Source organism: Rhamphochromis sp. 'chilingali', assembly GCF_963969265.1.
Source record: "Rhamphochromis sp. 'chilingali' genome assembly, chromosome: 11".
Taxonomy (NCBI): Eukaryota; Metazoa; Chordata; class Actinopteri; order Cichliformes; family Cichlidae; genus Rhamphochromis; species Rhamphochromis sp. 'chilingali'.
The window spans coordinates 34,521,021-34,580,023 of NC_137938.1; the positions used below are offsets into that span (position 1 = coordinate 34,521,021).

Sequence of the window (59,003 nt, forward strand, 5' to 3'; positions counted from 1 at the left end):
CAGTCACACTGGAATGATTTTTAATAGCAGCACCTGCAGTATTCAATGGTAGATTTGCAATAAGAACATCCTATATACATTCATTTTGAGTTGGGTTCACCAACCTTCCATGAAAACAAATTCCCATGGTACCAAGAAGCTAATTTAGGCCACTGCTGTCAAAGTTTTTTTGGCGTAGAACTTGTAAAATGGAGCAGTGTCATGTACAGATCACCACGCCTATAGGATAAGAAAAGTTTATTACACTCGTACATATTTAATCAAATCAGGCACAACCTTTGGTGATATTGGGTTAATACTATCCCAATAGCCTTTCTGGTGTTTGCCATTTACTGCAAAAGGACAATAAACCTGTGATATGCACAAATTCTGCAGTGCAAACACAGCTACAAACTGACTTTATAATATCAATATAAAATGACTCACTGTACTATAGAGAAGCATTAGCTGTTAACTTCCGTTTATGTCTTTGTCGCACAATAATAACATGAGTGGTTAGCCTGAACATAATGACAGAGTTTGTTGCTTCTTTATGTTTACGGTTTTAGGTAATTTTGGAATATTTCGAACTGTTTTCATCCCTGCATTTGAAATGGTGTACATTTAAGTATATGGCTGTGCCAAAGCCTGTGTGCTGTTATGAGTAAAGGGCCTGCATACACTGTACTTGCTGCACCACTTTGCCAATATATTCAATACAAAACATTTTTCATGCCATTAAAAAAAAAGTCCTGGAAATGTCCTTGGAGAGGAGAGCCTCCAAGCTGTCAATGAACAGCGTAGTTGCTGTTTTTGTGTGGTCAGGGGCTTTCCAACCTCTCCATCACTGACAAAGCCTCAGTTTTACTCTATAAACAGAGAAGTGTTTACATTTGTTTCTAGGGCTGGAAGTTGTATCACTGATTGCTTTAAATAGGCTGCGTTAATGATGCTTGAGTTCATTTGAATGACCCACTGACAGGGTTTGCTCAACTTTGTAAAAGGAAAACTTAATAATTCATGACCAGAAGCAATCAGCTTAAAAACTAATGAGATATTTACGATTTTTTGGCTTCTCGTGACTTCGACCGCTCAAACACAAAGCACAACATAAATGTTTATGTGAAAAATATAAATTTAGAAAGAAGCAGAAGTCAGCTGTGCACAATTGTATTTTTCATCAGTCACAATCAGTCAGATTACAAATGTTTATGATCACAGATTACACATTTTGACCCAAAATTATATATTTTTTAACCCTATCAACACCATTGTAAAACTATTGTATCAATTTGCTCTCAGGAATGTGTTTTGTTTTTGTTTTGTTTAGTATAAATTAAAATGAACTTAAATGTGTTTTGGTCAAAGTAACCAAACTGAAAAACAGACCCGACTTGCAGATTAAATTGAATAACATAAAGGTACTGAAGTGTCTCCCTGTTGGATATTACCTTCCATCTGGCTCTTGAAAAATCTCTGCTGACAACGCAGCTACATGAACACTACGAGTGCAATCAAAAACGTTTCAAGGCCTAGTCTGACAGCTATGTTATCACAGTGCTCATGAATATAGACAGCATTGCCTGCTCTCGTAACTGTGACTGACACGTGTAACCACGTTCCTCCCTTTGACTCTGGTGGTGTTTGCAGCCCACGAACTGTACATTCATAATAGCACAGAATCAACCAATGATGGCCGCATAGCACATATGAGACCTTTTTCACACGGCAGTGTAAAGAAAGCTTTGTGCTCTTCTGTGAATCAATGTTGAAGGTGCCTAAAAGAGCTGCATAGACCCTGCTGAGGGCAGTGAATGAGAAGTCCTCTAACAGCTCCAAATGCTGCTGTTGAATTCTTCCTGACTTTGAATGGAAGTTCTTAGTGATGACTTTACAATGGCATCCAGCTGGAAAAGGAACGAAATAAAACTGAGAAGCATATGATCTTTACAAAATGGAAAATGAATGAGCCAGCTCCCCCAGAGCTAATGCATCCGTGTGAGGAAAAACATAAGATTTTATTTCTAAGCTGCTCTGGTTACTGAGAAAAATCTAAAGACAGGGCACCGATTCCCCCAATTGAACGTTATGACAGGGAAATGTTTTACCCGTTGATGCCTAACTTGAATGACTCCGCTGAGAAATCTCAACTTGGACTCATCGAATTTTAACAGAAAGAACAGGATATAATGTGGAGCTGAAAAATAGTGACCAGGAAAGAGGCTTTAACAAAACTCGAACCTGGGCTGAAATTGAGGGAATTGTAGGATCCAGAGGTTGTTGATCAATTCAGACCCTCAGAATTTATCATTACTGAGGGTGAACCAAAGGCATACAGAAACCCAGTGCAAGAACTTAAAACTGATGGTTGTTTGATTTTTTTTGTGACTATTAAAAAAACATGACTGGACCATCTAAAGAAACTTTATTTATTCATGAAATGTTACCTTGGATTTCATTTCACATGTATGTCAGGTATGGTAACTTTGTAGCTAATGAGAGTAATAATAATAATAATGGATTGGATTTATATAGCGCTTTTCAAGGCACCCAAAGCGCTTTACAATGCCACTATTCATTCACTCTCACATTCACACACTGGTGGAGGCAAGCTACGATTGTAGCCACAGCTGCCCTGGGGCAGGCTGACAGAAGCGAGGCTGCCATATCGCGCCATCGGCCCCTCTGGCCAACACCAGTAGGCGATAGGGTAAAGTGTCTTGCCCAAGGACACAACGACCAGGACAGAGAGCCCGGGGATCGAACTGGCGACCTTCCAGTTACAGATACGCTTCCCAACCCCCTGAGCCACGGTCACCCTGAAAAGTGGACCTAAGTAGTCCAGATGAGGTCCCTCAGTAGGGAGTGCCACACAATGCAATGTAACAAAGCTGGTGATTGGAACACCCTTACTGATTGGGCTTTGCGATTGGCTTCAATCAGGACAATTATGAAGCTGTGGTGGAGAGGAGGTCATTAAACAAACTGTTATCCCCTGACTGGACAAGCAGATGATCATCTTCTCTAACAGGCAACTTCAGCTCCACTGCTACAACACAGTAATGTAACCCATTATTGTGCTAAAATCAGTAATCACATCACGGTTACAAGGCTAGATTATTACCTGTGTTGCAAAGTTGACTTAATTATCTGCAGGATGGGTGGATAGAAACAAAAATCCGTGCACATACAATCAGCTCACTGGGAGGAGGAGCAATCTACAACTTTCGAAGACTTGAGGCATTAGTTTTGTTTTTACTGGACGTCACCACATTAAAGTAACTACATACAGTATATATATATATATATATATATATATATATACACAGTGGAACCCCGACTTACAAAATTAATTCGTTCGTAAGTCAAAATTTTCATAAGTCGAAGCACCTTTTTCCATCGCCTTTTGAGTGAGGCGATGCTGGCTGAAGACGAAGTTCTTGGTGGAGGAGGAGGTGGCAGAGATGGTGGAGGCTGAAGAAAGCATACGTATGCATACATACATACGCGTACATGTACATAACATTATGGAATTTAATTCTAAACATTAAAACTAAAATTGACATTTACGTTAATGCACGATAGGCTAATTACTAACTGCAACAACAATACGTCTGTCACGTGGAACAGTGAAACGCAAGTACGAAAGCCAAGGGGTTATCACATGATTCAGAAGGCATTCTGGGCATTCTGGGCTCAGCCAATCAGAGCCAGCGGATTTCATTACACAGGCATATTGCCGTTAAGTGCCTTTGTAACTTGAATTTTTCGTTAAATGGGGTCTTCGTAAGCCGGTGTTCCACTGTACAAAGTTAGCAAAGAACCCAGAGTGATGTTAAAGCTCACTGTATGTTGAACCCTGCTAAACAGCCAGAACCTGATCTTCAGCAGGAAACAGTGATCTGGAGTCAGTGTTGTTATCATGGATTGGACACAGGTAGGACTCACACACAGCGCTCTGAATCATAGTGTAGTGTGTTTATTTACAGCGAATAACAAAAGTTTCCAAATGATCAGAGCAGCTGTGACACTCCCAGACTCGCCTGTGGCTCTCCACAGTTTTCAAAAGCTCAAGTAACAGGTACGGATCTCTCTCACAGGGAAGCGGAAACATAAACTCAAGCCAGGTTGCACTAACTGTTGCGAGACAAGGATCCAGTGAGGACTGAAGATCTGCCATTCCCACATTTAGAAGAGGGGTTTATATTGCTAACTAAAAATTAACAATATATTTTAGGCTGTGTAACACTCTAATGCTAAAGTCATGTCACGTGTAGTGAATTGATGTCTCCAGGGATTATTTAATGAATGCAATGCATAAATTTTCTAAAAAGTAAGAATATGTAATATTTTGGAGTAACAACACCAGACCAATCCCCAGCTTCATTCGTTAAACGCACAGGTTCACAATTTTACTCTCTATAGGCAAATACACAAGCACTTCTAAAGCACTTTTCTACCCAAGCATATTCTACCTTAATTATCCACACACAGACACACTCTAATGGATGCAGCTTGGATATTTCAGTATCATGCCAGAGGACACATGTGGACTGGAGGAGAAAGTGCTCAAAATTCGGTTATTTTATTAGACTTAGCACCAGCAGTAGGACGCAGTAAGATGGTGTATGTGCACCGTCAGTTTAAAAAAAACACTTTGCTCACTAAGCTTGTTAGCGGCAGCTTCGCATCCCAACCTTTCATCTAAATATGGATATTCTGGATCACGGACACAATCACAAGCAGTAGGAAAAATATCAAATGAAACTGTTTTAAAACGAAGGAATTTAGTAAATGAAGTGTTTATAGTTGGAGTTATCTGTGGTACACTGCATTTATGGCGTGAGTACTCAAAGTAAATGATCACAAATGAGTGAAAGTCAAGCCTATCACTTTTAGTCCTTCATGGCTTTCAGTGTTGAACATAAAGAGTTATTATTCGACATGATTCAATGATTTATTGAATCCACAATTCCATTGCACATGTACAATGACAATAAAATGCTATTTTATTCCATTCAACATGAAGCAGTCATCATTTCTGGGATGCCTGAGCATTCAGTATCAAGTACTGCAGAGGTTATTTGGTAACCATTAACGTGCATTACTGAGTGACCTAAGCCCCTCAGTAATATCCCTGCCTATATGATGTGCACATCAATTATCAAGCAATTAATATTTGGCTCAAACAGATGTCAGTCAAGCGAGACGAATACTTTGACCCTGATGAATAACACAGAGCTATAAACACACGGCGAGTGTGTCTGACCGTCCGACCATGAGCAGTCGTGTATGAACACATTTGCGAGGTGCTATAAATTTCAAGGACAGGGAACTAGTAAAAGGAGAGCTTTCATGACAATGACTGACTCATACATCAGCCTGTAGGATAGGTATAGATACTTACACTGCTCCATTTCACCTCAAGGAACCAAATAAGTACCCAGGTAGAAGACATTAGCAGATTTAATTTGGCCCATATGGAGGGAAAGTATCTGTTAAGGAGCTGGGAATACTTGATGAAAGATCTACTGGTACTATGCAAGGTGGCAGTGGTGGGCGGTGGCGGGGAGATCACAATCTCTTAATACAACCTTCCTGCAGAGTGAAAACAGCTCAGCTTAGAGAGTGATTTTATCTTCTGGTAAGGCTTATGGAGCTTATTTCAGTCAGGTCAGTTGGTGGAGAGATGGACTAAAGCTCTCAGAGTTCAGGCTTTTATTCCTCCTGGACCAACTAGTACTACAGTGAGTGCTCATCTTTCAAATTTGTGGAGTTTTGGATGAAAGTGGATATTAACTTGTAACAGTTATACAGTTTTACAGAGATGCTAGCACCTACTTTACACTAAAACTTTCAGTGTCTCTTAACTTAAAAATTCTGATGAACGAACAAACAAACAATGCTTTGTTATAATACATCTGTATTAATGATAACTGTGATAATTAAAGAATTTTAATAAACACATGTCAACAATTCTCATCTTCCTAGTTTGTCTGTTTCTCTTTCAGTGGAGACTTTAGTGCACCCTCAGCTTCTCTGCACACTTTCTGGTTGACTAAAGTAAAGCGATTACCACTTTTCTGTTGCTGCAGCAACTTTTCTCACACAGCAGGAGAGACTCATTTCCCACAGCAAACTCACTAAACCTGACTGAGTGAGAGCTGCAGTTAAGCTTGTTGAAAGAAGCACTGAAGTTGAGTGAACTATTGAGAACTTAATTGCTAATTTAATAACCCATTTGTGGTCAGCTTGCTGCCTCTACTCTTCGAGCTAAGGTTAGCTGCTCTGTTAAAGAGAGCAACTGTGAGTTGTGTCTGTAATCTCAGGCTTCTGCACTGCAAAAATGGCTAGTCTATATTTAGGAAATAAATACTACATTTGATACAAAAAGCACTGAAAACAAGTGAAATTATCTGTCCATGCAGCAAGTTTATTTTACTTAATAAGAAATCTTGAAATAAGATTTTTTAATCCAGAAATAAAAGAACACATTTGAGAATTGAAGAGGGTTAAAATAAGCTTTAAAAAGCTCAATTTAAGATAAAATTACTTGATATCAAGTCCCAAAAGTAAGTTAAATATGCTAAATTACAGTCTTTTTTTTATGTTTTGAATTCTTACTTGCAGCAAATGAATGCACTGCAACGAGAAAAATAGTTCTAATACTATGAAAAACTACTCAATATTAGTGAAGTATGATTAATTTGTTTCTTGATTCAGGTTGGCTTATCTTAAAATAGAGCCAAATCGATATTAAATCCAGGCAAAAAAAAACCTTAAAACAGACCTTTTTCCTAGAATACTCCTTGGCTTCTACTGAAATCACAACCAGGACAAGAGTGATATATGTCAACATTTATTTCTCTCATGAGAACAAAATCCTTTTTTTAAACAATATAGGGCTGCTGCACAATCCCTAAAAGTCTAAATCAACCCTTTAAAAGGCCTAAACAGAGAAAAGAAATTACATTTTTGGCCTTAAACTTTTGTGACAGTCACATAGTCTCACAATGTTGTAAATAATGGCATTACTGACTTAAAACTTTACATGCCTCAGGTAAAGTGTCACTAAGAAAAAACAACAACTTTCATTTGTAAAGCATTATAAGTAAAGCCGTTTCTCAGGACATTGCTAGGCAAATTAGGAACAAAGTTGTACAAACGTACTACAAAACTAAACAAACTGCAAATGACCTGATAAAATCCTGCTTGGTATTCACCTATTTCTCAAAGAACGACTTCCACTCAGCTATTGCTTTCTTATATGCACTAGTGGCATCTTGATCATGGATGGCATCAGTGATTACCTCAGTTTGTATGACAGAGAGGACCGTTGCAACACATTTTGGGTATGTTAAGTGCAAGGTGTAGTAATATGCCATCAACACCAACATTCCTTCCCAGAAATCCTCCAAGGGGAGAGTGGTCACTGGTATGTTTCCTACAGCAACAATGCTGGTTGTTCCATCAAAAAGCAGCACTGGGGAAAAGAGAGGCCGCTTCTCCAGGTATAGCATTGCATCTTCACCCGGCTAGAAAAGCACAAAAAAAGGACAAATTCTTCAAGATTTTAAATGAAAGGGTTGCTGTGCATCCAAACAGCTTAAGACACAAAAAGCAATATCAACAGTTTAGAATGCTCCAACTGATTTACTGTTGGAATAGAAGAAATAAATATAAAATATCATGAATATGAAATTTTGGAAATGTACACAGCAAAATCTCCAGTGTTAAATTAACACTAGAGAGTGTCTATATGGGTCCACACCTCTGAGTGTTAAATACAACACTGTTGAGTGTTAAATTAACACTTTGACAGTGTTATATGTTTAAAAGTAACCTAGTCAGTTTTGAAGATTAACAAAGGCTAACACTGAGCAGTGCTGATTTTCTAACACTGGAATATTTCTAACATTTTGATTTATTTTCCTGTGTTAGAAAATCAGCACTGCTCAGTGTTAGCCTTTGTTAATCTTCAAAACTGACTAGGTTACTTTTAAACATATAACACTGTCAAAAGTGTTAATTTAACACTGGAGATTTTGCTGTGTATTAATTCTGAGCATGAATTTTCTCTAGTTTGCAGCATTTTTATCATGTCTATTTGTGCTTTTTTTCTCATTTGTTTTTTAAAACTATTTCTTTTAACTTTGTTACATATTCTAGTTTTTGAAGGCCTTTTTAAATATATCATTTCACTGCTTCTACTTGTATCCTAACTGCAATGTGCTTTTGCTCTGTGCTGCCTCTCTGGAGTAGGTTTTGAATAACAATTAAGAAATCCTGACTAAGGAGTAATTTAATCCCTGCTGAATTGAACTTCAATCCACTCTTATTAAGCAGGAAAAGCAAAATAATAATATTAATAATAACAATACAAGTAAATAGAGTACAAGTTACAGTGGCTGGTATTGCAGCTGTTCGCACCTTGAGGATATGAAGGAGAGCCTCACTGGCACTTCCCAGCCGCTTTGGTGGTGTAGTTTTTGAAGGAAAAAGAGATGGAAGTGCATTGAAGAGAGTGACAGTAAAATCCACTGTGAACGGAGAAAAGTATCTCAACAAAGCAATCCGAACATATCTGATGTATGGATTTAATGTATGCAAAGGCCACTTACCTCCACGTACATCCAAGGGGAGAGGAGGTTTCAGGACCTTCTTCCAAATGCCATAGAACTGCACCTTCGAACCAAACTCTGCCCATCGACCCTTCATTTGATCTTTGTATTTGCAGTTGGAGCCACCAATGATGCGACGCAGTTCATCCATCGCCTATGACAAAGTTGTGCTCAGTTAGTCAAGAACTAACTAAACCTATCCAGAGAAAGCAAAGAAATTTAACTGAAGGTAGTTGAACTTACATTTCGTATGTCTTTGAAGCACGGGTATGCTTCAAGTATTTTTCTAGGCCTGTCTTCTTCCCTTGTAACATCTGCGTCAATAAAAGCTCGTCTGGCCTCAAACTCCAGGTCCAAATTTTGAGCAACGTCACTTTGGTTGGGTTTTGCATTGGGTTTCCTGTACATGTTGCTCAAGGTTTTGTAATGTCTTGCCTGCATCTTCAGGCTGTCATGGTCTGCTAGGGAAAGCAAAGAGCAATTGTAAGACATGGTGTAACTAGACTTCACAAAATTCAGATTTTTCTAATCAGTCATTTCTAGTAAGGTTGCATGGTTGTTTTTAAGTATAATATTTATGAGAATTAATGTTTAGGTTAAATATGTTTGAGTAATGAACTGACCCTATATGTCCTGATCATTTCCCTTTGTGTCCTTTTCTTATAATGATCATGGATTTATGTTAATTGTTAGTTTGAACAGAATCAAATATTAAAACGAAAGTTTAAGATGCCCGTGAATAAAACTGTGGTGAAAATAAGGTAAAGGTTGTTTACTGTGTATATCGTTCACATCAGTGTGAACAGTGATTATGAGCTGATGGATAAAAATATTTTAGGTAATTTGATCTATGACAGAAACACTGTGATAAGGCATGATAGATGTGACCAGCATGAGGATTTACATGTGTAAATAATCAGCACTGAGTAACACCCATTACAACACAAAATGTTAAAATACTTACTATGGTTAACTGGCAAACTGGAATGAGGGATCTATCATATGTTGATTTTACACACCAACTCGAGTTAATGCCAAACCACTATGATTTATGGAATAAACACTTAGAACGGGGTTCATTGCTTCAACCATATTTTGGAAAGAGCTGTAATAGGAACAGTCAGACTGAGAGGTAGATAAGGGTGATGGTGGACTTACCAACAACATCATCTGGAGGTGCAGTTGAAGGACCTATATCAGGCCTGGGTGCAGAGCATGAGGCTGACTTGAATAATAGTGGTAAAGCCAGCGTAGTATTGTTTGACGTAGTTGGTACAGTGGAGGGTAGCGGCAATTGGGATTCTTTCTCTGAGGAAAAAACAGAAGATGAACAGAATGGGTGGTCTCTTTGAAGTTTTAGATGTCCAAAAGTCATTAGTACAGCAGACCAAAGTACACACCTGCATTTGAGTTATCCTCGCTGAGGTCATCATTGCTCTCAAGAAGTATGGTATAGTCACTTGAACCACTTGCTTCACCACTTAGGTCACCTTCAGTCCCATTGTCTGTGTCATCTGAGCTGAAAAGAGTCTTCCTGGGCCTGCCTCGTTGTGGCATGGAGCCCTGCCTCTTCCTTGGAGACTTCATATTTTGGAGTCGTTTGTACAGTTTGGTGTAGATGGTCAGCTGTGGTAAAATAATATATTTTTGTACATCCTTTTATTATCTCACTCAATTTTAGATATTGTAGTGGGTAAAGAATGACTTACGTATGGCATGTGTGTGTCAGCATCACGTAACATGGGGTAATAGTCGACAATCTTCTGTGACATTGCTCTCATTTCGAGTTTGGAGGGGTATGTTACTTCTTTCCCCATGGGACTAGCACGGAGGATTGCAACCATGCTGGTGACTGTGTTCCTTACAAGTCTGCAACAGAGCTCCTTTGACATCCTACAGTCCTTTTCCTTTCCACTGTGGAGCAATGCAAAGTACTGACTGCGCACCATGTCCAACTCTGAATCTGTATACACCACATACTCTGGTGGGTCTGGCATTTTCATTTTTTTGTCCGCAGTGTAGGAAATGGGAGTGGAAGTTTGAGGCTGACATTGTGACACATCAAAGCCTAAGGGGTTACTCTCGCTTCGATGGAAAGTGTTGGCATCTTGGTCAGTACTCTTAAACTATAACAGTTGTGGGATATAAACAAAAATACACAATTAGGCAAATTAATGCTAGACAATATGGACAGTAATCATCTTCTTAGTGGTATAATGTGTATTTACCTTTTGGCTGATAAAATCCCAAATCTTCTTTCTACGGAAGAAATTTTCATGGCCCGGAAAAAGATCCTTTAGGTCATCCCGGGTAAAGCTTCTCAAAGTTTCCTCATCAATATTCGCAGCTGTAAAAGAGAAAAACAACTTCAAAAGTGATATTTATTTCTCTTTTCCTGGGCGTGGCTTATAACATATTGAGGTCATTTTTTGTCAGTAAATGTATTTTAGCAATAAGTAATATTAACAGGATAAAATGTCAAACTTAAAACAGTTTATCAAATATTTGGGAATGCAATAAAACTATTTTTGGGTGTCTTCAAGAATGATGTTCCAAGTCTATTTAGGCAAAGACAGCTCAAGGATATAATGTGGATAAAGTTCAGAGTAGAGTACAATCCTAGCTCTAAGTTTCAGAAATGATGCTAACAGATGCTAAGGCTGCTTAGCTAACGTACCAAAATAACTGAAAAATAAGACTTACCCTGCAACACAGACAGTATGGCATCATCAAACTTGTCCATGCCGTGACAGCAGTTCTCTAGTTTGTTCCAAAGCCTCCACCCACAGTACCTGGAAATATCCTACAGCTTAAATAAGATCATTTAGCTAAAGTTAACACATTAGCTAGATTGCTAACTAGCAGCAGCCCTCACAAAACACGACTTTATCTTAATAACACCATTGTACCATAGTATTTTTCAAATCAACTTAATGTTACCAACCTTAAATTACTGTTCGCTTTGTTTAGATAAATAATTTTGATCTTCGTAACGGTCCTGATGGTTAACAAAGCAGGGGAAAAGAGTTTGTCCCACGTGAAAGTAACATCACGACAGGAACTGAGAATGCGCATGCAGAAAATTATTTATATTTAAATTTTTTTAAGTAAAAAAAAAGAAAATAAAAATATAAATTCAGTCTTAAACACTTATTGCCTAAAAATAAATATAACTGATGTAATTTAAACCTGAAAAATTGGATAATTAAGGATACATATATTTTTAAAATCGCCTACCTTTCCCATGGTCCCACACTCTCATCTGTGGCCTTCAGTGGAGAGCGGTAAAGTAAAGCTGCATTGCTACAGCGCGAAAACAGTTCACCATGGCGCTCTGGAGATGTATGATCTGTTTTATCTTTGTTTCTTTAACTCTGAAGGTGCTCCTTAGCCACATAAATGCAGCTCATGGTCGAAGGCAGGATTTTTGGGTTTACTGTGGAATAGATGGCTGTGAACAAGATTTCAGAGTTTTTAACTCATTCTTTCGCCACATTAAACGGACGCACCCTCTGTATTTGACGAATGGAAGCCCACCAAGAGGATGGAGGATCCCCCCAACATCCCACTCTTTAGGATCGGAAAATTTTGGTGTTTCAGTCTTTGCCAACTGTAGTACTGCAACAACAACCAGCACCGTGGAAATATCAACTGGTGGATCTTTGGCTGAAGTGCAGGAGCCTCAGGTTGTTGACAGCCCGATCACGGTAAGTGTTAAACTAAATAAAATGTAGTGTGGCTTCTGATGACAAATTTAGCTATGTCTAACTCCTCGTATTTGGTCCTATATTACTTTTAATCCTTTTCTCCATTTTTAATCAAGAGAAATTTAACGAGATCTCGCGATATTATATCGCTAGATATTGTTCTTCAAACTGTTACAAGCGATTTCCACTATGGTTGGATTTTAAATCACAATTTCATCCTGCAGGATGAAATAAAAAATAAATAAACAGAATAGCAGTTCAGTGTAGATAGTACAGGCTATGCTGCAGCCGGAGAAGGCACACACTCTGCGGCTGGCATGTCTCCTGGTGAAGTTTGCATCAAAGACACTCTCAGCGCGCTTAAATCGTTCAATGTGGCAGCAATTTGGGTATCTCGTAGGAAGAATTATAAGTGGTGAATACGGTTTCAGGTAAGACACAGAGTATTTGGAAGCACTGTAAAAAAATCTGTTGGCCAGAAATACTGCCAAAACATGGATAAGAATGATTTTCTTGAAAATTAAATTAATTAATAAATGCATACAATAAAATATATCCATATACTAATACTAACATAAATTCTAAGTGCAAATCTAAATTACGTGATTTAAAAATACATAAATAATTTAATAAATACAACAAACATGTAAAGAAACTAATATCTAAGTGCGAACAAAAATTCATTATTTAAAAAGATAAAATCTTATTCTCATGAATCCAATCCCTAGCCTCATCAAAACAATGGACAACCCCTTTTTTTATTGTTTCTTTGTCTTTGATTTCTTTTCCATTTCTTTTTTCTTTATTCCAAAGAATGAATATTATATTATCTTACATTATATTGAATATTCACAACTGTAACACTAGTCACTGTCATGCACTTTGTTTTTTAGTGGACCAATCATTAGGTGTAACTGATTATACCTGTTATGTAAGAATTTCTATAATTGGCCAGGAGTTTGGAGTAACTTTGTTTTTCTGCTCTAAAGGAAGAAGCTGTTGCTACAACATCCTTTACCAGACATGATATTACCAGATCTGCTGCAGCTTTTGCTATCAGTGTTCAAGAACAGTGCCACTTATCACAGGTATGTTATAGTCTTAATGGATCAATACATTACATAAGGCAATCAATGTCTTACTTGTTCATAATGGAATTCAGAATTATTATTTTTTTATATAAATGCAGAATAAGTTACTTTTGTTTCAAATGTTTTCACAGAGAACGGTCAAACATATCATCTCAGGAGTGCAACAGTATCAGGCTGTTCTTTTGGATACGCTCAAGGAAAGAATGAAGACAGTGTTTGAAGATAATGCCGAGGGAACCACTCAGCTTCAAGATGAGGCTTTGGCTACATTTGATAAATTCATGGATCCTTTCTCCACCATTGCATATGGACAGAGTAGAGCCATAGGGGAAATGTTCTGTCCAGTCAACGCAGAGGAAGTAGTAGTATCCCAGAAGATATGTTGGGTAAAGCAAGGTCTTTCAAGGGTCATGTCCATAAGGAACAAAAGTTTTTACTATGTACCATTAATTGAAAGTCTAAAGCAGTTAATGACTAATGAGAGAATCTTTACCATGTTGAACACTGCACCACAAAGAAGCAGAGAGGGATTCTTCTATGATTTTAGAGACGGGTCCCTCTTTACATCTCACCCCTTGTTTTCTCAGAGGCCAAATGCATTGCAATTAATACTGTACACAGATGAAATTGAAATATGTAACCCCTTAGGGTCCCATGCTTCTGCAAACAAATTGGTCATGTTTTATTATACTTTAGGAAATATTGATCCAAAATTTAGGTCAAAGTTAGCTGCAATACGACTTCTTGCTATTGCTAAAGCAAATGACATTTCTCAGTGGGGTATTGATGTTGTACTGAAAAGAATACTTCAAGATCTATCACTGCTTTACAATGGTGTAAGGATTAAAATGTCAAATGGTGAAATTGAATTGTTTGGTGCTGTTATAGCCATTTGCGGAGACACGCTAGCCCAGCATGAGATTGCTGGCTTTAAAGAAGGGATTGGTTTTGCTTATAGCAAATGTAGACACTGTGAATGCAACTTTGATGATATGCAAAGTGTTTTTGAGGAGAAGAAGTTTGTTCAAAGAACTCTGGAGAAACATATGAGGCAGTGTTTTGAAATAGATAAAGCAAGCACAGATTTATTGAAAGCGTCCCTCAAAACTACTTATGGAATTAATAGAAGAAGCAGACTAGTTGATGTTCCTGCATTTGACCTGATCAAACAAACTCCACAGGACATAATGCATGTTATTTTTGAAGGTGTTGCATCAATGGAAGTTAAATTTGTATTAAAACACCTAATTCTCTCAGGACAATTGGAATTAGACAAGTTTAATTCAGACATTCAAAATTTTCCTTACTCACCTCTTGAAATACGGGATAAACCATGTCCTATTACCTTTGGCACTTTAGTGGCTAACGACAACAAATTGAAACAGTCTTGTGGACAGATGCTAATTCTTTTAAAAATATTACTTTTTCTTTTGTATGGTGTGGAGAGTGAGTATGTTGTATTTATTAGAAAGTTAATTATGATAGTTCAAATAGTTCTTGCTCCCATTATTTCTTTACAAACTGTATTGCAACTGAGAAGTATGATTGAAGAACACCTGTATCAGTTCAAGCAACTTTTTCCCGAAGCCAATATAATACCTAAGCAACATTATATGTTGCATCTTCCCAGTCAAATCTTATCCCTTGGACCTTTAATAAGGAGTATGTGCATGCGCTTTGAGGCAAAGCACTCCTATTTTAAACAGTGGGCTTCTAAGTTAAATTTTAAAAATGTTTGTAAATCCCTTGCAAACCACAATCAATTTCTTGAGTGTTGTCAAAATGAAATAGGCACTGAACATCCTATTTTTGCAAAAGAAAAGGAATTCGGGCCAGTATCAGCTGTTAAAAATAATGAACATGTTAGGAAAAAAATTAAAGAATTTTTTGGAATAGATGTCATGCAGTCTGTTGTCTCAGTGAAATGGTATGTTCTAAATGGCAATAAATACATTGCTGGGAAGTCCATGATTATTGCAGATGTGGATGGCACTTTCCCTGTGTTTGGACTGATAAAGGATATCTTTTTGATTGACTCATCTTTTATTGCTTTTGAGTACCAACGCTATGAAACTTTGAATTTAAATGAAGACTTATTGGCATATGAAGTAACTGTGCCCATTGTTGCTCAAGCTACAGAATTAGCCCATGAGCTCATTGATTATACTTCATACTTTTCTATTAGTTTTAGGGACAGTGTGTTTGTGCCAATCAAATACAGTCTTTCTGATATTATTTCCCATAGAAATCACCCTTAAGATTAGGGTTGCACCAAGTATTGGCTTAGTGTAGTTTGTGATGATATCAGTTGACAGTCATTAAATGTTCGCTAAACCAATGTCAATGTTGTACCACATAATGCTGGCATGCTGGGACAAACAGCTGTCTTTGAAATGTGATTTGTATCATAAATTGTGGTTAATTTTTTTCCCTTATATGTACAACTTTGAAGTCAGACATGATTTTGAATAAATCATATTTTCAACAGGTGCCTTTTGTGAATTTCCTAAATCAAGCAAATTGAGTTTGTCACTCTATCTTGAAACAAGTGATATTTTGAGAGACATTGGTGAGAGACCTAATGTAGGCTATTTTAAGAGTTATTCTTCCCATTTCTGGATTTCTGTACTAATATAGACACAATTATATGGTTATTCTCAATTTAAGTTTATTATCTAAAATCCAGACTTAGAAACAAGTAAATCTTTTTTTAAAAACAAGACAAATAATCTGGCCTGTCTAAAAATAAGATTTTAAATCATGGCAAGCACCAGATAATTTGCAGTGTGCAGGTTGTAGCTGGTCTGGTTGAATAACCACAGCTCTCCTTAGCTCCAAGGTATGTTGATTTTTTTTTTTATAAGAAAAGTATGTTTTATGTTTTAAAGTATTTAATATGGTTAGCTTTGGTTAGCTAGCCATTTGTTTTTCCTAAGTCCTGTAGATATGTCCTGTATCACTGTAAAAATGGTTGACACCAATAATTACTAAGTTAAAATCTGATATCTTTGGCAGCTTGACTCCATTAAATTTCAAAATAATAGCAGACTGAGTCAGTGTTATTATCATTATTGTGGTGCTGATGTGATCTCCGTCTTGACCAAATCACAGGTTATTGTGCATGGGTGCAATAAGTCATGCCATGTCCATAAAGCGACATAACCTTTGTAACCATATTCCTGCTTCTGTTATGAAGTGATGTGAAGAAGACTCTAGTACATGTTTGTTTAGTTTGAAACATAAAGTTCCTAAAAACACAATAACCATGAGAAACAGAACCACGATCAGAAACACGATGATAGGTCTGACAAAGACAAAAGGGGAGGGCAGGGCTAGTTATACACCAAGGACTAACTGGTGATTGGAAACAGGAGAAGTGACGAGCAGAAATTAGAGGAAAAAACCAAACTTAAGCTTAACTTAAGTTGAAGAGTAATAGAATGATAAGGCATCAAAACAGGAACCCATAACTCAGCTTACCAAAACAGGAAAATCTAAACTTCAACAGCATCTAAAATCCCAGGATCATGACAGTTTCTCTCTCAGTTGCCAACTTTTAAATTAAAGCAGAAACCAAAAAACGTATCTCTCAAAAGTACTTTATAATATATACATTTTCTCCATCTCTCAAACCCTTAACTCTGTCCAAACCCATCTCAGCTTATGACAGCACACATTTTGCAAACTCTATCTCAGGTAGAACAAATCAGTCTCATTATGAAACACTTTTTTTTTTTTTTGGCATGGAAATATGTCACCATGTGGCCCGTGTGTAACCAAGGTGGGAGACACTGGAGAGCTGGGTGGGTTAGATAAGCGCTATCCACATGGTGATAAACCACAGGCGCTTATGAGCCGGGGCTGCTGTGGTTTGTCGCTGTGGTAACAGTTTCCTCTGCACCCTCTTTAGCCTGCAGGTTGTACGTGGATGAAATATCTCACAGCCTGTAGCCGAGGTTAAAAGTTTGCAGAAGTGCCCCTCCCGGGCCATCACTGGAACACTGCACATCACAACATCACCAGGAACATAACGGAAATATTTTCAGTCAGCACAGTTATCACTGTAATGAGGCTGTCACCGTGGCGACATCCCGGGGTTACCGGTGACAGCCAGGACAGGTGACGCATGCCGTCGGCTATGGAGATCACAGCAGGCAACAGCCGTGACTTTCAGGAGGTCTCACCTTGTGCTCTGCCTCAGCATATGAAATGCGGGCAAGAAAACAACACTTTGATGTTTCCTGTCTGATGACATTTCTGTTAATTGGCAGGAAAAAGTGGAAAAGGTTGCTATTATATTTCATAACATTTTCATATTTCTCTTTTGCTGTTCACTGCAGTGACCGGTTTAATGAAAACATTTTTGCCGTCAGAGCATGAAGCTTTTGCATTTCTAAACATTTTCCCTGGGAAAACTAATATTTCTGGCAACACCAATAGCACCAAAGTGATATTTGATACATAGTTAATAATCAAAGTCAATCAAAGTTGCTGCTAAACCGGTTTCATGTTATGGCTTATATAAACAAACTCACTGACTAATTTAATGGCTGATTTCTCTTGGGCTCAGCACCAAATAGACTTCATATCGTTTTTTGTTCTTTACCTACACATAGTAGACAAAACCGTCCTGCTCCATGAGTGCAGCCAGGACATGCAGTGACTTGTGTTCCTGTGGACTTATGTGCAATTTCCCAATATGAACATACTGTCTTTTCACTTATTGATAAATTCAGAGGTCTTGTGAATAATGAACGTTTCTCTCGTTGCAGGTACTTGCTGACTTTCTAACGCGATTGCTCCGGTAAATTACTCTACTTAAAAACTGCAGACGTAATGTATCCTAAAACAGATTGCCTCTGAAGTGAATATCAATGCAGTAAATGTATTTATTGTCAAACATTCCTTTTGGATGTGTGGACTGAGGATAATGGCAGATAAATACAGTGCATTGCTGCCCCCACATGGTCACCAGCATGAAAGACAGTACTGGATGAAAGTGGTAAAGGATGAATTGCGTGTGTCTAACTGAATGAGAACAAAACGAGTTGATGTATTAATACTGTGTACTAAATACATTTTGCAGACCTATATAATTCCCCATTGGCCCTGAAGGGAATCTTTGACCTTGAAGCCTTTCACCTAGTTTGGGGGTCCGCCCCGAGTGCTCCGATTACCATGGGGACCACTGTTGCTCACACTCCACATCTTCTCTAGCTCCTCTCTCAGCCCTTGGTACTTCTTGAGCTTCTCATGTTTCTTCTTCCTGATATTTTGTTGTTCTTGGTATCTGTCAGAATAATAAACATGGTTTAAAATAATAAGATATGCATATGCATAGAGATGATTGCAAGTCAACTATACCTAAATATAATCATCTCTGGCAGGGAAGTTAAAAGGGAGCTAAAATTTACTTTTTTTTTCAGTATGGTTAAAGAAGAATCATCCAAAGCTACTCTATTAGAGAGGAAAAATAAAAATAGATGGAGCTGAAAATGACCATAACAGGTTCAATCATTTACAGGATCCTTTGTGTGGGATGGACATACCTATGAGAGCTGTGGAGTTTTCTGTTTCCTGGATCTTTGCGGTGATTACCAGATATGGTCCTGAAATTGGCCTCTCTGAAGTGTTTTTTTCCCTTCATGAAATGGCAAAGGTTCAGACTTCAGAGACGTCTAAGGGTGGGCCTTGTGCTCTAAATGTTAGACACCAAATAAAAAGCTTATATAGAAGCCGTTTGGTGTGGGGATCGATCTGTTTTTAAACCAGCAAGATTTTTTTTAATCCCGCATCCATCCTTCTGATACAAGATCGCTTGGCTTTTTTGCCTGTTTTATGTGACACTTCTGTTTAAATTTAACTGGTGATGTTTAACTGAGGAAAGTTAAACATTAAGATATTGTGGAGCAAGGTTTGCACTGATTATTGATCTTTTTTTTATTAAATGCATTTCTCAGAAAAAATCATTTTGCTGCTTTCCATTTCAAAGTCTAAAAATTTAATTGGTGAACAACGTAAAATTAGATGTGCATTTTTTTGTTTTCTTTAAAGACAAATTTTCTTTGTTGACATAGTTTATTGCACTTGTGAATTAAACGTTTACACTCAAATTGAGTTTGATTTCCAGTACCCATCACTCAATAAATAAGAAGAAGCTGTTTTCCCTTTTACTGAATGGAGCAGTAGTTTCCATTTCTACCTTGGGAGCAGCGCCAAAGAATATGACGGGCCAGATTTCTATCATTCGCAATCAGTTCACATTCTTACAGATAGCACTAAAAACTAGTACGTCTGTTGGGCCAGTGGAGTTACAGAGTCTTTAATACATGTTGTTTAGGTTTGTGGCCAAGATTTTACTTCTTCTTTATTTTCTGCTTTGGAAATCTGCAGATGGTCACATCCTGCATGGTTCACAAAGTGATTTTTGCTGCCGGGTAACTGTGGAAAGGTTGACAGCTAAATTCAGTTTTAAAAACTCTGGCATTAATCGAATCAATTGAGAGATTACGAATGCTATTGATCAGAAACAGTATGCAGCTGGAGTATTTCTGGATCTCATGAAAGCATTCGACACAATCAATCATGACATATTAATTAATAAACTGGAACGGTACGGGATCAGGGGGGTTGTACTGCAATGGGTGAAAAATTATTTAAGTGACAGGAAACAATTTGTGAAGCTGGTTGTCCATTCCTCATCATGCTTGGACATTGCTTGTGGTGTTCCACAAGGCTCTGTACTGGGTCCAAAATTATTTATTATTTATATAAATGATATTTGTAAGGCATCTGATATATTAAAATTTGTATTATTTGCAGATGACACAAATATTTTTTGTTTTGGGGGGAATCTAAAGGAGCTGCTGGATACAATTACTTCAGAAATGTGCAAAATTAAAAAAATGGTTTAACAGGAACAAACTATCGCTAAATCTAAGTAAAACAAAAAATAATCTTATTTGGGAATTCCCTTAGAAATGCACAAGTGCAGATTCATTTAGATGGTGTGGAAATTGAAAGAGTACTTGAACATAAGTTTCTTGGTGTGATTATAGATGATAAATTAAACTGGAAGTCTCATATAAATCATATACATAACAAAATTTCAAGAAGTGTCTCAATCTTGAGTAAAGTAAAACACATTCTGGACCACAAATCACTCCACATTCTCTATTGTTCCCTGATTGCACCGTATTTGAATTACTGTGCAGAGGTTTGGGGCAATACTTACAAATGTTCGCTATCATCAATCTTTATATTACAAAAAAGGGCCATAAGGATAATCCATAAAACTGGTTACAGAGATCATACAAATCCACTATTCTTAAAATCAAAAATTCTAAAATTCACAGATCTGGTTCATTTTCTCACTGCACAAATTATATATAAAGCAATAAATAACCTGCTTCCTGACAATATTCTAAAAATGTTTTCTAAAAGGGAACGGGGATACAATTTGAGGGGGGAATTAAATTTAAAACATCCTCGTATCCGTACAACATTAAAAGGTTTTTGCATCTCTGTGTGTGGAGTGAAGCTGTGGAACAGACTAAGTAAAGATATGAAGCAATGTCCGAGCATGGCGCAGTTTAAAAAGCGGTTTAAGGATATGGTTTTTACAGGGTACAGGGAAAAGGTAGAGATTTGATAGGGTGTTCTTGTCTAATATTTTCATGTGTGTGCGGGTGCACGGGTATGTTGGTATGGGTATATATATATATATATTTGTAGGTTGTGTATCCTTGAGGTGTTAATGGGGTTATTGAAAATGTGTATATGTGCGTATGTGTATATACGTATGTATGGATAGATAGAAACATACATGTATATATATATTAAAAAAAAATACACATGACATATAATGTAATTGCAAGGAGGTATTTCTGTAGTCTATTGATACTAGATAGTGGGAAAGGGGTGGGATTAAATAAGCTTGTGCTTCTTCCTGCTCCTTTTTGAACATGAAAGTTATTTGGAGTTGTGGTTGCTCATTTTCCTTTTGTTTTGCTTTGTTCATTTGTCTCTTTTAATTTTATTTTGTTGTACTTTTTCAACATGTTCAAAATAAAGATTCAATCAATCAATCAATCAATCAATCAAAAACTTTGGCGTCTTTAGGCAAAAAGAAATGTACCTCACTGAAGCCAGAGAAGTGAGCATTATATCTGTAGATACAAAAACCAGTCCCGACATCACCTTCACGTTTCATCTGCTACAATATTGATAGTGGTTCGTTTAAAAAAAGTTGTTTTTGAAGGACTGATTTGCATGAAAATGTAACGATAACAATTGACATTTGAGCTTGTTCTGGATCTGAATGCACAAGTTTTGGAAGACTTCTTTATCAATACATGATACAAAACTTGATATTTTCTATCATATCTTCACAAATATACATGAAATAAAAATAAGTTCTTGAGAAAACATCACAGGCTAATATGGACTGGATCCAGGGAATCAAGTCAGGCATGACGTGGAGTGATTTTTCAGTATTTAGACAGGAATGCAGATTCAAAAAAGAACTTCTATGAGAATCTACGAGTTCCACATTTTGGCTGTCGCCATCTCTGTGTTTACAAACCTGATGTGAGGCGCGAGACATGGCTCTAACTCAGAAGACATCCGATGATCACCATCAATCACAAAGTAGCTGTCCCCTAAACCCTGCTGTTCTTTAGGGGAACGCCATGCTTGAAACTAACGACTGACACGATGTACTCATCATGAAAGTAAGTACTGAGAGTGAGTATAGACTTCTATACAACTAGAATTCTTTTTGTAGTTCATCCTGCTGCCCGTTGGTAACTAAAAAGGAAAGAACGTGTGCTTCTCTTCAAGTAGCCAAAACTCTTTTTGTAAGTCTTTAATCGTGTTGTTTAGAGTGAGCCTCACGTGGCCATTTGAGGTACTGCAGTTTTCTCTGTTGGCTTCATTTTTCAGCCCTGGGGGTTGCTGCTCAGCTTTTGAGTGAAAACTGCTGCTTTTTTAGACTGAAAACTGAAACCAAAACAACCCTTTGGTTCACTGAAGATGTAACACACTAAAGGAAGGTGTTACACCCCGGCCTAGGCAACCGGGGTGCAACGTAGAAAAACAAAGATAAGGAAAATAAAACCACGAAGGCTCTCCACCAAAATCCCAAAACGAAAATATCCCATGACGAAAAGTATTGACAAACCCATTCACAAACTATTTACAACACGGGGGAGATCGCGACCATGACACACTGAAACACAGGGTTTAAATACATAGAGGGAGCAATCAGGAAATGGACCACAGGAGGGAAACACAGCTGGGGCAAATTAGAACTGACGAGACAGGGAAAATGTAAACTGAACACACTAAGATAACACAGACTTTCAAAGTAAAGCAGGAAATACATAAGTCATGCAAAAACAAAACACTGACACACCGAAACGTAACAAAGGCCCTCTGCTATGACTTCCATTCCAAGCGAAGTGACAGTATTAGTTCTGGACCAGTTTTTCAAAACTTCCTCTCCTAAGAAAACCACCAGAGAGATTCTGGCCCACTTAAAAAGGCCTGTTCAAAGGGAGAGCTCAGCTTCCATAGGATGATTCAAGTTATTTCCCTGGACATAAATAAAATTTCCAGAATCATCTGGTGGGCTTGATTGACAGTGGAAGGTCAGGAGTGAGAATCTCCCAGTGGAAAGATTGCAATCACAAACTGTGGTCAATATTCATTTTATGTTTGAACTTTTTATCAAAGGGCTCGGCTTTAACTTTCTGGATGAAGTGTATCGACGGCTTTTCCAGTGAAGCAGAATGTGACATGGTGACTCACATTCTGGCCCAACGTTTGTTTGAAGATTTTCTGGCAAAGCTCGAGGCTTCACTGCGACAAGAGCAGAATGCCACTCATCTTTGTCGGTAATGGTGTTTTTAAACATGACAAGAAACAGAAAACGTCAATAATTTCTAATGATGAGAATAACACTCAAAGATTATTAGAAGGTTAAGCTTTAAAATATAAGAAGCTTTAAAATATATGTGTTGTAAAAAAAAGTAATTTCTTAAATTGTATTTATCTATATCGACAGTTTTGTTCAAGTGAATTTGTGCCAGTGGAAACTGCAATTTCACTACCAAGTCCCTTCAATAGCAGTTATACAGACATTGATCGAATAAACAATCAGACTTCATCAGCAGACGGAGTTCCTCCAGTTGTCATAGATTTATAGACAACCACTTTCCGTTGGCTGATGAGGATGCAAAATTAAAAAATTATTTTTGTTTTCTTTTTCTAAATCAATACTTGAGTTGAAGCATTTCAGTGAGGTAAATAAGGTTTAGTGCCGCGCACTGACTCTAGAAATGAAGAGAAAGCCCAAAAGAAGCAGAAAAAAAGAACATAATTTTGTTTTTTTACGGATGCAGTTTTCAACTTATAACAACTATGAAATGTATTCTTGAATAAAAATATTTCACCGCATAAACGGATTTATTGATAGATGTAGACAATACGCCTGTTGCATGACCAGTCCAGTTTGTTGTCCACCCACAGCCCGTGGTACTCGTACGTGTTGACCACCTCCACCTCCTCTTCCTCTATCTGAACTGGCAGTGGACCTGCTCTGGACCTCCCGAAGTCCACAACCAGTTCCTTGGTCTTTGAGGTGTTGAGTTGCAGGTGGTTGGTGTGACACCATGTGACAAAGTTCCTCACCAGACTTCTGTACTCCTCTTCTTGATCATCCCAGATACACCCCATGATGGCTGTGTCGTCTGCAAACTTCTGAATATGGCATAATTCAGAGTTGTAGCAGAAGTCAGAGGTGTACAGGGTGAAGAGGGGACAGCACAGTTCCCTGTGGTGCTCCTGTGCTGCTGACCACAGCCTGACGTACTGTGGTCTGTCGGTGAGGTAGTTTGAGATCCAAGCGACCAGGCAGGGGTCCACCTGCATCCTGTTTAGTTTTTCCCGAAGCAGACAGGGCCGGATGGTATTAAAGGCACTTGAAAATTCAAGAAACAGGATCCTGACTGTGCCTTTTCCCTTGTCCAGGTGTGAGTGGGCTCTATGTAGGAGGTACAGGATGGCATCCTCCACTTGTCTGCCTGCATGTCTTTTTTGTATTTGGGATTCTAGTCTATTCTTTAAGTTCTACTTTTCCACGCTGTTGGACTCAATTCTGCTGCCAACACTATGGACAAGTCACTTTCTTGCCCATCTTCTGAAAGCCAATCGAAAGATGAACCACCTCTTACTTATCTTATACATTAGTTGAGTAAATAATTTACTACATGAAGTAAAATACATAACTAGTGTATAATTAGTATGCTAGAAATGACATAAGTAGTGTGAATCATTTGGTTTATCCACATTTTTAACATGAGTTCAGACAGAGCACATCATAACAGCTTGGCACTATTTTGTACTTATGTATTTATCTATTATTCTTTTCTTTTCTTTTAATATCTGTTGATGCAACTGATTGTACAGTAAAATATTTTTAAATGACAATTTGCTTAAAATTCCTTCAGACACCTTTGAGGATATGCAAAAATGTGGCTGTGCTTTGTTCTACCTCCTGCAGGAGTATCTTAAAATATACATTGTTTCAAATTTTACTACAATTGGAGAAACAGTGCTTCTGAGAACGTCTGACAGTTCAGTGGACTGACAAGACTTTATAGAAATACTGTGAGCAAACTCTTTCTCCATGATGTTGTAGTGAAAGTTGAAATCTTTAAATGACTGACTTTGTACCAGTAGGGAATGATTTGTAATTTTGTGCAATCAACCTCTTATCACAGCGCTGTCAAGTTGAGGAGCATCATCAAGTTCTCCAAGAGGTTTTTTGCCACTTTAGCCTCCAATTTAATTGGATATTTATCCCTGTATTATACAGCCTTACCACTCTTCTCTCTATCTGCCGCTCCGTGCCTCTGCAGTGTGTGGGCAGAACTCGATGAACAAGCTGTTAATAAGGTTTTAAGAACTGTAATTTGAGTCCTATCCAAACGTGATCAGGCTGAGAGTTCACATGACTCATCTATGTGGACTTTAAGGATAGAGATTGTTGAAGTGTCAGGATGTCATCGAGCAAGATGCTGAGAGAAGAGGCTGAAGATGGGAATATATACTGAAGCACGGGCCTGGAAGTGACAAGAAGTGAGCTCAAGTGAGAAAATTCGGTTGGATGGTGGTGTGAATGGATGGGTGTAGACCAAAACTCAAAGCTCAAGTGTGACAAATTGGAGGTGTGAAATTTAATATGTGTGTACAAAACAAGCTGTTGACCTCAGTAGACTACATTTGAACTCACCGGTCACTTTAGTAGGTGCACCTGTTCAACAGCTTAGTGACGCAGATATCTAATCAGCCAGTCACATGGCAGTAATTCAATGCCTTTAGGCCTGTAGACTTGCTCAAGTTTAACCTAGGCATCAGATGGGGGTAGAAATGTGATTTAAGGGACTTTTAGAGTGGCATAGTTTCTGGTGCCAGACGGCTCATCTGAGGATTTCAGAAAATGTTGATCTACTGGGATTTTCCCATGCATACCATCTCTAGGGTTTACAGAAAATGGCCCAAAAAAGAGAAAATATTCAGTGTGCGTTAGTTCTCTGGGTGAAAATATCTTGTGGATGTCAGAGGTCAGACATGGACTTCTTCAACTGATAGCAAGTAACCTAAGGTATGTACATTTGGATGGTAGGATCAGAATTTGGTGTAAATATTGGGGATGCTCGTGTTGGGGATATTTTCTTGGCACACTTGGAACCCCTTAGTACCAAAAGAGCATCATTTCACCTACCTGAGTATTGTTGCTGACCATGTCTATGCCTTTATGAACACAGTGGTGGCTCATATCGTCCAAACCTTGGTGCTTGAACATGACAGTGAGTTCACTGTACTCAAATGGTTTCCACATTCAGCAGATCTCAGTCTAATAAGAGTACCGTTAGGATGTGGTGGAACAGGGGTTCATGGATGTGCAGCTGACAAATCTGCAACAACTGTATGATGATCTCATGTCAAGAAGGACCAAAATCTCCGAAGAATGTTTCCAACACTTTGCTGAATCTATGCTATAAAGAATTAAGGCAAACGAAGAACCAGCATGGCATTAGCAAAGTGTAGCTAATGAATGGACTGATGAGTGCATGAGCACTTTTCCTGGTAATATTAACCATATAGTAAAAGCCACATACACATAACCAGTCACTTTAAAGCTTTTTAAAGATGCAGCATTCACACAGCAATGACGCATCAAAATGTATCACTTTATCATTTTGACTTGCAGCCTGAAGAAGCTGCAAGTCATTCTGCCGCTAGATTGAAATTGCAATTAAACCTAACTAAGATCAGTTTAATAATTTGTGATTTTAATGACTGAGACTTTGATGCTGACCTGTACTACAGAATATATAAACCAGGATATCTCAGCATTATTTATTTATTTATTTTACCTTTTCTATGTCAAGTGATTTGTGGGTCACTGCAAAGAAGGAAGATGCACAGCTAAATTCACAGGAATTTTTAACTTATATAGTAATCATTTATATCCACTATACGGAATAATAATTATTGCATATCTAGAATAATTATATGAGTAATATGTACAGTATACAAGTGACTTCATACAAGCAGGAGCTTACTCACTTGATCCTGGGAGGAGATGCAAATTCCTTGGAAGGTGTGTCGGGAAGGCCATCAGGACTCTGCCACCTCAAATATGTCACTGCTTGCTGTGCTGACCTTGTGAATGAGGGAACAGCTGAAAGTACTTTTTAGTATATATGGTGTCTATAAGAAAAAATATGAATGTTAGTGTCAGTAATGTTTATATAGGTGTATTTTTACACATGTGCATGTTGTACTACAAAAACCAAACAAAGCTGATGGCATATGCAAACAAGGAGCCAAATGCTTTGGCCACAGAGGTGTGGACTTTAAATGGTTTAGATAATGCAGAACACTGGTCAGGTCTTCTGGCACATCAGACATTTGTGTCTCCATAACATCCAGCATTCAGTATTTTAATTTCACAAAATTACCTGCAAAGTTGATATTCTACCCATCATTTTAATCTTGACAGCTTGTGTTTAGTTTATTTGGCATGCTAGAAAACAATTACCTGGTAATTATACGCAACCTTAACTAACTCTTCTACAATGGGAGGGGTGTAATGTCAGTTCTGTTTGACATCAAGCTAAGATAGGCCAAAGAGGTTATTGTGATTGGTCTGATTTGCCTGTTTATTAGGATTACACAGACCGTTATGAGTTATTAAGTATTTTATATAGATCCAGTCATTTTTGTTGAGATTCCTTATGACTCAATGTGACATGTGGCCAAATTGGACATTTTGCATCATATACTCACGAGGATATGGGCCTGACATGCAGTGTCCGACTGCTCCGCATATCACAACATGTTCAGAGCAAAAAGCTGTACAACAGACCTCTTTATTGGATTTATTAAGTTGTATTCAGACACTCAAAATGATCAGCCCATCACTAGTAATGCTGTTTTTACATCATTAAAATTCATTGAGCTGTAAGAGAGACCACCAGTTAGGTTAATTATGCTACTTCCTTATAGCCATAAGGTTAGCAAGTCCAATACAGTCCATCATATAAAATCGAAGGGCAGTCATCAATAATTAAAACATGATCAACACTGTGCAATGCAATAAAAGTTCCTTTCAAACACGACCATGGACCATTTCTGAGAAAAGTAACAAGACACCAGAGAGGGATTTTGTTAATAACACTACATATACCTAAAAAGACCACCACTGCTTAACATTTGACCAGTTTGTGACAAGGTCTAGAATGTAAATAAAAGAAGAAAAAAAATGCAGACCTATACTGAACTGTACAATTGTTCGGCATCTCTAGATAAATTTCCTGGTGAGCTTGCGAGCTCTGCAAGCTGTACTAAAGGAAGAAGACAACATTGCGACATTGCACCCTATAACAACATTAGAGTTTTTCGTTTTTTCCCCCCCACAGACTCGTGACATGGGGTGATAGTCCAATTTTCTGTTTGTATGCTGTCTGAATTTTTAAAACCACGCCCCTCCGTTCATCTACATTACCCAAACTGATGCAGGTTGACTACTGGCCTGAATGGAAACAGAGCAGGTTAGATAAGCTGAAAGTTTAAACATATCGCTAGTCATACATTCAAGTCTTTGCAAAACAGAATGTTCGGCACTCTTACGGTTTCCTGTTGATTTCTCTCTCTATGTCACTCCAAGTTTTTACTATGACACTGTGATGACAACATAAGAGCCTTCTTTAGGTCAAATTTTAGGTCAAACTCCACATTTTCGGCACCACGAAGGCTTGTTGTTGGGTATGATGTACAGAAATCTGACAAGCGTTGCTCTATGCATGGTTGCACATACTCAGGAGTCACATGTTTATAAAGACAGTTTCTTTTTTCCTTCTTCTTCTTCTTCATGCTAGAATTTATTCAAACACCAAACAGTACCCAAATTTATTTTCCACAGTCTCCCCTAAATGAAGTCCTGGAGGGATGCATCTTCTTGTGTAACAGATGTGAAGAGGGAGGGAAGGGTTGTTGGTTTGCACGATAATCATTTCCTGGCACCACTGAGACACCCAAGTGGCTCACAACAAACAGTCTGAGAATCCAGGCACCTCAAGATGGGGACAATTTGTTTTTTTCCAAATAGTGAGCACAGAAAAAAAAAAAAAAAACCCAACCAAAAAGAAAAGATTAACTAACTAACACACACACACACACACACACACACACACACACACACACACACACACACACACACACACACACACACACACACACACACACACACACACACACACACACACACACACACACACACACACACACACACGGGCAACAAGAAGCCGACCCTGCCAAGTGGCAACACCTTCTCATCAGAAACTCATACAAAACATAATCACACGCTCACGGGTTTTTCGCTCGCTCATCTTTCTTAACCAGGGTTAGTCTTCCAAGTGAATATGAGATAAAAATGTGTTTTTCTTTTTTTGTCTTTTTTTTTTTTCCTTTAGGCGTTGTAGTGATACATGCATCCATTATACTGATATACACTTCTTAAAAAAAGTTTAAAAAAAAAAAGAAAAAAGAGAGAGAACATCAAAAAAAAAAAAAAAAAGTATTAGAAATGCAGCTATACAGAGTCTTTTAGCTATTCCAGGGGAGTGAGGTTGAAGTCAGGTCTGACGTCAGAAAGCCAAGAAGCCCGATGTCCAGATGTTGTTCAGGTGAGAAGGAAGGGAGGAGCCAGAAGGAGGAGAGTGCATTTGTGTGGGGAGCATGAGCAGGAAGAGCTGGGTTAGTTAGCGCAGCATGGGCGGCTGGTGGGCTGAGCAGTCTCTGTCAGGTCCACTCCCCGGTTCCGTCCGGTGCTGGCTCCGGTCACTTGAGGCTCATTCTTGGGTAGTTTCTTTGCTGCAGTGAGAAAGACAGCGGATCAGTAATGCACCTACAGAAATTTTAGACAAGCAAAGACCACAACCTGACAGGTGATTACATCAAAAATTATTTGAAGAGTAACTTCAAATAAGCCCATTATTTTTGATACATTTTAGATAATACCTAATAATTTTTTCCAGTTGTAATTTTAGCTTTCAGAGATATATTCGAGATAAAATGTCTTTCATGTTCGAGTCGGTTTTGCAATAATGCTGTCACGACCTCCCTCTCTGTTTTTGCCCCTCCACAAAAGTCCAAATTTCCTTCCCAAAGCAGCGTGTCAGGGTGAAGAACCATTATGAGAAGTCGCTTTGAGATATTAATTAACTTACAAATAATATGAGCCCTAAAATGTATTTTTGAAAACCCCTGAAAAGTATCTAGCACTGATTTCTGGCACAGCCTATATGTCTGTGTGAACAGTCACACCCCAACTGTTGCAACAATGCTAATGTCAGGGCAGGAATGCAGCTAACAGCTCATACCAGCCATGCAGACATGACTGGTATTGTTTTTACTCTGTGAGTCATTGTCTCATCATGGCCACATGTGAAAACCACCTTTGTGCTAGTTCTTACAATAGGTCTCTAAGTACTTTGGCGGGTGTTAATTTGTCCAGGGATAGATTTTGTCAACACGATGTCATAACTTGCCATGACCTAGTCATGACACTTTAGAGGAGTGTGGCTAGGATCAAAATGAAGGTTTAGTCGGAAGATAGGTGTGGCCCCACACCTCAGTGGCGCTCTCACAGCCAAATGGTTTCCATTTTTTCCCCCTCCCTTTTATAAAGACTGATCCGCTTATAGTCTTCTCAAATACTTTCTGATAATATATTATTTTGCCTATTAAATGTTTAGAATTTCTCACACAGTGTGTGTCCATCATCAGTTAAAACATCTGGATGAAAAAGCAAAAAGCACTTCCACAGAACTGAGAGCAACTAATCAAGACCTTTCGCAATTTAAAAATAACTTGACAGCGCTCTCTGGTGGACAAACTGTGTACTGCCTCAGTGATTACACCTCAAACTGCATTTTACAGTGCCAGCTGGCACACCACATTCTGCAAGACATTCCACCGAGTAGACTAAATAAATACAAAACTCAACTAAATATAGTTAAGCTTTCAGAAGCTGCATCACAGTCCCGACTGCATCTCTCAAACTTCCTTCAGCAACATGAAAGCTTAGCCGCGCGTCAACTCTCTGAGACCAAAACTAGATTCAGATTACAATATCTGTTCAAATGCAACATTACTCGAGGTTGCTGACAAAGTTTCAACAATCGGGGATAAAGATGGACGACTGAGTGAGCACTATACAACATATAATTTCAGAACCTGATGGATTAACTGCTATGGACCTAGTTGCAAACATCCCGCGTTACAAGTATCCACCATTTATCTGTGAATACACGAGTCATTTAGCAGCTGCTAACAAACCACACAGTTCACTTTAAAACCCGCCGGTTCTTGCTAACACTCTGCAGCGGCTTTTTTTCACTGATCCAGCTCATTAATGACAGATGATCACCTGCATATAAATACTGCACACACTCATTTAATATTTGCCAGGTTTATGGATTGAAGCCAACCGACTGCCCAGTAGTGCATTCCGGTAGCCTAATATTACACAACCTGCACTCAAATGCACACTTGGATGAAGGCAGTAAGAGCCTCTTGTGCACTTTATCATACAAATGCACACCCTGAGATGAATCCTACAATATTATTTACACAACACGACAGGTGCACAGCCACTATCATTTCCTGTTAGTAAGGATACTTCAGAGACATTTCAGTGTGCTTAAATACTACAGCTAGTGACTGGCTCTGAAGGTCACGAGCAGTATTTCACTTCATATTTGAAGTCCTGCGGCGGAGACACTTACCAATGGCCATGAAAATCTCATTCACATTCATAGAGGTCTTCGCTGATGTTTCCATGAAAAGCAAGCTGTTGTCATCTGCGTATGACTGTGCATCCTGTGAAGGTTACACCAAAATTATTAGTTTTTCATAGTTTGAACTGACAAAGCAAGGAAGCAGCAGAGAAAGCCAAGTAGGCATGTTCCAAGCAGAGGATGTTTTTCTCTCGGCAGATTATTAACGACAATTATTCCAAGAATTATTTACTGTTAGCTTCAACAAATCCTGCCACAAAGTCTACTTTATTTGAAGATGACTTTGCGGCTCTGCGCACATCTTGAAGTTAATTAAGAAGACAAACCTGGAAGTCCAGTGCTCTCTTGTTTGCGAGATCAGCCTTGTTCCCAGCCAGGGCTATTACGATATTTGGACTGGCTTGTCTCTGAAGCTCTTTAACCCAATTCTTTGCCCGTACAAATGACTCCTGGAAAACAGATCAGGGAGGGGTAAGTGGAGGGGCTCAATTAGTGAAAATAGCAATAAGGCCTGTGTGATGGACGATAACAGGGAGACTTTCCCATGATGTCCGATTTGTCTATCTTTTAAAAAAAGTTCCAGGGGACACAATCATTATAGTGATGCTTTTGATGAGATATTACAGTAAACATCACAGTGTGCAGAGGCTGTACTACAATGACTTATGCAGCACAATAAACAAATGTTGCATTCAGCCCGATCTCTTTAAAACAGGGATGTCCAACTCCAGGCCTCAAGGGCCAGTGTCCTGCAGGTTTTAGATGTCACCCTGGGTCAACACACCTGAATCAAATGATTAGTTCATTACCAGGCCTCTGAAGAACTTCAAGACATGTTGAGGAGGTCATTTAACCATTTAAATCAGCTGTGTTGGATCAAGGACACATCTAAAACCTGCAGGACACCAGCCCTCGAGGCCTGGAGTTCGACACCTGTGCTTTAAAAGATTACCACCTTTAATAATAATAAAGAAATGTCAAAGCGCTTTATAGCTTTCTGTGCTTTGCTTTTATTAAAAGATAAGGGGAACGACTACTGACTTTGTCACTAAAGTAAAACCTACAGGAGAGAATAATGCTGACTTTAAACTCTGCTCTGTTCTATATTCGATTTGACTTGTATTAGCTTTTACACAAGAATGACTCACACCTATCCACATACATACAGTAGATGAAAGGAAAAATAATCTCTCTACATCCACATTTTAGTCATGCAGGCCAGGAAGCAATGCAACTTTCAGGTAATATGATATGTACGATAAAACTAGATTAGCTGCTCTCTTACTGGCAGCTGTTTCATTTATTTATCAGTTTGTTTAAAATGCTATCTATCGTGCTTTTCCCTTTTTCTCTCATTGGATATTGTTATGCTGGATCTCCACAGTACACACAAAAATCGACATCGACATTTGTGAAAGTAATCCCTGTGAGCCCAAATCTCAGACTTCAGGCTACTCTCTTTCAGCCACTCTGTTCTACTCTTGGCCCTGTATGTTGTCAGTATTAATCAGCCTTATGGTCACATCAGGCCCACAGCTCTGACTGAACACAAACTCCACCCACCTGCTGTTAGAACGTTTTGTTTACAAGGACTGAGAATTGTTTGAGATTCATTTTTTAATTTTCTTCCATATTTTTTGTTAGAATTCTTCCATTTTTAAGGTTAACGTTTTCCACCTAATGTCCAACTTTCTGTTTGAATTTGGTATTCTGCTTTTGCTTGGCTGTCACAGCACTTTGTAAACTCTGCATTTACAGGTGCTACACAACTTAAGTTCTTATTGTTAAAGGGCGGAGGAAGCAAGTTAAAAGAGCTCGTCTCAGCTGAGACTAGACAAGAGCTGAGAGGTTACACCCACTAATGTCCAGCAGAAGGTAAACAAGGAGGATCTGGAACTATGAATCACACAAAGCTACTCTGAGTTAAGAATAGGAGCATGAAGCTGGAAATTAGCATAATAGGTTCCCTCTAGGGCTGTTGAAGCAGACAAACATTGGAAACAGGACAAATCGTTAACCTGCACACTGTCTACATATTAAACAGAGAATAATATGTTCTCTTTGTCATGAAAATATGCTGACATATAACGCGTCCCTGACAATGCCCCCGGGAGACATCTAAGGTCTAAGCACTGTCTGCAAAACATTGTCTGTTGAGTGATGAGTCATTTCTTAATGTGTCAGGATACCAAAATAAGGTTCTGTTTTTAGCTTAACCACTGCTTAGAAATATTAAGGTGGAAAGCCCCACTACTTCCTCATCTTCGACAACAAAGTTGTTTGAGCTAGCAAAGGTAAATGAAAACAGGTGTGCCAACAGCTACACAGACATAAGCCTGGAATCTGACCAACCTCATTTGTAATATCATAGACCACGATGGCTGCCTGTGCACCCCTGTAGTACATGGGAGCCAGACTGTGGTAGCGCTCCTGACCGGCCGTGTCCCAGATCTCAAACTTGACTGTTGTGTCGTCCAAACATACCGTCTGAGTCAGGAAGGCAGCTGCAGGGGTACAAAGCAGACGGACCAGTGACAAGTGGGTCTTTAAATACTGAGCTACACAAATGTGTTTCAGTCAAGGTGACATGGCCCAATGTTGGAAACCAAAGGAATGACTTTGGGGATGACATTAAACATCCAAAATCAAAATGGGTGTGATTTGCTCAAAGGCACTTTTAAACCACATGTTAAACCTTAGTTTGAAAACTATGCTCTGTTTTAACTGAAATGAGAACTGTGAATAACACTTAAATGTTGTTTTTACCCAATCAGCTAATGCCAGCAGACCACTGACTGTAAAGGACTTTTTTTTTTTATCTTAACACACAGCCTTGGACACAGACTAGTAGTGGTGGAATGGCAGGATGATTGGATTATTTTCAGTAGTGAGTACAGTAAAGGTGTCACCTGGCGCTGAGGGTGAGATTATCAAGATAACCAAAACGCAGTAACCTAATGGACCAAAATATTTGCATAGCTGCCTGTTCTAATAAGGCATTTTTATATTGACAATTCCTCACATTCCCCCTTTTCCCAACTGAATCTCATACTGGCTACATGCTCTTTTGAGGAGTTCCAGTTTCCCCTGGTGATACTTTCTCTGTTTTACTCCAACACACCTTGATGATTCTATAGCCTTACTTCTTAAATGAACTTTAGGCTCTGGGACTATGACTCTTAGTACAGCTATCTGCATGTAGCCGTTATGTTATCTAGCATAACATTTAGTAAATATTCCATTATGTGGTTTACTGGAAGTCTCAGAGATGGCCTGTTCACAGAGCAAAAACAAACACGCCAACACTGACTTATGATGACGTAAGGATTACGTACCTCCAATTGTGCTCTCTTGGAATTCATGAAACTGACCCTTAACGAAACGAAGTACAAGGCTTGACTTTCCCACCGCGGACTCTCCTAAAAGCACGAGTTTGAACTGGCAAATCTTGTTGCCTGCGTTTGGCCCATTGGGTCGCGTGGCTCCGCCTCTACTTGCCATGTCACACTGTCTGGTCTCGTCCCCGGGATGTGAAAAACTGTAGAAAAACACCTGAGCAGGAGAAAGAAAATAAAGCAAGGTGTCATTATAAAAGAAGATCTTATTAACTGATACAAAAATGAAAGATAATAAGAATTTATGTGGTAATTTTGCCTTTGCAAAACATTTAGTCCCTGCAAAAACCAAAGTGCCAGTTCAGGGTTTTTCCTGTATTTAATACACTTTGGGGAGAGGACAAAATCTCTGGAAGCCACCAAAGTAAAATAAAAACAAAAAAAGAAAAAGAAAAAGAAAAAGGGAAATGCATCCCCCTGGTTAAGTAATATAACATGCTCATTTTATCAATACACAGACCAACTGTCAACCCTAAAAGGCAGATTGTGAACCAGGACAAACCCTGCAATTGATCAGTGTTTTAAATTATTCACCTTTAGCCTTTGGTTAATGACCCACACCACTATTCCTAAATCTAAAAATACCGCTTTTAGAACTCTTCATAAAAAGCTCCTGGAAACTACTTTTTTAAATGCATAGAGCTGCGTATAGAGCTGCGTATCAGGGCAATTGATATTTGATCTGTTAAATTTTATAATGTTGTTTTAACTATATTTCTTTTAAAATAAGAAGTCCAAATCCAAAGGCAAAATGCCACGGCTAATCCCGTAAACATGAATGGAAACTTACTCTAGTTTGGTACAAATTGACACATTACACATAATTTCAAATTACCGGACTCTCATTCAGCTACAAACATTAGTTGGATGTCCGCTATAGTAACAAGCAGCAATACCAGATTTAAGAGAGAGAGAGAGAGAGAGAGAGAGAGAGAGAAAACTTTGCCTGACAGCATGTTCAAAGTTTCGGAAACTGATGTCATACATATATTTATACTTGTGCCTCTAACGTTATTACCCTGTACCAGTTCAACAACAATTACAAATGGCAAGTTCAACAACTGTTCTGGCAGTGAAAACCCCAACACTCACACACAAACAACGTGTGTGTGTGGCTTCAACTACGTGAGGCAGACAGAAAGAGGACACATGTCCACCAGTCTGGACACATGTGTGGGAAAAAGTATTTGGGTCAATTTAGTGGTTTTGTTGTTTGTCTTTCATGATTTTGTAGTCAAACAAACAACAGCCACAACAACAGATTACCTCTGTAACCTAGACATTAACCATTTCCACCATCAAACTAAACACAGAACATCGCTCCAAAAATAATTGCTGTCAACTTCGAGCGTCGAAATCGCGTTACGACACAGAGATCACCACAAATAACTTGTGTTGTTGCCGAGTGGATCGTTTTAGTTGGTAGCAACTGCTAGCGTTAGCAACATAGCTAGCTCATAAGTTCAAAATGCCTAGTCCAAAACCCAATCTGCGTTTGTTATAAAGCATGATTTCGCTTGATTAACGCTGGCGTGAGTGCGGGTAGCAGCATACCAATCAAGCTTATACGCACTAAATATGACACTTACATAAGTTCTGAAAATGCTCAAACTCAGATGATGGAGATTTGGGTGTGTACAGCTAGTGACAGCTAGCTAACGTTAGCTCCGTGACGGTGAATTAGTGAAGTAGCTTATCAAGCAGCGTTTGAAAGAGAACTGCAACTGTTTGTGAGAGTAAAAGTGGATTAATGCTAATGTGTGGGTGATCTAAACGTGATGATACCTTCAGATTTATCAGCAGAACAACGTTAACTAGGCTAAGTTGTACGGCCCTTCCAGTGTCGGCTAGCTAATGTTAGCTAGCCAAATAATAGGTACTGGGCAGGCTAACGTTGTTCAGCTGCGGCCGCATCGGGAGGAGCCCTCCAGATAGCCTACAGCTAGTCAGCTAAAGCTAATATTAGCTACTTACCTATCAAAAACAGGAGCGTAGTTAATGGTAAAGGTATCTCCAGGACAGTATTTGCAGTACTTCAACGTATGTTCACAGTGTGTCGAGTATCCAACCAGCTGCTGAAACGTTAGATTTCATAAGGCTCAGCGATCTCGCTCTCCCACTTCTTTCAACTTCCCTTTTCGCATTGTACGAAGGATGATGACAGATCGTATGACTGGAATTCACAATCCGCCTGCGTATCAGGGTGGCCAACCAATCACACGCCAGGATTCATACCAAATTTATTGAAATATGTCTGTCTCCAAAATAACAAAAGAGAGTATTTACTTTTTTTTTTTTTTTATCTTTAAGCTAGTGAGCTAAAAGCAGGGATTGCGGTTCAAGGTTAATGCCACTGACTCAAAGCAATAAATACATTAGACAATGTGTTTTATTTTGGACAAGTTAGTCATTCACATGGTCTCCCCATTGGTTATCACAATCTTTGATTCGCTTGAAAGGTATTTTAAACCAAACTAGAGTATTAAGTTGAATTGCTGAACTATGTTGCTAGGCAACGGTACTTAAACAGGTGCACAGCTCTGCGTCCGAGCACGACAGAAACCCGTTTGGCCTTAAAAACTTCCCATACCTAGTTAGAGACAAACTTTACAAAGGCTCTATCTAAATTCATTATGACTGACATTAACACGTCTAGCGAAGTGAAATGTACTGACAGAATCCGAAATATACCGAAAGTAAGTCTATTTTAAGATAGCTTATCCTGTGCTATCGTACTGCTATTGTATTGTTTTAGTAAAATAGACCTTTATTTCTCTAATATTAACCATAGTGAACTTTTTTTTTTCTTTAATGCAGGCCGGGAAATTAATACCTCCAGGAGACAGTGTCAAAATCTGCTTACGAGAAGTGGAAAGAGTGAGTTCATTTTTATGTGTTTAGACATGGCATTCAGAGCATCCGGAAGTGGGGATAATTGTTGGAAAGTATAACTTCCAAGTGAAACCCCCCCCCCCGAAAAATCACTTGAAGCTCTTTGGACGTCTCTATCTATTATCTCAGTTTAAAACAGTTGTTTTACATCTGTTGGGATTATTAATCAGATTTATTATTTTTTTTAGACAAAATGTGTGAAATTGTGGGTTAACTCTTTCCCTGTAAATTTCAGCCCACGACTCCACCGGTGGTGAGGAAATTCCGCAATAGCAACCAGCCCGGACCAGGAACTACCCGAGTCCACACAGGGAAGGCAAATGACCCAGATGTTGGCAGCACTCTTGTTCATGGTGTCATCACCAAAGCACCCCTCACTGTGAGTATGAGCTTCCTGTGATTGTTAAAGGGACAACAGGGAAGGTTTTTAACTAAACTGAAATTTGATAGGTTGATATTTTGTTTAGATCATGACCAATGACTCATGTATTGCTCTGCTTGGTAGTGGATTTAAGGCTCATATAACTTAAATGGAATTGACACAATAAATGAAATGGCATTTATACAGTGCAGAAAATTAAATATAATATAGTATATAAAATTTTCTGGACACACTGTATATTTTTTATTCCATATATATGGAATTTATTTATTTTGTTTTGTTTATACTGCTGTACATCTTTGATGTATGGTAGTACTACAATTTCCTTCACTATTTTACAAAGTATGACTGTGCAATCACAATAAAAAGTTACACTTGAACTAGCACTTAAACTAGCACTTGCTACAAATAATATCCTGTATGTAACTGTGTACAACTGTACTGTTGTTTAAGTTGGACTTTGACTTTGACTTTAGTGACTTAAGTATGGAAGGAAGGAAGTCTCACCACCTTACAGTTGATAAAGTAGTAATAGATTTCATTTCAAGATTTGGAGGATGCTCATATGTGAATTTTTACCTTTTGTACATCAATTTATGATAAAAAAAAAATGTCAAAAACATTGGCAAAAGTTCAAACTATCCTGGATTAAAATACAGTGAGGCTCTCACTTATTCTGTTTTTGTTATCCCTGTTAAGTTTGTGTTCAAATGTGTATGATTTACTTTTGTTTGTACTCTTCATGATTTATGACAAGCTTTAGAGTGCAGATATCAGATATAAGGCTACTTTTGTGCACATTCAAAACACACACATACAGTATACAGGACTGCGCTGTGCACATTGAAGAGAATGGCAACCTCAACATTGAAGTTTACCGGAAGCCCACACACACGGACCAGTACCTCCTCTTTGATTCCCATCACCCTCTGGAACACAAACTTGGGGTAATTAGGACCCTACACCACCGGGCAGAACATGTTCCCTCTAAGCCTGAAGGGAAAAAGAAGGAACACACACATGTAAAGGAAGCACTTAAAACATGCGGTTATCTTAATTGGGCGTTCTCTTTCGAGGATGCCAACGTTCACATTTTGGACAGAGAGGACAGATGGTTTGAAAGAGGAGTGAAAGAAGCCATTTACGTCCCCTGTGAGCGACCATCTTTGAACAGAGGCGGTGGTTTACGACACCAACTCTCTGCCATCTATAATCCAGTTTTGAGATCCCTTCCCAGACGCCTTAACGCCCACTCACATCCTGGGCCATCTGACCTCAGGAAATCACATGATAGGGTGGGGCCAGGTTTCACAATGAGCTCACCCGAAACCCTGGTTGATTGTGACCCACACCCGCTTTTACACCTTGGCTCATGTGATTAGGTAGAGGATCATCAGGGGTCCTTTGTCCCTCTTTGGGGGGAAACTCCCACTGGGTTTAAATCTGGGACTCTCCACCATTTGACCCTTAGAACTGAAGAAGCTTCTCGGATGAGAGGTGAAACGTCTTCAAGCAACTTAAAGAAGTCCAGACCCTTTTCTTTCCAAGCTCCTTTGACTACAATGACCTGGATGACTGAGAACCTTCACAGACACACATACAGTATCTGTGTTTTGGGATGCTCTTTTGGACTTGAGCACATATCAACTGAGATTGATAATGATCAACAAATTATAAGGGATGGAAAATATTAATGTAGGATTACTTAGGAAATGATCAACAACACTTGAAAAAGCACTGGCTCACTACTTACTGGCTTTGTCGTAGAATGAAAAAGCCTAATATTGGACCTTCTCTTCCATTTTCCTTCTTTTCTGACCTGCCTGTGTGCACATGGCATTAGAGGCGAAGCGGTGCAAGAGGATGTATTTGTACGTTTGTATGTTGGAAGTAAAAACGATCTACCCCTGTCAGACGCATTTATTGTACTGCTGTATTATAGTGGTTTCCCTAAGTAAGTCATTTGCTTTTTTCATGATTTTATGTTACCCCTCAAATTGAATTTTCCTAAGAAGCAGACATTGATGATGGTTTTTCTATTTGCTTTCTGGAGTTTTCTCTGTATTCACATCTGTTTTGTGATGTCACCGTGTTTGGAAGCTGGTGCACAATGTTGCTTTGAGTAGAAAATTTAAAGTATACAATGACACATTTAGAATACTGACTGACAATAATCGTTTTACATCATTCCTACAGAGTGAAAGCTTGCTAAATCCATCCCCAAAGACCTTGTTCCAGCAGAAGTTACAAGAACTAAGTGAATCTGTATATGCCTCAAATAAGAAGGCTCCTCTAGGCAGATCATGTGTCCAACGTTCTGAACTCCCCCCATTGTGTAATGAGAAAACTACATTTGGCATAAAAACAGTAAAAGGTATGTATAACATTAAATAAGTCAAAAGCTAATAAAACAACAAGAAAGTTGGTTTAACCTCCTAAGACCGAAACTCATGGCATGCATTTTTAATTTCTCTTTGCTATTTGAGCTATTTGGGACCTGATGAATGTAAAAACAAAGGATTACGTGATTTTCTTTTATTTTTTTACCTGAGTTTTGTTTCTAAGAAAAATGTGATCCACATATGAGGACATTCACTTTAAATTTTGATAGAACAGTGGCAGTATAATGTCCTTGTAAGTGGATATCGGGCTCTTGTAGGGCAAAATTTAGTATTTTGTTCTAGACAACCCAAAATGTGATGTCCACATATGTGGACACCAGGTCCCAGGAGGCTAAGTTTGTAATGGTTGTGTGCTGTCATTGAAACATTTTAAAACTTTTACATTTTTTGTTTTACATTCTAAGTTTTCTTATATTTATATATTTTTCTTATATTTCTTTATATATTTTCTGACTATCTCCCGTTCCTTTCATCAAGGTTTGGGTGTGCGTGAGATTATTAACCCTGCAAAAACAGCACAGGAGGTAGAGAGGGAAGCTGAGGTGGCACATGATGCTTACATCCGTAGCCGTAATGCCTATTTTGTTGGTAAGAATGAAGAAAATCATACTATTGATGCTGTCTTTACTCTTTCCACTAACGGTCTATTTCTGGAATTCATTTCATCATTTTCACCACAGTGTGATTATCTTACTTTATTCCAGGTGAACAAATTAATAGAAATTATGACAGGACTCGTTACAGTAAAGACAGCAGGTTTGGGATCCTCACACCTCATTTCAACGATGGCCGTAATCTTGGCAAAACTCTTCATTGGCTGGGTGAATCACAGAAGTAAGCACCGAAATAAAGTGGCCATGCAGCAAATTCTTTTGTTTTTCCTTAACACTGCATATCTGCTCCTTGTCCTTCTAATTTAAAAAGTGAAAGCCAACTCGAATTGTTCATATTTTTTTCTTAGGTTTTACAATCCAGCTGCTTGGAAGAGATCTGGGAACAGAGAGAAGATAGCACAACAAATGGGCAAAACCATCGTCAAGTACTTTTTTTTTTTTTTTTTTTTTTTTTTTAAACTGTCTGTAATGAAACATATGAGACCTGTAATTATCTCACTAAGATTTTATTTAATTTTCCCATTTCTTTTCATGTTCTTCAGGAGAGAAAAAACGTTGCCTGTTCTGCCTGATCACACGTTTGGAATGGTCTTACCACCGGATGATTTTGGTAAATTTTGTATAAAAATGTTCTCCCGCCTTACATACGGGAATATTTGGTGTGTCCTTAGAAAAAGCTTTTTCAGTTGAAGACAACAAATACTTCCTTTGCAGGCATTGGAGAGCTGATCTACTCCACAGGTCCACGGCAGTACACGAGAGGCCCAGACAGACAGCGCAGCCTGGTGAATGCAGTGAGGCATCACCTCAAGAAGGTCAACTTTGAAAACTTCCCCTCCTTGCTAAAGGCATTCAGACATTATGACAAGGTATGAATAGACTCACAACAGGTTGCCAACTTGTGTTTGATAAGTCAAAGTGCTGGTAGTAAGGAAGTCAAGCTGTTGGTTTTAAGATAAAGCCAGTGATGTGTGACTCTGTGGTAAGATGATTTTCAAAGTAATAGAGCTTTAATTCTCATTTTGCAGACTTGTGTCACACTTCTAAACACATACCGAAGTCTGTATGGGTTCAAAGGGTTGTTATTTATGAAACTAGAAACCAGTACCAAATATTTTGCCCATTGCCTACAGATTCTACATGTTCAAAATGTGTTTATAGGGATTATGAATCTGTTTTTTATGTTAATTACCAGAAAGGAAAGGGGATGATTGACAAAGAGGACCTGCGTGCAGTGTGTCATCAGTTCCAGCTGAACGTCAGTGAGTCGGTCCTGGATGACCTGATGGACTACTGTGACACAGACAAGGACGGGTTTATCAACTTTCTGGAGTTTGCCAACTTTCTCAACTGGAAAGACAAAATGCCCATCAACATTCGAGAGCAGTGCATTATTGCAAATGGTAAGAAGAAGGCAATTTAATCTATCGGTTGATTTTATGCTTCATCACAGAACTAAAACTGCACTGATACCACCGACAATATGGAATGCCAAAAGACGACAGATTTAAGTAGTTTTTACATTTTGGTCTGATTAATTTATCTGCAGAGCGTCAAACCAGCTCAGCTCCAGGTGACATAGAAAGAGTGACAGCACAGCTTCATGCCTGTCGGTTGGTTGATCTTGAGGACTTGCAGCCTGTTGAGCCAGGCAGCTCACTGAAAACTCTTAGAAGCCTTAGGCAGACAAGGGCAGCCCCAGACCACTTCAGAACTACCTCCTCCCTCATCGGGGCTGCAGGCGCTGGTCGTTTCCCATCAGGTAAGTCAGGAGACTTTAAGCTGACAAATATGTTTTGCGCTATTAAAGCTGCTTCTCGCTTTGGACAAGATTAAGGAAGGAATATACCAGGAATCCACTGTCATTCACTTCTTCTTAAACACAGATCTTCCTCATGACACAGTTCAAATCACTGTCGTACCAACTCATCAAAACCAGCCATTTTTAATAAAATCAAATACATGAGATATTTTAGATTGTGCATATTTAAAAACATCCTTTTGTATTTTAGAAATGTTTTACGTAGTTTGCTTACTTTTTACTCCCTTCCCTGTACATCATCTGGTCTCTCTTTAAATAGATGGACGTACATACGGGATCCCATCTGTGCGCTCAGATCTTCCAGCTCCTCGCATTAAAAGAGTCAGTGACAAAAACAATTATGGCGATACATCCACAGCTGGAGATCTTCTACATCCATCAGTTCATGCCCTGCAAGGTGTTTATGAGGAACATTTCTTCTGTCCTCGCAGCAAGGAGGAGGTACAGCCTATAGATGAGACTGGGGTGGCACTGTCTATCTTTCAAATCTCACCATCTTTTATTATTTGTATGAAAAAGAACATTATTGTTATTATTATTTGCCAACAGAAACAATTTTACATTTTTTTTCTGACACAGAGGAAAAAAGTTATCACAGCATTGTGCTTTTGAAGTTAGGATAAGTGAGATAAGCGTTTAAAAAGTTATTACACTATAGGTCAGTTGATGCACAACAATGGGGTCTGTTCCATAAAATAAACACCACTGATGTGGGTAATCTCATTTACTGCATCAAAGTCTGGCCCATATAATATATCTGCCTAAGAAAGGCTTATGTCTGAGTTTTTCTTTTTTCTTTGTTTTTTAAAGATCAATTCAGAATCTTTGCTGGCAGTAAGTCAAACTCATTTCTCATGGATGCTGAACTCTGACCTCTGCCAGGGCTGCCTTTTGTCACTGATTCTGTTCAGTTTTTATGGACAGTTTTTGCTGGAGAGATTTCATGTCTTGGCTGGCTTAGGAATGACTTGGTGTCCCCCCACAATGGTGGAAGAATTACATGCATAAATACGTCTAAATGTGAAATTACTGAAGGCAGGGCTCTAGAGTGCGACCAGCAACCAAATTTTTCAATTTCGTGTGTACATTTGAAAGTACAGGTGGATAGAGAGAGGTGAGTAGCTGGAATAAAGCGATATCAATTCATTAAATCTTGAATCGAGTTTTAAATATAAATGTATTTTGCGGCAGAATCTCAGGTTAAAGCTCACAAAACTATTTGAACAACCACCAAACAGTAAATGAGAGCAGGTAAACGGATTCCACACAAAGATGTAAACACAGAGCTTGGACCCGACGCATCAGAATCAGCTTTCTCTTTCTCGGCTTTCTCACCTGACAGCATGGACATGCCGTCGGGGCTGAAAGCCGACAGCTCGCTGATTCTGAAGCATCGGTCTGCTTTGTGTTTACGTCTTTTTTGTGCTAGATTCTGAGCTGCAGGTTTTGTCTCTCTCCAACCAAATTTACTGAACCAGCAGCAAAACAAGACCCAAACTACGCTTCACATTTAATAAATGTCGTCATGAATTCCCTCTTACCTTTGCTGTTTTGCTTTCACCACGATAAAAATCACGCTGTTGTTTTTAGTTTGTTTGTTTGTTGTTGTTTTTTTGGGTTTTTTTTTACTTAGGCTTTCTCATCAGAGGTCATTTAATTTCTGCTGTTCAATACTGAAGAAATTTAAACTTTTTAAAATTATGCAAAATATGCATAATTACTACTGCAGTATATTTTCAAGGTTATCTGCTAGAAAAAGCTAGGCCAGGAAAATCTCCTTCATGTTTTTCTGTGTTTTATCCTCAGTTACTTTGATACAAAGGCATCTGCTGCTGTGATGCTACACCTCTGATAAAGCCTCACATGTATCAGTACTGATAAATGATCAGAATTATAATATTTCTGACTGTCTGGGTAAAAATTAATCTAATCGAATCGGGACCTTGTAATTCGGAATCGAATGGATTATAGAAATCAGTGACGATGCCCAGCCTTAGTGAGTAGCCTAGGCCTGACAGAAGTGGATGTAGGTGTGGGTAATAAAAAAAGATGAAAAGAACTATTGATAACTTTTTTGTTAAGTTAAGGCCTGATCCGCCTGAAATTCATAGCCAGTGCTCTGACACGGAGCCATCAATCTCTGAACGCTGAAAAAGCACAGTGTATCCAGAAAACACATTATATGCTGCGATAAATGCACTGTCCAAGTGTCCCCTCTCCCCACTGCCTTTCAGTGACAGGCAGCAGCAAACAGGTCGTCAAAGGAGGCCAATGTGATGATTAAGTTTAACATTGTCTACAATATTGCCAAAGCATTTTAAGCACAAGCACTTTTTCAGTAACTTATCTTTCTTGTAGAACTGTGCTCCAAATAAAGAACTTTGTGTTGACAAGATTGTTAGTTAATCATTTGCAAATCAATATTGTCTGTATGGACAGAAAATTTCCCCCCCAAAAAGTGCGAAGTGTAAAACTGCGGTGTTAAGCGGTGCAGTTGAAAAATTTGGGTGCTCTTAAATTTTGTGCTGGTGCGCCTAAGAAAAGTCGCACCAGCACAACCGTGGCAACAAGTTAGTCTAGAGCCCTGGAAGGTGTAGAAATACAGTATAAAATGCAAATGAAATGGTGAAAGTAATCAGGAGTCCTTCCAGAGAGCTGAAAAATAAAGTCAGAACAGAAGTACCAGAAAGTGCAGTTCCTCTAAGACCACTTAAGGCTGGCTTCAGAAGTGTGTCAGCTCCTCTAGAATCTCATGTTTAAAGTAGAGCAGATATAAACCATTTTGGTGTCCACAGCTAATTTCCCGCTTTATTAGAACATTTTTAAAAATAACTAGTTTAAACTGTAAACGCCAAATGTAGGAATAATTAAGCGCATGGCTGCTCTGAGTGTCACGTAGGTGCCAAGACACTCTTCTAACCTCAATTAATTCAAGTTACTGAACAAGACTGTCCAAGAGGTCTCCACTCATGAGTTTTCAGTTAAATTGAAGCAAGAATTTTTTATGTTAGCACTAATTAACAATCTGTGGATGCAGCTTACTAAGTCAGGTTGGTAGCCTTAGCTAATAGCGTAGCCCCCCCTCACTCTTGTCCATTTACGAGCCATTCTGGTTCCAAACACATAACCAAAGATTCAACAAACAAAATACCAACCCCAATCCGTCAAAGTTACCGTCTATAGTCCAGTCCAGTCTTTTATACATATTATGGTCTTTCTGTTATCAGCCTGCCAGATTTAAAAATATTTTACCATAGAGAGTTGGGGGCTGCCAGACTCCATTTATGAAAGAATAACAGAGCGATGACAGTGATGAGTAAGAAATGGCAGACAACAGTGTGCCTGAGCAGCTTCACTGCTTGACTTCATTGCTTGAATCTTTCTTACTGTTACTGACATATTTCTTACAGATTGCAACAATCTTCAGGAATGCTGGTGTGAATATTTTGGAGGAGACGTTTGAGGAAGCCTGGGAACTCGCGTCAATGAAGCAACCGACCAGGGAGGTTTGTGTGGAGAATTTCCGCAACGTTCTCAGGGAAATAAAAGCAATGTAATACCGAAGGGTTTTTTTTTTTTTAACACTAACAATTTTCCTCATCCATAGAAGTTTGTCCTTCTCACAAAAATTTGTTTTAGTTTGTTAGGAAAGCTTTTTTTAAACCACCATTCTCATAATTCTCACAGCTTATTGTCAGCTAAAGTCTTTTTTAAGAGCAGGAAAGAACGCTGTTTGCATTTCCTCTGTCTTTGCAACAGGGGAACTTGCAGTGCATAGGCTGTTTAAATGATTTCAGAGTCAGCTATGAAAGATCTGCATTGATATGAAAATATTCCAAAGAGACTGAGTTAAATTTGAATCCTTTCTGTGCTGCTACAGTCTTCAACAAAACAAAAACTACTGCTGATGAAAACTGCATCTTCTACACAATCGCGTGTTATATATTTTATGGATAAAGATCTACTTACCTGAATTAAAATTAAAATGTAAAAATATATAAAAAGGACGCAAGAAATGAAACTGTTTTTAAAAATCTTGACCTATTTTTTGGATTAAGGCTTTGTAGGTTGCTGCCTTTTATGTTATTTAATGAATTTGCTGGAAGCCACTTAACAGTTTCTGGCAGAACACCCATTCAAAAAGGAGGTTATGTGAAGAGACATACTGCACTTGCTGTGGTATTTTATTTTTTTCACTATATGGAATTATTTCTTGCGTCATTGAATTGGTCGTATGCAATGTTACGCTGAAGACCTGAGATGTTCTTTGAAGCTCTATTTTCATCACTGGGAACAGCAACAAACAACTTATCTCCTTTATGCATCAGAGCAGATTTTACAGCTATTAAGCACATTTTTTACTTTAGGCACTCTTGAGATTTCCTCAGAGAGCACACACAGGTGTACTTTTTCATACCAAACATCACAGATTTTTGGGTCCCATTCAAAACTTGTTTTGATCTATAGTTTGTTTATCTTGCCTGAATATCGTGTCTGTATCAGTATAACAAAAGTGCACACACACAAATGAATATCAGAGAAATTGTGATGCTGAGTGGCATAAACAGTTTTAATCAAAAATACTTCATTGTTCAATTAATTTGTTTTGATTTTTGTTTTAAAAACACTGATCATGTTTTGGGCTTCGTATGAAGTTGATGTCACCCATCATTAATAGGAACAGCACATTTGCCACGTCAGCATTTCAGTATTATGTCAAAAGTTTGTAGTGATGTTTCTATCCACTGATCAGAGTGTTCAGGTGCTTCAGTATTTCAGTCCCTGGACCCTTCATGTGCTGACGTGACTACTACATTGCAACTTGCTCCTAGTAGTTGCCAACCCTCTCAAATGGCAGCAGTATATGAATAAGTGAATGAAAATCAAGTTTAGTGTTTTTAGGCGTGCTTTGTTTGAGCAAACATTTTCTGTTTATTGGAAACAACATGCCATCCTTTGTTGGCATATAATAAGCTGCTGTGAAGCAGTGTTCAGTTATGATTAAAATGCAGCTGTCAGTAAATACTAAGTATGTTCTCTGAATCTTATCTCTTTTTTTCTGTCTAGAAGTAGTATTAACTTTGATTTCCACACATATTTATCCCGTAATTCTATTAATCAACCTTATAATGAGACTCTGACAGAGACAGCACAATGAATCTGAAGCGTCCTGGAGCTGGGACACATGCAAACATACAAATACACATTAAAGAAAGCATGAGGAATTGTTTGCAATCTGCTTCGCTAACCAGATTAATGAACTAGTTGGCGTCTAGCCTGGACTGATTCACACGTCAGAACATACAAAAAAACAATAAAATAACTAATAAAAACATTAGCTTTTGTATATTCACCACTTGTTTATGTTTTCTTGTTAATTTCCATTAAAGTGAGTGATGCACAGGCATGTTAAATTGTTTAATGTACTCTCACCATATCCATGAGCATATTGACACGTACTAAGCTAACCACACTCATTTAATCCCATTATGACTCGGTGAGATGCTTGACTGGAACTATAAAAAAAAATAAAAAATCCCCCCCCCCACGCAAACTTCCGCAGACCCCGCGTATTACCATGCAGGAAAATTAGACTAATCCTCAGCGTGTTTCATTATGCATGAATTAGCGGACGCTAATGACAGAATCCTCTCTGTTTGTCAGATATGTTGTCAACATTAATAATACTGCAGCAAGCTTTAACAGAATTGGATGACACGCAACATTCACGAGCCTGTCAAATGTGATGTCTTCGACAAGTGACACATTGCTGGCAGTGACTGTGGGCACAAACACAAGCTAAAGTGGAGAATTTTATGGCAGAATTAGTCATTCTTGCTTGGAGCAAAACGATACTATTATAACTATTTTCATTTTGTACAAGATTTGTGTTATGCTCTCTTTGGCCCATCAAGAACTGGCTTCAACTTTGTCGCTGGCAGCCATCTACTAGAACATATGTCCCTTTCTGCTTGCTACAGAAAGTGGATTTTCTTCCCTGATGCTTTTTTTTTATCACTAACAGAATTCCGGTATTAGTTGAATACCAGAATACAGATCTAATATTAACAAAGTTTTCTCTTGGCCTTTATAATAGTCACTTGTGGGAAAAACTATTCTGCAGTGCTCCACAAAGTACCAAAGTACTCCACAAATTTGGCACTGCATGTCTGCACAAGTATTCAAAACCTACTTTAGCAACAATTTAACCACTAACAGGTGGGATTTCAATGTGTTGTTCTAGTTGCTGATGAAGCTGCAAGCAGAAATGAATAAAGAAAAAGAAATGCTAAACTGAACTGCAGTGTGAAACCTGAGCTATTAGCTCACATGGATTACTTTTACATACACTGACTTTATTATTTTAAACTTTGGCCACTCTAGCAGTATATATAAGGCAGGAAGTAAGGAGCATAAGCCCTTAGGTTTTCTTTAAGGCTTTTTAATGTGGGGATAAGAAACTGCAGAGGCAACCATTGGTGTAGAGCAGGGGTGTCAAACTCCAGTGCTTGAGGGCCGATGTCATGTCAAACTTGTAAATGTGTCCTTGCTGCAAAACACCTGAAAAAAGGTAGCAGGTCTTTAGCAAGACTCTGTAGAACTTGAATGCATGCTGAGGTGGCAGCTCCTAATGTAAGTGTAAAAATGTACTTTTATTGCACCATGCTCATTCACTCATGAGCTGCTGCAACATGAATCAAATGACTGAATTGCCACCTCAGCATGCAGTCAAGTTCTGTAGAGTCTTGCTAATGACCTACTAATTTTATTCAGGTGTGTTGCAGCAGGGAGACATTTACAAGTTTCATGACATCAGCCCTGGAGGACTGGAGTTTGACACCTCTGGTGTAGAACAAATGGAATCTGTTGGGTCCTGATTTTCATCAGGGAAAGGACAGAAATTGGTGATGCAGTTTATAGATAGAACATACTGGTACTCAGACACCAATCAGATCATTATTACTTCTTAGTTTCTAGAAAAAATACCTGTGTATCTCCATCATAATTTGTAGTTTCTTTTTCAGATTTAATAAAAATAACTTTTGGAACGTGACAAAAGATATCATGGTTACAGCTGTAATACAATGACAAATGACCAAACTCAATTTAATAAAGCATGTACTTGACAGGTCCCAAAAAAATAAGCATGTACATGAAGTTGGTCAATGATCCAGAAAATAACTTCAATCTGTTCATATACTGTTTTTGTCTTTGGAGTGTCTATTAAAGGGATAACATTTTCAATAAGAAAACACAAACGAGATAGTCAACAGACCATAAGAACAGTAATGGTGAAGCATATACAGAATCTCATTTAAAAACGCCTGACGGGGGTCGACAGGTGAATCAGAGAGACTGTACAGTACCACTACTTCTAGTCTGACATGTAAGGCTTTAGGGGCATCAAAGAAAAACCATCAAGTAGTACTCAGTGTCTGCACAGCTCCAGCACTCTGGGTCCCATTTAATGTGATCCAAATGGAAAATGATCAGTACAGTTTCTCACTTTGAAGGTTGCCTTCCATGCGAAAGCAAAAAATGACAAATCTGAGCAAAGCTGAGTCAGATTATTCAGCTAGTTTCCAGTGCCAGTGCCAAACAGTGGTAACAGTCCAGTCAGAAGAGGCTCCCCTCGTTAGCTCTCGGTGGAATCTGCGACGACACGAAGCAAAGATGGTTAAAAACTTCCCACACTGTTAATCATGCACATCCTAGATTAGTAGTACAAGTTTATTGAAAGTGCTGAAAGAAAAGATGGACCGACTAACCCTGACATTCAAACTAAGTTTTGGTTCTTGTCTCACCTTGAAAATAATTGTATATAATTCTGAAAATGGCGCCTGTTTCATGCCAAACTGTCGGTTTCATGTGAGCCTTCAGGATAACATTTGAAGTGTAACAGGATTTCTCAGAGAGGATTTTAAGACCTGGAACAATAGGACAGAGAATCTGGCTAACTAGATAGGTGGGTATTAGGTAGAATAGCCACACACTGTGGTCCAACAACTGGATTACTGGCTGAGAACAGAAAGAGGCTTTGACTGTTAGCACTGTGTGGGTGTGGAATGATTTGTCTTTTTGTTTAACCAGCAAACTTTATTGAAGAATTTAACATACTCAGAGCTGGATTCCAAACTACAGGAAGTTAGCAGACCTTTGCAGTGAAGGAATTGCAGTTATGCCAACGTTTCTTAACACTTTAAGGCAAAAAAAAGAAGCCACAATTCTTTGTTGATATTTGGTGAAATAATAGAAAATAAAGTTACAAGTTACTGCTTATCTTTTACAGTCAGTCAGTGATCAAGCACAGAATAACAAAGGTTTATGATGTGGCATCAGATTTCTGCACAGCCAGGTTGCTTTCAAAGAAAAAAAAAAAGATTGATTTGCTTCATTTCAGGTATGTGACGGTAGTGGGTGTTGTTCTAAACACTGACCAACAGACACAACTGTGCCTGAATGCATCATATATCAACAGTGACAGAGGACTAAAAGTTGCTGCCTCTCAGTTTGTTTTTTCACACATCATCCCTGCACACATTGTGTGATAGCAGAACCAGTCACATGACCATTCAAGTACACTGAACATGCATCTGCCATCGTAAACAGGAAGCTGAAACTGTTTGATTTCTTGATGGGGAGGAAGAACCATGATGGTATAAATGAATTCCTTTGCCTAGATGCATGATTTTAAAGAATGGTTACATAAAGTGACTAGAAGCACGAGGAGATGATGACTGTGAAAAGAGCGTAATACGCTGATAAGATTTTCAAACTCCAAGTAGCTTAGCAGCATTTCCAAAAGTCTCAGTTTTAAAGGTCCATAAGCACCGCAGTAGTGTGGCTGTTGGTCATAAACCAACCTGCAAATTCAGAGTCTAAAATGAATCAACACAGAAACTTAATAAACTTCAGGTCCTCACATGGCCACTGTGGCTGGCTCCAAAAGAACATGATATTTGACCCCAGGGATATTAGATTTCTGTCAGTGCGCCCCAGGGCGGCTGTGGCTACAATGTAGCTTGCCATCAACAGTGTGTGAATGGGTGTGTGAATGGGTGGATGACTGGATGTGTAAAGCACTTTGGGGTCCTTAGGGACTAGTAAAGCGCTATACAAATGCAGGCCATTTTTACCATTTCATATATCTCTGGATGCTGGTAAAGCTCAAATTTAACTGTGTGGGTGATTTGGGGCAGGTTTGATTTTAGTGTAGTGGTTAACACATTCACCTAATGAATGAAAGATCACACACAAATTCCTGGGAGGAAGCACACCTGGACATCCAGCCTAAAAAAATCAGCCAAATCAAACATTTAGATCCATTTGTTATGGCGATCATAAGGGAGCTACAAAAGAAGCTTCTATCTGTCAAATATTATTAACAACTATATTACATAAATATTCCTGCTAACCCAGCTAGTAAGCAAAATTCCACCTTCTCAATGAAATATGGTCACTTCTGGTTTAACCCCCCCCAAATGGTAACAAAAAGGCTTCAAAATATGTCAACCAACCCATGGGTGACATCCCAGTGAATATGTTCATCTGTTATATAGTCTTATTCCACAATTCTAAAAAGTTTTTAAAAACAAAAATGAAAAAGAGTTTTTAAAGCAAATTGAAAGCAGAAATAATTGTTTTACCCTTTTTTTCCTACCAGTACTATTTTTGTTTCTTACTTTCAAGTGACTGAAGTAGCAGTAGAAATATACATGTCACTTTTGCCACTTTCCTTAAGAGGGGCATTAAATACAACACAGACCCTCATCCATGGGATCCTTCTGAACATTTCACTGTTATTCTTTCTGCATTTACTTTAAAAACCTTCAACTCACCACCAGCAGCTCTGCTCCCCTCCCAACAAAAACAGACCTGCTGTATAATAATTCAAGATGGCGCCGAGTATGGCAGCCTCGTCGCGAGCTCCCCCAAGCAACGGCTTTCTTCTGTGTTTAATTTTACTTTTCCTTTATTTTTTCACGAGCAGCACTTGTCTCCTTGTGTACGACCGACAAACCTTACTGGACATAAAAGACGGTCTTTCTAATAACTTTCCGGAGTTCAAGTTTTGCAACACGGACGCTCCGTTTGCAGACCCCCCATTCATCTCACCTGAGACGCCTTTGTTCTCTGGCCCTGGAGGCCGCAAACGCCGACGCAGAGGGAGAAGATCTGGCGTTCTGGTTCGACTGAGACGGCGCACTTACAGACCACCGTTACCCAGTTTATTACTGGCTAATATGCAGTCTCTGGAGAACAAGCTGTGCGAGCTTCGGGCACGGATCTCATTCCAGCGAGAGATGCGGGACTGCTGCGTGATATGCCTCACAGAAACCTGGCTATCGGACAAAGTACCGGACTCCGCAATACAACTGCCGGGGTTCTCTGTGCACCGCGCGGACAGGTCACAGGATCTTACTGGGAAAAGCAGAGGCGGTGGTGTGTGTTTCATGATCAACAACAGCTGGTGTGATTATGCGAACGTGCACCCGGTCAAATCCTTCTGCTCACCGGACCTGGAGTACCTGATGATTAAGTGCCGGCCATTCTGGCTACCGAGGGAATTTACAGCAGTGATTATTACGGCTGTTTACATTCCCCCACAAGCCGACACTGACCGTGCACTCAGGGAACTGTACAGCGCGATCAGCAGCGAGGAAACCGCACACCCAGAGGCAGCGTTTATCACAGCCGGAGACTTTAATAAGGGAGACCTGAAGAAAGTCTCACCAAAACTCCATCAACACATCCTTTTCAACACACGTGGAAACCGGCTACTCGACCACTGTTACACCTCTTTCCGGGATGCGTACAAAGCCCTCCCCCGCGCCCCATTCGGCCAATCAGATCACTGCTCCATCCTGCTCCTGCCCGCCTACAGGCAGAAGCTGAAACAGGAAGCTCCAACCCGGAGGGCGGTGCACTGTTGGACGGACCAATCGGAGTCTGCGCTGCGGGACTGTTTTGATCACGCGGACTGGGAAATGTTTCACGTGGCCGCCAGAGACATTGATGAATACACAGACTCAGTCTGTGGATTTATCAGAAAATGCGTGGAAGATGTCGTCCCATCCAGAACAGTCAAATCCTTCCCAAATCAAAAACCCTGGATTAACGGAGATGTTCGCGCGGCACTGGTGGCACGGAACACCGCCTTTGCCTCCGCGAACACATCGGACTACAAACACGCACATTACCAACTCCGGAAGACGATCAAAGCAGCCAAACGTGAGTACAGGGACAGGGTGAAGCAACAGTTTGACAACCCTCGGAGTATGTGGCAGGGACTAAACACGATCACAGACTTTAGAGGGAAAACCAGCACACCGCAGACCACGGCCTCCCTGTGTGAGGATCTAAACGTATTCTACGCTAGATTCGACACAGCGAACACCATGAGACCGGACAGTGTGCGCACCGCGGATGACGTCAGTGCGCACACTGTGTCTGAGGAGGATGTGCGGAAGTGCTTCAGGAAGGTGAACGCACGCAAAGCTACTGGTCCGGACGGGATTCCCGGCCGCGTCCTCAGGTCATGCGCGGCTCAGCTGGCTGGAGTGTTCACACACATCTTCAACCTTTCCCTCTCTCTGTCTGTAGTCCCAGCCTGCTTCAAAATGGCCACCATCGTCCCTGTACCCAAATCCTCCACCATCTCCTCATTGAACGACTGGCGACCTGTAGCCCTGACCCCCATCGTAAGCAAATGCTTCGAGAAGCTGGTCAGGGACTTCATCTGCTCTGCACTACCCGACTCACTGGACCCTCTACAGTTTGCATACCGCCACAACAGGTCCACTGATGATGCCATAGCCCTGACACTACACACTGCCCTGTCACACCTGGAGAAGAGAGACACGTATGTGAGGATGCTGTTTGTAGATTACAGCTCAGCATTCAATACCATCGTTCCCTCGAAGCTGGACAGGAAACTGCAGGATCTAGGACTGAGCAGCTCCCTCTGCAGCTGGATCCTTAGCTTCCTGTCTGACAGACGCCAGGTGGTCAGACTGGGCAGCATCACCTCATCCCCCATCACACTGAACACTGGTGCTCCACAGGGGTGTGTACTGAGCCCTCTCCTGTACTCACTCTACACCTACGACTGCACAGCCACTAACAGCTCCAACATCATTGTGAAGTTTGCGGACGACACTACAGTGGTGGGTCTTATCACCAACAGTGATGAGACAGCTTACAGGGAGGAGGTCAGCGCCCTGACCCACTGGTGTCAAGACAACCATCTCACCCTCAACGTCGCAAAGACAAAGGAGTTGATAGTGGACTTCCGGAGGTGCAGAGAAGTACACACCCCCATCACCATCAACGGCGCTGCTGTGGAGAGAGTGAGCAGCTTCCGGTTCCTTGGAGTACATCTGGCTGAGGATCTTACGTGGTCAGTACACACAAACAAAACAGTGAAGAAGGCGCAGCAGCGCCTCTTCTTTCTCAGGAGACTGAAAAGATTCGGCATGAGCCCCCGCATCCTCAGGACCTTCTATCACTGTGCCATTGAGAGCATCCTCACTGGATGCATCACCACCTGGTATGGCAACAGCACCGCCTACAACTGCAAAGCTCTCCAGCGAGTAGTGCGGTGCTCTGAACGGATAATTGGAGGTGAGCTTCCCTCCCTCCAAGACATCTACAGGAAGCGGTGCCTGAGGAAAGCGGGGAGGATCATCAAGGACTCCAGTCACCCCAGCCATAAACTGTTCAGACTACTTCCATCAGGAAGGAGGTTCTGCAGCATCCGGTCCCGTACCAGCAGACTGAGAGACAGCTTCTTCCATCAGGCCATCAGACTGCTGAACACGTCATAGACACCTCAGCTTCACTACTGGAACTTTAACATTATGCACTCCACACTGTATATAAATGCCACTTGTTTTGCACATATTCAACTCTGTATATTTTATATATTTTATTATTATTATTATTATTATTTATTTGTTTTTTTTAATTTTTTTTTAACTATTTAATTTGTAAAAATGTGCATACACACACACACCACACACACACACACACGTAGGAAAATATTTAGTATACACATCCAGAAATGCATACACTATTATATATTGTACATATATTTATTAGTTTCAGGTTGGCCATTCTTGTATTTTGCTCGTTTGTGTTGTTGTGTTTGCACATCTCTGTTGCTTGTGGGGCTCGCACACAAGAATTTCACTCGCATGTGCTGTGCCAGTGTGCCTGCACATGTGATGTGACAATAAAAGTGATTTGATTTGATTTGATTTGTATGCTGGAAGGCCTGCAGGTAGCTTTGAGCTTTTGCCAACATAAGATTATCTCTAAGCAAATATTTGTACACTTTAATTTTGCATCAGCATAGCCTATATGGAGAAGTAAAACAAACAAAGATTTGGGCACATTTCAGCAAATTAATGATCAAAAGTTTTCTTTAAGCAAAGAAAGAGCAGACATAGCTTCAGCTCTGCTAACATGCCAGAGCTGAATGAGGAAATATTTGTTTCAAAGCCATGCTTCTGGATGATTGGCTTGTTTGTGATGTTGACAGATGACGAGATGAGTGCTTACTCATAAACAGCAGTTACAATTTTCTTCTGTGGGCCGTCGTCTTCACTGGATCCCACTTTGAAGATTTTTGTACCCTCAGGGTCATCGGGTCCTTCATGTGATGACAGGATCCAAAATCTCATGACGATATAGCAAAACTTCCTACCTGCAAGAAAAAAAAGACAGAAATCAGAGTCCGTCCTGCTGTTCATATCACTTCCTCATCCCATGTTCTGATTTCACAAACTGACCATACTGATCAAAGACGACAGAGATGTCCTCTGGAAGCACAAATACAATATCATCCGTTTGGACACCGAGCTGCTTCCTCTGAGCATCAGTGAGAGACCCACACCTCTTCTCAACATATTCCAACATCTGGAAGGAAAAACAAGACGATCATTACTAAAAAAAAGACTGAAAGTGGGGAAAAAAAAGTCTTAATTTGACATAAATACTAAATGTTAGATTTTATTAACACTAACAGTTTGATACAGTCCTGTACTGTCTGTGTGAGACCGTCTCAACAAAGTCAGCTTTTTTTAAATACACCTTTGTTATGTCTTTGATGTGTTACCTCATTGGACACTATCCCCTTTAGCTCATGATATCTGCCGTTGGACATCTTGTTGGAGACATGAACCAAGGCCTGGAATGGATGAGGAACAAAAAGGTGGCTTATTCTCTTTAACCACAGTATTTAATAAAAAGCCGCGATTCCTGATGGTACAAGTGTGTGTTTGCATCTTTAAAACGGGTTTACAACCTGCCATGTTGCCTCAGGCTGGGTAATAACCAGAAAAATAAATAAATACACAATCTTAAAAGTCTCTAGTTGAAACTGTAACTGCTCTGCTGCTTTCAGTCGTGTTATGTGTTCTTCATTAGCACAATGAACCTGCCCAGTTTTCACCTTGGCAGGTTCATTCAGTAGGGGTGGTTGTAGCTCAGATAGAAGAGCAGGTCATCCACTAATCAGAAGGTTGGTGGTTCAATCCCTGGCTGCGTGTGCATTCACTGAAGGTGGAAAGCATTTGTTTATGGGGGGAATGCTTTTTTTGGGGGGGGGACAAGCACATGTGGGACAACACTGCTATTAAAAAAAGTAAAGCTGAAGATAAACAGGCGGATGAAGGTCACGTGATGTGATGCAAACTTTAGCACAGAGCAAAATGTTATTTAGCGAGGTATAGTTTAATGTGGTGTTGTCCCACCTACGTTATCCAATCCATGACCTCTTGATGTATCAGATGTAAACGTGTATTTACTACTAAAGGTAACTCTTTCAAACAATGGTCCATATGAAGCATGAAAAATGTGCTTTTTATTATTGACAGTACTGATGAAAAAGTAAAACGGCCTGTCGGTATTTACCTGCTTCACACCTCTTTCAAACTCCTCAGAGTTGACGTCTAACTCAAAGTACAGATCAAGTGCAAACATGATGACCTTACACCTGATCCATGTGATCGGGTCTGGAATGCCGACCACGGAGATAGCGGGCCGGCGGCCGGAGCTCTCCTTGGGCCCGTCAGCTCCATGCTGCGAGCAGAACAGTCTGTGTTTCACACCGGCGAACACGAGCCTCCGGCCCGGCGCCACGGTGTAAAGACGCACGGAACGCACAACCGGACCGTCCCACTGCCGGTGCGCAGCCGGCTGCTTGCAGCTGTTCTTGCGGGCACAGACCCCCGCTGTACAGGCCACGAGGCCGCCGAACTCCCGGCATGCGGCGAGGCTGCTGATCCGCTGCATCAGAGCGGGAAGGACACAGCGTTAAGGCTCCGTGTCCACCACAGACCGGGGCGACAGCCTCCATCCACACTGCAGCCTCTTCTAACCTTATGCAACTCACCCCATATTGTACCCATAATGCCTATGGTGAAAACGACGTACACATAACAGTGCTGCTTTCAAGAACTGTTGGAAATTTTAACAATCGGAGCAGTTAGGCCCAATGACTGTGTGTGTTTGGCCTTGCCTGTGCTGGGGTTCGTCTTCGCTTTCACAGAACTCTAGCACTCGGTCTGCTGCTGTTTACTTTGAACAATCACTACAGTATTGTTACATTTTTATAAATATGTTTTTATTGCTTTGAAGTCTTAGACTCTTGAACTATGCTATCCTACAAGTTAGTATGCTAAACAGTACATATAATGATCATATTCAACTTCTGCAACATTTT

The 59,003-nt window shown here is 39.5% G+C and overlaps 4 protein-coding genes and 2 long non-coding RNA genes across 6 annotated transcripts; 2 read left to right on the forward strand and 4 right to left on the reverse strand.

The window, feature by feature from the left end:
- Positions 1–6,811: 6,811 nt before the first annotated feature.
- LOC308405114 (uncharacterized protein) lies at positions 6,812–11,949 on the reverse strand. The gene is made up of 10 exons (XM_080895543.1): positions 11,838–11,949; positions 11,304–11,392; positions 10,829–10,947; positions 10,310–10,726; positions 10,001–10,226; positions 9,759–9,908; positions 8,844–9,061; positions 8,601–8,754; positions 8,410–8,519; positions 6,812–7,514 (listed from the first exon to the last, which is right to left on the reverse strand). The coding sequence occupies exons 2-10, from the start codon at positions 11,341–11,343 to the stop codon at positions 7,203–7,205; spliced, it is 1,746 nt and encodes a 581-aa protein (XP_080751669.1). The 5' UTR covers positions 11,344–11,392; positions 11,838–11,949; the 3' UTR covers positions 6,812–7,202.
- Positions 11,950–12,177: 228 nt separating this feature from the next.
- On the forward strand, positions 12,178–15,923 carry LOC308405115. Its single transcript, XR_013973274.1, has 3 exons — positions 12,178–12,307; positions 13,297–13,395; positions 13,530–15,923. It is a non-coding gene; the product is annotated as an uncharacterized lncRNA (long non-coding RNA).
- Positions 15,924–15,994: 71 nt separating this feature from the next.
- LOC308405479 lies at positions 15,995–22,232 on the reverse strand. Its single transcript, XR_013973337.1, has 3 exons — positions 21,983–22,232; positions 18,948–19,096; positions 15,995–18,688 (listed from the first exon to the last, which is right to left on the reverse strand). It is a non-coding gene; the product is annotated as an uncharacterized lncRNA (long non-coding RNA).
- Positions 22,233–27,820: 5,588 nt separating this feature from the next.
- Positions 27,821–37,332, reverse strand: rab5ab (RAB5A, member RAS oncogene family, b). The gene is made up of 6 exons (XM_080897150.1): positions 37,139–37,332; positions 35,105–35,321; positions 34,122–34,273; positions 32,096–32,218; positions 31,758–31,851; positions 27,821–29,841 (listed from the first exon to the last, which is right to left on the reverse strand). Exons 2-6 carry the CDS (start codon positions 35,268–35,270, stop codon positions 29,726–29,728), a joined length of 651 nt encoding a protein of 216 aa, XP_080753276.1. The 5' UTR covers positions 35,271–35,321; positions 37,139–37,332; the 3' UTR covers positions 27,821–29,725.
- Positions 37,333–37,708: 376 nt separating this feature from the next.
- Positions 37,709–49,157, forward strand: efhb (EF-hand domain family, member B). The gene is made up of 13 exons (XM_080895400.1): positions 37,709–37,860; positions 37,982–38,041; positions 38,292–38,435; positions 40,635–40,812; positions 41,318–41,428; positions 41,545–41,674; positions 41,802–41,879; positions 41,997–42,064; positions 42,169–42,323; positions 42,650–42,857; positions 43,004–43,216; positions 43,536–43,717; positions 46,687–49,157. The coding sequence occupies exons 1-13, from the start codon at positions 37,798–37,800 to the stop codon at positions 46,831–46,833; spliced, it is 1,737 nt and encodes a 578-aa protein (XP_080751526.1). The 5' UTR covers positions 37,709–37,797; the 3' UTR covers positions 46,834–49,157.
- A 958-nt stretch (positions 49,158–50,115) lies between these two features.
- LOC308405021 (m-AAA protease-interacting protein 1, mitochondrial) lies at positions 50,116–58,703 on the reverse strand. The gene is made up of 5 exons (XM_080895401.1): positions 58,193–58,703; positions 57,396–57,467; positions 57,070–57,196; positions 56,840–56,984; positions 50,116–50,929 (listed from the first exon to the last, which is right to left on the reverse strand). The coding sequence occupies exons 1-5, from the start codon at positions 58,571–58,573 to the stop codon at positions 50,845–50,847; spliced, it is 810 nt and encodes a 269-aa protein (XP_080751527.1). The 5' UTR covers positions 58,574–58,703; the 3' UTR covers positions 50,116–50,844.
- Between the last annotated feature and the right edge of the window lie 300 nt (positions 58,704–59,003).

Excerpts from the sequence above, each read along its gene's own strand:
- LOC308405114 (XM_080895543.1), bottom strand. The coding sequence starts at position 11,343 with ATGGACAAGTTTGATGATGCCATACTGTCTGTGTTGCAGG. Across the intron at positions 10,727-10,828 it reads GGGATTTTATCAGCCAAAAG|TTTAAGAGTACTGACCAAGA; the intron begins GTAAATACACAT and ends CAACTGTTATAG. Across the intron at positions 8,520-8,600 it reads CCCCTTGGATGTACGTGGAG|TGGATTTTACTGTCACTCTC; the intron begins GTAAGTGGCCTT and ends CTCCGTTCACAG.
- rab5ab (XM_080897150.1), bottom strand. The coding sequence starts at position 35,270 with ATGGCAAGTAGAGGCGGAGCCACGCGACCCAATGGGCCAAACGCAGGC. Across the intron at positions 34,274-35,104 it reads CCAAGAGAGCACAATTGGAG|CTGCCTTCCTGACTCAGACG; the intron begins GTACGTAATCCT and ends GTACCCCTGCAG. Across the intron at positions 32,219-34,121 it reads TCTATGATATTACAAATGAG|GAGTCATTTGTACGGGCAAA; the intron begins GTTGGTCAGATT and ends TCTGTTTTCCAG.
- LOC308405021 (XM_080895401.1), bottom strand. The coding sequence starts at position 58,573 with ATGCAGCGGATCAGCAGCCTCGCCGCATGCCGGGAGTTCGGCGGCCTC. Across the intron at positions 57,468-58,192 it reads TTGAAAGAGGTGTGAAGCAG|GCCTTGGTTCATGTCTCCAA; the intron begins GTAAATACCGAC and ends CATCCATTCCAG. Across the intron at positions 56,985-57,069 it reads TGTCGTCTTTGATCAGTATG|GTAGGAAGTTTTGCTATATC; the intron begins GTCAGTTTGTGA and ends TTTTTCTTGCAG.
- efhb (XM_080895400.1), top strand. The coding sequence starts at position 37,798 with ATGACTGACATTAACACGTCTAGCGAAGTGAAATGTACTGACAGAATC. Across the intron at positions 41,880-41,996 it reads ATGGGCAAAACCATCGTCAA|GAGAGAAAAAACGTTGCCTG; the intron begins GTACTTTTTTTT and ends CATGTTCTTCAG. Across the intron at positions 43,718-46,686 it reads GTCCTCGCAGCAAGGAGGAG|ATTGCAACAATCTTCAGGAA; the intron begins GTACAGCCTATA and ends TATTTCTTACAG.